This window comes from Zootoca vivipara, chromosome 11, assembly GCF_963506605.1.
Source record: "Zootoca vivipara chromosome 11, rZooViv1.1, whole genome shotgun sequence".
Classification (NCBI taxonomy): domain Eukaryota; kingdom Metazoa; phylum Chordata; class Lepidosauria; order Squamata; family Lacertidae; genus Zootoca; species Zootoca vivipara.
This window is the reverse complement of record NC_083286.1, coordinates 8,771,406-8,843,494: the sequence shown is the minus strand read 5'-3', so window position 1 is coordinate 8,843,494 and position 72,089 is coordinate 8,771,406. Positions and strand designations below refer to the sequence as shown.

Genomic DNA, 72,089 nt, shown 5'->3' with positions numbered 1-72,089 from the left:
GTGACCCGGAAACTACAACTAATCCAGAATGCGGCAGCTACACTTGGTGACTGGGAGTGGTTGCCGAGACCATATAACACTAGTCCTGAAAGACCCACATTGGCTCCCAGTACGTTTCTGAGCACAATTCAAAGTGTTGGTGCTGACCTTTAAAGCCCTAAATGGCCTCGGCCCGGTAGACCTGAAGGAGCGTCTCCACCCCCATTGTTCGGCCTGTACACTGAGGTCCAGCTCCAAAGGCCTTCTGGCGGTTCCCTCACTGCGAGAAGTGAGGTTACAGGGAACCAGGCAAAGGGCCATTTGGTAGTGACGCCCACCCTGTGGAATGCCCTCCCTTCAGATGTCAAGGAAATAAACAACTATCTGACTTTTAGAAGGCAGCCCTGTTTAGGGAAGTTTTTTAATGTTTGATGTTTCATCGTGTTGGGAGCCACCCAGAGTGGCTGGGGAAACCCAGTCAGATGGGTGAGGTATACCGGTAAATAAATTATTATTTATTATGGTTAAGAAATGAAATGAAATCCTGAATATTGTTCAAGGAGAAGCGGTGGAATTGGTAAATAATTGTCTTCTGCGCTTTATACTTTTATCCAGATATGCCAGTTTATCTCATTAAATGTTCACTTGACAAATCTTTTTATAATGTGGATGTGTTTTTGCTTTCAAAAGAAGCAGCTTATTTTTTGTGTGTGGTAGTGATGGAATACTCTGCACCCCTCACAGGCACATGATGAACAGCAACCAACATTTTTGTGAAGCATACAAAAACAGAATGCTGCCCTAGTAGAGCTTGTATCAACTCTCAAAAGCACTTATAAAAGGTAGGATCTGTACCATATGGGGCATGTGCAGAACACATGCTAGATTCTGTAAGAGGTTTTACCCACACTTATATTGAATAGATCATCATAACTTCCTTTTCGTTTCACCACTTGTGAGTTATGTGGCTATCTGAATACAAAAAGGCAGGGGGGGGAGTCTGCTATCAGACTACATAGTCATTTATTTAGTGCCTTTTTAAAAAACCACAGCTTTTACCCTTAGGGCAAGATACAATCAATATCTGTTGAGGAGAAAACAGAAGCAAGCAATCTTCCCTTTTGGTGGTCCCTGTTATCAGATGTAAGGGCAAACAGGTCGTCCCCACAGTAAATCTTCTCTACCTGAAAGCTGTAATTTATGTGTCTGGTGGTGTGGGTGGGGGCATATTAACATGTTACAGGCCATCCTCTGCCACAGAGTAGATTGACTGAAGGGCCTTGGCAATAGCACAGTGGCAGGTTTTGCATGTAACTCTAAGCCAGGCATCCCCAAACTCAGCCCTCCAGATGTTTTGGGACTACAGTTCCCATCATCCCTGACCACTGGTCCTGTTAGCTAGGGATTGTGGGAGTTGTAGTCCAACAACATCTGGAGGGCCGAGTTTGGGGGTGCCTGCTCTAAGCCATAGAGGAGGTCATAGCCACTCTACTCCTCCCCCAGTGGCCTTACACAACCATGTGCTAAGCCATGGCTTGGCTTAGTGCGTCATCCAAACCTGGGTTCGTGGATTATCTCACGCCACACAAACTGCAAGCTGTAACCAAGCTTGTTCTTGGTTTTACAGCTCATGGTTTGTCTGGAGATGAGAAACCATTAGCCCAGGTTTAGCTGGTGGGAACATGGAAGCAGCAGGACCAGGGGAGTAGCAGGGCAGTCACAATCTCCTCTCTGGTAACCCCCCTGTTCAGGCATGGCCATGGTTTATATAGAGCAGCAGCAGGCAGAATTAGGTTCTCAAAAAGTTCTACATGGCTCAGTGGAAGGCAAAAAAACAAACAAACCCCAGGTTCTCAAAGACCAAAATAAGACGGTATGGGGGAAGGACAACACTCAGTGCAAGTGGATTTTTAAATTAGTGCCCTGTATTTTGAGACAGAATCTAGACAATTGGGGGGGGGGGCGCTTCCATGCAGAAACCTTAATCCAATTTATTTTCTTTCTCATCCCTCTTTTATCAGGATGTGGGATACCACAGTGGCATTCTCAACTTGCCAAATTTTATGCGTGGAGAGGAAGTCTGCTGGGGAGATGGACATGAGAAAAATATAGCAACTGCACTTGCTATGCTCTTTCAGATACCTGCCGAAAACTTTTATATTTCAGCAAGCTTACATATTGTAAAAGTTTTGCTGATTTTATCCGTTTTAATGGTTTTTTTAAATAAAAAAAGTATACTTGTTTCTGAGTTTTGTGGATTTTAGGAGGGCTTTATCAATGATGGAGATGGGAGTCGGGTCCCTATGTCTACCTAACCCAAGAACATAAGAGCCTGCTGGATCAGGCCAGTGGACCACCTACTCCAGCATCCTGCTCTCATAGCAACTGGCATTTGTAGAAACTGGCATTTTGAAGCATTACTACATGGAGGCATGGTATAGCCATCATGTCTAGTAGCCATTTATAGTCTTACCCTCCATGAATTTGCCTAATCCCTTTTTAACCTCTTAGAGGTACCATATAAAAACTCCTGCTCAAGAAGCTACTGCCAAAGAGGAAATGACTTGAATCCCATGGGAATTTGGTTATGTGCAGCCAGGGCAAATACATCTGCTTTGCCACTTTGTATATTGCAGAGAATACTTGGAATGACAAGGCTTATGGTATTTTTTATTATTCTTGCACACTTTAAAAGAAATAACTCAAGTGTACTTTTCTATTATGAAACATGTTACATACCCGGAGCAATGAAGCCCTACCTCCTAGGATTCTGATGTTTCTATTTATGTAAAACAAGTACATGACACTTTATATTTTGAAATGTCAAAGTCATGTGTAGAAACAAATAAAACCAAACATTAGAAGCAATAATACACAAATTCATGATTAATATAAAATTCACAATAATTCAGTAACCACAGCAGCTGCCTGTATGTTCCAATGGACTGAAAATGCTTGTGTAAACAGGTAGGTTTTCAGCATATTGCTAGAAGCACAAAACTGTTGTGGCATGAGTATTTTTGAGGTTGCTTGGTGCCAACTACCTTGAACTTCGATATTTAGCAAACTAAAATGCATTATGTCTACTGCAAGGACAGAGTGAAGTTTATAGCATCTTCCCATGACCTAAAGGAGAATCTGCTACAGATCAAATTTAAGTTTATTTTCAACTGGGCAGTCCTCCAGACCACAAAACCCACCACAGTTCAGAGATTGCTGTGTTCAGTTTTCAGTGCCCAGTGTTCAGAACAATTTCCCGTTGCATAAAACAGCTTATACTGTACAGGCAAGGACACCCACAAATCCTTTTACAGTATTAATGTAGTGTTAAATCTAAAATTTCAAAACTTTCAGGAGTCACACAAATCAAAATTGCTCCCCCCACGAAACTATGCATCAGAAAAATCTCTCCCATAACCTGGTCCATTAATTCTTAGGCTATGCAACATAGTTTGCAGCAAACAAGACACTATGCTGCTTTTAGTACTGTACAGGCAACTCTCCATTTACGCAGGAGTTACATTCCGAGGCACCACACGTTTAAATGAAATTGCATATATTTGAAATAACACTGAAAAAGCCTGCAAACACCACATTCCTCCCCCATGCCTTTTTGTGGTGTTTTTGGGCCACTTCCAGGTTTGGTTTGATGTATGTGCAGTTGCACAAAGATTGAGCATCCATAAATGTGAGGTTGCCCATATAGTAATTTTGTAATCAACAAAGGACTCGTTTCTTACTAAGTGATTGTACTGCACACAGCAATGTCTTTGAAATAAGACATTAGCCGGAGAACTTGAACATATACAGTTGTACCTTGGAAGTCGAACGGAATCCGTTCTGGAAGTCCGTTTGACTTCCAAAACGTTCAAAACCCAAATCACAGCTTCTGATTGGCGGCAGGAAGTTCCTGCCGCCAATCAGAAGCTGCAGAAACCCCGCCAGATGTTCAGGTTCCAAAAGCACGTCCGCAAACTGGAACAATCACTTCCGGGTTTGTGGTGTTTGGGAGCCAAAATGTCCGAGTTCCAGGGTGTTTGGGATCCAAGGATACAATTGAACAAACTGAGGTTGTATCCTACCTGAAAGTCTACAGAAAGGGCAGTTGAGGCTTTGCAACCTAGTGCCTAGTGTTCTAGACCAGGGGTCAGTAAGGTTTACCTAAGCCTGGGCCGGATCGGTCCCACAGAGATTTTGAACATCTGCATGTGCGCAGACGCAATTTTCGGCGAGGTGGAAGTGAGTCCCCATGCTGCGCTGCGCCGGTTTAGCACAGCGCGTGAGCAGGCAACTCAGTTCGGAGGCAGCTCGGGTGCTGGTCAAACGACCTCCGCAGGCCACTTCCAGCCCATGGGCCTTGGGTTGCTGACCCCTGTTCTAGACTACAGTTCCTTTTGACTGTAGCCAGCACAGCTTATATCTGAAAAGAATCAGCTTGGCAAAGGATGTGACTGACCACCTGTTTGCAAGCTTTCACAAAAAGCTTTTTACACATCATCTTGTCTTCTGCAGACTATTCTGTGGCATGGCCGCCCTAGGGTATTCTCTTCTGCACTGTCTCCTGACTAGCTGATAGAGGCCCCAGGGAATTCTTACTGTTTTTAATGGGGAAGCCGGGTGGCCTGGAGTGCAACAGGGTCATAGTTCTTTAGCAATAAACCTAAGGTTTTCATTGTCTTAAATAACTTACATGGGATGTAATGATAATCTATCCACAGTGCAGGCCATTCATAAAACTGAAAAGTGCCTCTCAGTACAAGAATTTAGCTCTTCTCCACAAATGTTTGTTTTAGTAGAACTCTATAGAGATGTTTTTCATTGAAGGGATTGTCAACAAAGGGTATTAAAAAGTTTTAAAGAAACTTAATGATGAGGTGCTCTACTCCATCTAGTTAAAGCAAGCACGACTACATTATGCTTAATTATAGGCTTGCAAGCATTTTAGACTTTTATTTATTTGTTGTATTTTCAATGATTTAATTCTAACTCACCCTGTTCACCTCTATTGAAAGGGTGGATACAAGTTTTACTGTTTTACAGAAGATTAAAATCTAAAAGGCTGAGAATAATAATAATAATAATAATAATAATAATAATAATAATAATAATAATAATTTATTATTTATACCCCGCCCATCTGGCCGGGTTCCCCCAGCCACTCTGGGTGGCTTCCAACAAAACACTAAAATACAGAAATCCATCAAACATTAAAAGCTTCCCTAAACAGGGAAGAATACTTTTGCAGGCAAAATACTGTTAATGGAAGAGGCAAACGTGAGCTTCCAAATTTACAAGGTTCTTCTCTTGATTTTTTTTTGGGGGGGGGATCAAATCTAGCTATTTTTAAAAATTGTTTTTATTAAAGATTTCCTTGGGTTACAAAAGTCTATCTGCTTTCAGTTCTTTCTACAAATCAGTTACATTCAATGTGAGACACAAATGTTATAGACAGTGTACGGTTGGGGGAGAGAGAGAACAGGGGTAGAGAAAGGGGAAGAGTAAACATTCATTCTCTTGCATCATGGGTAGGCAAACTAAGGCCCAGGGGGCGGATCTGGCCCAACTGCCTTCTCAATCTGGCCCACAGACGGTTCGGGAATCAGCATGTTTTTACATGAGTAGAATGTGTGCTTTCGTTTTAAATGCATCTCTGGGTTATTTGTGGGGCATAGGAATTAGTTCATTATTATTTTCCAGAATATAGTCCGGCCCACCACATGGTCTGAGGGACGGTGGACCGGCCCATGGCTGAAAAGGTTTGCTGACCCTTGTCTTACATAGTGCATGTTCAAGGTTACTGTCTCAGCGTCACGTGGGTAGGTTCCTTATCTATTCATTTATTAGCTTTCGTTGGCGATGAGAGAGATTGGAGAGCAGAGGGCTTGGTTATTTGCCTTAGTTTTTACTACCATCTTAATTTCATCAAAAGGGACAGTACAACTCAATCCCCAAAAGGAGTATGCTCTACAAATCTACTTTGAAGGAAGTGAAGCACAGATGAACCAATGATACATTGTTGTTGTTTAGTCATTTAGTCGTGTCCGACTCTTTGTGACCCCATGGACCAGAGCACGCCAGGCACTCCTGTCTTCCACTGCCTCCCGCAGTTTGGTCAAACTCATGTTCGTAGCTTCGAGAACACTGTCCAACCATCTCGTCCTCTGTTGTCCCCTTCTCCTTGTGCCCTCAATCTTTCCCAACATCAGGGTCTTTTCCATGATACATTACTGATTTTATGAATGCTCACAGCTGCACATATGAGGTATCGTATGTAAAAGGATTTTATTTTCAGACACAATGCTTGCAATAAATTCATCCAAGCTGAAATTGCATCATTTCCCTGGCAAAACCACTTGGCAATTCACTTACCAATTTAGTGATGCGCACTTAGCCAATTACTTATGCATTTAGCCAATTGTAATTAATTCAAAAAAGTGGCATGATGAAGTGAAACAGCAAACAAAGGCTGCTATGCAGTTTTTATTCATTTAAATGAGCCTCGTGCATATGTTTCACAAGACACATTACAGCAGTGATGGCCAAACTCGGCCCTCCAGCTGTTTTGGGACTACAATTCCCATCATCCCTGACCACTGGTCCTGTTAGCTAGGGGTCATGGGAGTTGTAGTCCCAAAACAGCTGGAGGGCCAAGTTTGGCCATCACTGCATTACAGTACAGTGGTGCCTCGCTTAACGAATGCCCTGCTTAACGAAATTTCCGCTTAACGAAAGGATTTTTCGAGCGGAGGTTGCCTCACTAGACGAATTCGTTTTATGAAAAATTCATCTAGCAAATCGCGGTTTCCCATAGGAATGCATTGAAATTCAATTAATGCGTTCCTATGGGGGGGGAAATTTAAAAAAATTCAATGCATTCCTATGGGATTCGCTAGACGAATTTTTCGTTATATAAGAAAAGACCCGTGGAACGAATTAAATTCGTCTAGCGAGGCACCACTGTATCTGGCAACCAGCGCCCAGAATGCTAAATGCAGTTAACGGATGTACCTATTGAGTATTCCAATTATGACACCTGCAGAATAATACAAATATTGAAGAACCATTTGAACTCCGCAGTTAAAAAAGATAAGAAGCTGAAGAACTGTTTAAACTCTCCTGTTATGATGGCCAAGAAGGTGATTAATAATAGAGATTTGTGATTTAAGCTGATTGGAAACAGATCAAACACTATTGTCACAGTGGCCGGAGCGGACTACTTCAGAGTAACGACGCTACGCAGCTCTGCATTTTATTCTTTTATTGGTGCTGCGTATTTACAGTGCTAAAGTCATTGCTATTTACACGGAGTGATGTGATCAGTCGGTTTCAGAACCTCCTAATGGCTTTTGGCGCGTCTTTCTCCAACACAAAAGCTTTGGCAGACCCATCCTCTTTCCCCTCCTCTTTCTGCGTAGTTCTGGCGTTGGGGGGATGGGTCTCCCTCCCTTATTCGCCCCTTCCTGTCCCGCCTGGGACCCTGGCTCCTCTACCTTGCCTGAGCCTCGGACCCGACTTCCTGCTTCCCTACTGGAATCGGAACTCTCTCTGCTTTCCCCTGTGCTCGGTGATTGGCTTGAACTCAGGAGGGGAGGGACTTCGCGATATCCCCTGTCCCTCACATCCACCCCCCTCCCAAGCTCTCCTTCACCCCTCCCCAGGTCCCCCCCAGGTGTCGGTGACGACTGGAAGCCTAAGAACTCAGTGCTTTCCGAGCCCGTTGGTGTGAACACCTCCCCCCAGTCCTGCAAGCCCCCCCCTTCCGCCTGGGAGGATGGGAATCCCAAAAAGTCCGTGGCGTCAGAGCTGGTGGGGGTAAAAATGTTCTGCCAATCTGCTCCTTCCTCCGACTGGGTGGATCTCGGTGACACCCATACCTCATCCTCTGGTTCCTCAAACTCCGCTTCCCAGCACCATGGTGAACTGCTCTCCCGTGCTTCCTCCCCCTCCCCCTCCCTTTCCATGTGCCAGGGCTTGGGTCTATGGGGAAAGAGGGCGTGAAATTCTTCTACCAGGAATTCCTCCTGTATCTGAGTGGCTGGGACCCATTCATTCTGGGACGGTGGAGCATCCTCCCATGCCATGAGGTACTCCAGTCCCCCCACCCCCCACCTTGAATCCAGGATGGCCGTGGCCTCATTGAGTTGCTCCCTGCCTTCCCTCTCCCCCCCTCCCTCAGGGGTTTGTTCGCTGTCTCGGAGCCTGCTGCTTTCCCTGTACGGCGACAGCAGCGATCTATGAAACACAGGGTGCACCCTCATGTCCTCTGGCAGTGCCAGCCTGTATGCCACCGGGTTGACCTGTTGCGTGACCGTGAAGGGGCCCAACCTTCTGGGCGCCAGCTTTTTGCATCGCCCTCTGATGGGAAGGCCCTCCGAGGACAACCACACTTTGTCCCCCACCCTAATGACCTCCCCCGGTCGCCTGTGGCGATCTGCCCCCTTCTTGTACGCTTCCTTGGCTCTCTCCAAGTGTTCTCTGAGCTGCTGGTGCACCGTCTCCAGTTCCTCTGCCCAATCCTCAGCCTGTGGGCCCTCCTCCTCCTCCTCCCCCTCCCTCTCTGGGAAAGATCTGAGGTCACGCCCGTAATTGGCCTTAAAGGGCGACACCCCTGTGGAGACGTGCACCGCATTGTTGTAGGCAAATTCTGCCAGTGGCAGGCGATCCACCCAGTCCGTTTGCCGCTGGCTGACGTAGCATCTCAGGTACTGCTGCAGAATGGCGTTGACCCTCTCCGCCTGTCCATTGGTCTGCGGGTGTCTAGCCGTCGACAAGCTGACCTCCACCTGCAGGAGGTTCATGAGCCGCCGCCAGAACCTGGAAACAAATTGGCGGCCACGATCCGAAATAACCCTTAAAGGTAATCCATGCAGTCTGAATACGTGATCCACAAACAGTTTGGCTGTCTCTTCTGCAGAGACCGCCCTGGCACACGGTATAAAGTGGCACATTTTGGACATGAGGTCCACCACCACCAACACTGCGGTCTTGCCCCTGGATGAGGGCAGGTCTGTGATGAAGTCCATGGACACTACTTCCCACGGCCTGTGCGGTGTGGCTAAGGGCTCCAGCAAACCTGCTGGTGGCGCTCTGACCACCTTTGCCCGCTGGCAGGTGTCACAGCCCCTTACATAATCCCTCACATCCTCCCGCACCCCTGGCCACCAGAAGTGTCTCATGACTAGGTGAGTGGTTTTATCCCTCCCAAAATGACCCGCCGTTGGGTTGTCGTGCATCTGCTTGAGGACCGTACGTCTGAGCTGGGTGGTGGGCAGGTACAGTGCACCCTTGTAGAAAAGCAGCCCCCTGCGTTCTGCAAAGTCTTTTGCCTGCTCCCCCCCCTCTCAGTTCTCTGAAGATGCGGTTGGCAAATTCATCCGCTGCCGTCAGTGCTGTGAGTTCTGCCTCGCTTACCACTGCTGCTCCGCAGGACCAAGCTGACGGGGGGAAGATGTGCCTGGGTGCCGGTGGCGCCTCCTCCTCCATGTACTCTGGCTTGCGGGAGAGGGCATCCGCCCTGACATTCTGCTCTCCCGGGATGTAGTGTATGGAGAAGTTGAAGTTCGAGAAGAACTCTGCCCACCGTATCTGCCGCTGGTTGAGCACCCTGGCAGTTCTCCAGAACTCCAGGTTCTTGTGGTCGGTGCACACCTGGATGGGGTGCTTGGCGCCCACCAGGAAGTGTCTCCAGTGCTGGAACGCAGCGTGGATCGCAAGAAGTTCCCGATCAAACACCGTGTAGTTTCGCTCTGGCTGGGTCAACTTCCTGGAGAAGAAGGCACAGGGTCTCCACTCTCTGTTGGCGTCCAGTTGCAACAAAATGGCGCCCACAGCTTTATCAGAAGCATCTGTCTCCACGCGTAGGGGCGCGTCCTGAACCACGTGGAACAGGTTCTGGTCTGAGGCGAACACCCTCTTGAGGCTTTCAAACGCTGCTTGCGCCTCTGGTGTCCACCTGAACTTCTGCTTGCCTCTCAGGCAGTCAGTGATGGGAGCCGTAACGCGAGAGAAGTTCTTGATGAACTTCCTGTAGAAGTTGGCGAAGCCTAGTAGGCGTTGGGCATCTTTGCGCGTCCTGGGGCTGTGCCAGTCCAGGATGGCCTGCACCTTGTCCTTGTCCATCACCAGCCCCTTGTCTGACAGCTTGTAGCCTAGGAAGTCCACCTCCTTGGTGTGAAACTTGCACTTCTCCAGCTTCACATACAGGTGGTTCTCCTTCAGGCGCTGCAACACCTCCCTGACATCCTTCACATGCTGCACTGGGTCATCGGAGTAGATAAGGATGTCATCCAGGAAGACCAAGCATTTCCTGAAAAGGAGGGACCCCAGGACGTGGTGCATGAAGGCCTGGAAGCATGCTGAGCCCCCTTGCAACCCGAAGGGCATCACGAGATATTCAAAGGAGCCCAGAGGCGTGAACATCGTGGTTTTCCATTCATCGCCTTCCCGGATCCTGATCAAGTTGTACGCCCCCCTCAGGTCTAGCTTGGTGAAAATCTTGCCCCTGCGTGCCGCTGTCAGGAGATCATCCACTCTGGGCATGGGGAAAGCCACTGGCTCTGTCACTGAATTCAGTCGTCTAAAATCCACCACAAGACGGCGCTGTTGCGTGTCTTTCTTGTCCACCCAGAAGACCGGGCTGCCCCCTGCTGCCTTGCTTTCTCTGATGAACCCCCGCTTGAGGTTCTTGTCGATGAAAGCGCGCAGATCCTCCAGTTCCTGGTCTGACATGGCGTACAGCTTGGCTGGGGGTATAGTTGCCCCTGGCACCAGGTTGATCTGGCAGTCAAAAGGCCTGTGTGGGGGTAGGTGGTCGGACTCCGCTTCGCTGAAGACCTCCTGCAGGTCCCAGTACGGCTTGGGTATCGCCTCACCCCCTTTGACGTGCATGGTGGCCACCGTGGCTATCGGAGGCCCCTCCCCTGGTTGGTGCTGCATGCAATGTTCCAGGCAAAAGTCCGATCCAAAAGTGATGCATCTCTGGTGCCAACTGATGGAGGGGTCGTGGCGCGCCAGCCAGCTCATGCCCAAGACGATGGGGGGGTCTGAGATGGTGGTGACGTTGAATGCCAGTGTCTCTGAGTGCCTCCCCACCGTCATTCTCATGGGGGGGGGTTTGATGAGTGATGGCCCCTCCCAGCAGCTCTCTGCCGTCAATGGTTGCCACGTGCAGAGGAAAATCCAGCTGCAGAAGCTGGATCTGGTGCTCTTCTGCAAAGTTTCTCGAGAAGAAGTTCGCTGACGCCCCACTGTCAATTAGGGCGAGGACCGTCAGGGGATAGCCATTTGGGAGCGTGAGCGTCACTTCTAGAACCACTCCTGCTCTGGGAGGGGTGGGCTGGCTCTGCTCCTCTCTGTGCGGGTGGGTGGGCTGGGGCTGTTGTCTGCTGACTGTGCCTGGCTGCTGCCCCTTGTCTCCTGCAGCCAGGCTTTCCCGTTTCCCTGCTGTGGTGCTGCGTCAGTGGGGGAGGGCACAACCGTTCCCGCCTTTCCTTGCCACTCCCTGCGATGTGGGCAGTCTCTGACGAGATGCTGGGGGGAGTTGCAGAGAAAGCAATTCCCGCCCCTTCCCTCCTTGCGTCTTGGCGCCGCTGGGGTTTGAAAAGCCCCCGCGCGCGCGCTATCAATCTGCATGGGTTCCTGGTCCTGACTGGCCCCAGGCGTGGCTTGAAAGGGTTGTTGGGGGAGTGGCTTCTCCTGCGACCGTGGGAACCAAGCCCGCTTTGCGCGCGTTGCTTGCTTGTCGCTCCACCGGGATTCCTGTCTCACCCCCACCGCCAGAGCCGCTTTGCTCAGCTGATCCATATTACTGAGCTTTGGACCTCTTGAGAGCTCATCCTTCACCTCCTCATGCAACCCCAAGTAGAACGCCGCTTGCATTGGGGGTGACTCGAGTTCCCACCCCAATCTGTGCACCAGCATGGTGAATTTCGCCCAATACGCGCGAACTGTCATATTTCCTTGGCGTAAATTATGAAGTTCCTCCTTAGTCTGGTCCATATGACTATCGGACGAATACATCGTTTTCAAACCTTCTAGAAATAGTTTGACATTCTTCATGCAAGGATTCTTTGTTGCGATTAACGGTCTTAGCCACTCCCTGGCTGCCCCGGTAAGGTGCTCCACAATAAACGCTACCCTGTGCTCATCATCAGGGAACTCAGCGTGGTGCAGCTCAAGAGCATACACAATCTCAGTCTCAAAGCCCTGATATTCCCTCGGGTCTCCATTGAACTTGCTTACTAGGGTCCCGGCTCTCCTTCCTGGCAGCACTTGGACTTGGGGTGCCCCTCCCGCCTTGTTTTTCTCTGCATCCAGCTTGTTTTGGAGGTCTACCGCCACCGCCCTTAATTCCTGCTCTCTTTCCTGTAGCGCTCTCACCTGTTCCGCAAGTTGTAGCCGGTCGTCCTGGACCTTCCTAGTCTCTTCTTTAGCTGCCTTCAATTCCCCCTGCGCCTGCAGCGACAGCTGCTGCAGTTCTTGCTGGGCTTGCTCCGCGATCTGCCGCCATTTCTCCGCCTCTGACACGCTCATCCCGGCAACTCCAAAGTAGCCCAAAAAGGATTAGGAGGTTGCTGTCACAGTGGCCGGAGCGGACTACTTCAGAGTAACGACGCTACGCAGCTCTGCATTTTATTCTTTTATTGGTGCTGCGTATTTACAGTGCTAAAGTCATTGCTATTTACACGGAGTGATGTGATCAGTCGGTTTCAGAACCTCCTAATGGCTTTTGGCGCGTCTTTCTCCAACACAAAAGCTTTGGCAGACCCATCCTCTTTCCCCTCCTCTTTCTGCGTAGTTCTGGCGTTGGGGGGATGGGTCTCCCTCCCTTATTCGCCCCTTCCTGTCCCGCCTGGGACCCTGGCTCCTCTACCTTGCCTGAGCCTCGGACCCGACTTCCTGCTTCCCTACTGGAATCGGAACTCTCTCTGCTTTCCCCTGTGCTCGGTGATTGGCTTGAACTCAGGAGGGGAGGGACTTCGCGATATCCCCTGTCCCTCACAACTATCAACCACCCAGACATCACTTGGGTGAAAAGACATCCCACTGTGGCAAGTAGTGGCAAGTTGGATCACAAATCACCTTTATAAAATGTGTATTTATTTTAAAATTAGGATGAAAAAATATGTACAGTAAGGGTGTTTTTTTTTAAGTCCTCAGTTTAAAACACTAACATTAAAAGTTTCTATCCCCCAATAAAATCTGACAGGTTTCTGATTACCATACTGCTTTTTTCATACACTGATACCTTCAAGTTTTAGTTTCCAGCAGGTGTGAAATGAGACAGCAATATGTGCCTGCAAGGCTTGTATTGTTAAAGTTGTTTTTTTCAGATGTCTGAAAGTGCCCTAGTGTTAATCTAGTAGCTCAGAGAAGTACCAATCAGGTATCTAGTCAAATCCCACACTTTTGCCACTGCTTTGCTGACAGAAAACATGACAAAAATGCTGGGGTGTACAGAGGCCAACAAATTACAATGAAGCATAAAAAGGATGTGGCTGTTCACCCCATGATGTTGCAACGCCTGTGCACAGAGTGATAGTCATGTTTTCTCCTCCTTCCCAGGCCCATTCAATGTGTGTGTGTGTGTGTTTACATGGACACAAGTAACTTGACTAAATGGAAGGGATGATCTAGATGGGAATATGGAAGGCATGCAGAGTTTTCATGTGTGCAGATAAACTGGGGAAATGGGACTCTAACGGGACTCTGATACGGGTGCTGCACTGTCTTATGGGGAAAGCTCACAGCTTTGGAACTTTTTTTTCCAAGTTTAACTGTTTAAAACCGAATTAGGAGTACTCACAAGTCAACAGCCAAACAGGAGGAAAATCTCCATAGGTGCTGTAAGAGCAACACGCTCTTATTCTCAATACTAATGCAATACGTTTTGTATTTCTTCAGCCCCTTTTCAAGGATATTTTCCTTTCATGACTCCTTCAAAACATAGAGGTCTCCTTCTTTCAAGAGAGAAAAGAAAACAACCTTTATTTTGAAGGGGTTGTGAAAGGGAAGGGAAGGAAACTGGCGGTAAGAGCACTTAAGAAGCTTGCAAATTCATTGGGCCAGTTCCGTGTGTGTGTGTGTGTGTGTGATCTTTTTTGTTAACACCTGTGGATGTTTCCCTCTCATTTTCTTCAAAACTAGACATCATGTGCCAGACAAAGATTTGTCATCTGTGTCAGCTGCATATCTTTTCCATAAAAAATTGTCATTTTTCTTCCAAAGAGACTTCTCATCATCCTCTTTCTTCTTGGATGAAGTGACTGGAGAAGCTCTTTCACACAGTTTCTCTATAACTGCCACGTCTGTGAGTTTTTCGAGGCTCTCATCATTCGGTTCATTCAGCATGTCCCAGAAGTCTTTTGGCCGAGTTCGTGCTTTTTCTGCAGGACCAGAGAGAGTCTTCCTAGGTGCCTCTGTTGGTCTATTCTCGTGGCTCTTGAAGAGGTCGTTTAAAATAGAGATGTCTCCTAGCATGTCTGCGAAAGAGTTTTTCTTGCACATTTGAGCATGTCTGCTTTCTGGTGGAGACAGAAAGGGTTCTCTTGGTGACTCCATTCCCTTCAAGTTTGGCTGTCCTTTAGTAGTATTTGCAGACAGCCCCTCAATTATTCCTGATTTACTGCTTAATGAGTCAGATGCCATAAAGTCCTTGAATGCCTGACTGTTTCTCCTACTAACGCTATCTTGGGTAATGACAGTGGGCAATTGTTTATCTTCCACATCATGGCACACAGCAGCCTGTATGAAGGGATCAAACTGAAACTGCTTTACTTCTGCGTCATGTCTTTTTTGGCCGTAGAGATCTGTTGAAGACTCAGACTCTGATTTTCCATGTTTAGAAATTGTCTTTCTTTTTCTAAATGGGGTTCTGTGCACAGCTCCTTCCTCACTTCCTTCTGAAACAGATACTGGAACATCAACTTTTAATAGGTCCTTTAACTCTGGATATTTTGCACTGTAAAATTCTTTCAGCATTTTCTGCCTTTCTTCTGATGTAGTTTTGATAATATGCTTGGCGAGTTCTTCCACTGAAGCCTTCTGAAAATGAGATGCCATTTCTTCAAACTGTTTCCTACAGCCATCAGTGAAACAAAGCATAACTAACTTATCTCAATTATGTAAAAAATAAACAAAACAAAAAATGGATGGATATCTTACAACATGAATCAGTAACACTAATTTCCAGGTGTCCAGAAAAAAGAGAATTCAGAATTATTGCCAAGCCATGGTTTACAAAAAGCTGATATAACATGGTTTGCAAAAACATGAGGTGAGATTCACCTAATGAGTCCCAGCAGCGGAAGTCCTGTGGGACTTTTCCTCCTCTCCTCCCCCCATTTATTGGCTAGACAATAAAAGTTCTTCTAGAAATTGCAATTCCAACCATTAAAAGGAGGACACATTTCCAGCAACACTAAGCTACTGTGGAAAAAATTCAGGATACATCAATATTATGTTTTAGACATGATCACTCTAATAGAAAACTAGAAGAACCAACCTGCTCTAACTTCTCAGGAAAGCTGAGCAAACCTGACTGAAGGTATTTGCAAAGCACCATCAGAACTGCTCGTTTTACTGTCTTTCCACAATATTTTCTGTTGCTTATTCCCAAAAGGTTACACTTAAGATCACAAAGGTTTCAAAACAATACTGCTTTTAAACATAACATTATTAATAATCCCCACTGAAAGCTAAAGTTTATATAAAGCAAACTGAGAAAAGACAGAAATGGAGGTCATTTTTGCAAATTTTATTCTTACCTGCGGATTCTTTGGGGTGTTTTTCCAACCAGGAAGGTAATGGCGCCAACTTGGTGAACCTCCTTCTTCTTTTGACAGACAGGATGTCTAATGTAAAGTACTGCAGGCTTGCTGGTTTCCTTTACTGAATTATCCTTTTTGGTGTTCTTCTTCCTTGAGAAAGCTTCCCACGGACTCTTCCTGCTTTTCTAAACCAAATGTGAAATGTAACATGTTAGTCACTTTTCACCTAACTTTTGTCCTACGCTCCTAGCTGAGGTTTGGTTTTGGTTTTATTTACAGAGGACAGAGGTGGCCTTTTTGAGTTGTTAACATCAAGGTCTCCCAACAGCTGTTTGATATTTCTATTAGGAAATCGGACTGCTATGTTTTAATATGTGATAACTTGACCCTGGAGCCCAAACGCGTAAAAAAAAAAAAGCTCTGTGAAAAACCATCACTTTCAAATGTCTCTGTATTCAGTATACAGTTAGGTTGCGGACACCAAAAAAAGGGTGCCTCCTAAAATGGGAGAGGGAGAGGGAGAGCTAGTCATTGAGAAACTGGTCATGTACACTTCATTATTATGATCTCATTTATGCCCCACTTTTCCACAACAGACAGCATTCAAGCAGCGTACAAAAACAATTTCGTAGTAGTAGTAGTTAGTAGCACATTTATTTAAATATTAATAATATTAATAAGTTGTACATTCATAAAAATACGCTATGCACAATTATAGTAATAATAACTTTAAAACGTTAATAAATATTCGCTGCTAAAATATAATTTAGATTGCAAAGGCCTGAGCAACATCATTTTAGGAGATGTTTCAAATGAGGCAGGACCAATTTCCTGCTATTTCAGGGTTGTAGGTTCAAGCCCCACACTGGGTGAAAGATTCCCAGAATCCAGGGGGCGGGACTAGATGTAGTCCCTTCCAACTCTACAAGTCTATGACTAAACATCAGGAAGAACTTTCTGGCAGTAAGAGCTGTTCAACAGTGGAACGGACTCCCATGACAGGTTGTGGACACTCCTTCATTGTAGGTTTTTAAGCAGAGGTTGGATGGCCTTCTGTCATGGATGCTTTAGTTGAAATTCTTGCATTGTAGGGGGTTGGACTAGTTCAGGCATAGGCAACCTTTGCTCTCCAGATGTTTTGGAACTACAACTCCCACGATCCCTGACCACTGGCCCTGTTAGCTAGGGATCATGGGAGTTGTAGTTCCAAAACCTCTGAAGAGCCAAGGTTGCCTATGCCTGGACTAGTTGAACCTTGGGGTCCTTTCCAACTCTACAAGCACCAAACTCTCATATCAACTCAAACTATACTCAACTTTGGACAGAGGTCTTTAAATGAAATTCTGATCCCCTGCATAGTACAGATTCAGGAGGGGTGCACTTGTAATAAGGCAACAGGTCAATTAAGGGCAAATCTTCCTCTATTGTGTACCAGCTTCCCAGTAACCTCCTTGCATTGAGCTAGATTATCAGAGACATGAATCCAGAAGTGTGCTGTTTGGTTGCCCATCTCAGACCCAAGAACAGGGTTGCACTTATTTATGCAACACTTGTTTGCACCACGGTCCCGACCATCGCTGAAGTTCAGAAAAGTCTCCATCTCCAAATTCTAATCCTTTTAGAAATAAGGTAAAGGTAAAGGGACCCCTGACCATTAGGTCCAGTCGTGACCGACTCTGGGGTTGCGCGCTCATCTCGCATTATTGGCCGAGGGAGCCGGCGTATAGCTTCCAGGTCATGTGGCCAGCATGACAAAGCCGCTTCTGGCAAACCAGAGCAGCACATGGAAATGCCGTTTACCTTCCCGCTGTAGCGGTTCCTATTTATCTACTTGCACTTTGACGTGCTTTCGAACTGCTAGGTTGGCAGGAGCTGGGACCAAGCAGCGGGAGCTCACCCCGTCACAGGGATTCGAACCGCCGACCTTGTGGTCAGCAAGCCCTAGGCTCAGTGGTTTGACCACAGCGCCACCTGGGTCCCTTCCTTTTAGAAATAGTTCAACATTAAAAGCCAGAACAGGTATCATCAGATTAAACGTCAGCACAGCAGCCCCTCTAGCAATCCTGAGTGGCTTCACTATGCCAACCATTAAAAAAGAACCACAGTTTCACTTACAAGACATTTAAAACTACAGGTTAGCTATTGGTTGTGCAGTGAAACTGGGATGTTCAATAATAGGGAAATATGCTTGTGGAGTTTTTGTGCTGTGTTTTATTTTTGTTTCTTGTTTGACTCACTGCCATGGGCCAAAAAGACCATTGGAAAACCTATGGGCTGTACATCCTCTTTCAGCTTTCTGGCCGAACCTAAGATCTGCACAAATGCTCTGCGCTCAAATCTATTGCAGCTGACAGAAATCCTTTTGTTTACATGACCTATGAAAAATACCTATGTAATACAAAATGCAAGTGGCACAAAGAGTTCTTAATAACGCTACTTTTATATTTACAGTGCTCCACAGAGCACTTAAACCTGCACTGGGCACAGAAAGGGCACGTCCGCCCGTCCGTCCGCCCCCCTGACAGAATGCTTAGTTCCCTCATTTGCACCACACTGCAATAACATAAAGAGGGGTTTACCATTAATCCAGGTTTTACTACAAAGCATCCTGTTATTTCTCTGTCAAAACACTGTCAAGAGTGCCAAGTGTCTGTCATCCGATTCAGGGGATTAATTCTTCTTTTATAGTGCGATACTTGTACCAATTTATAAAAATACAGATATAGTTTCTTAGGGCTGGTCATAGTCTATATTTTGGACTGGATTCACTCTGCAAAGGTTGAGTATGACAAGCTGGCAGGAAGCTGAGGGGAGAATACATCCTCCCCCTTTTCAGTCACCACATTTCAGTTGCCATAGTGATTAATCCTCCATTCAATGGCTGTCTTTGTATATTCCTTTTCAGTAAAACTTTAAGTAAACTTAAGTTGAAAACAAGCAATTGATTGGGGGGGGGGAGAGAAGAGCCCCTGCATAAAACCAAGGTACAGTATTTTAAAAAGCAAATTAATTCTAATGCAGAATATTATTTCTTGAAACCTTTTAAATGTATCCTGTTCCTTTTCATATAATTATTTTTCCTCCTTTTTGCTACCAAGGATGGGGGTGGGTGGGCATTGCTTAAAAAGGATTTCTTGCACATAGTGTTCAAAGGAACCAAACAAGGGCCATTCCAGAAACCAGTAATTTCGAATTCTTATTTAGGCTTTTTCACAGAAGCTGTTTTTGCCAATTAACACAGAAATTAATTAAGGAATCAAATAAGCAACCCAGACATCCAATTCAAAACAGAATGGAAACAGTAGAAGAGGACGTTTTCCCTGACTCCAAGAAGGCTGAAGTTACTTTTATGTTGTTGGTTTTTGTTTTTGTTTTTCAAAAAAGGATGCAGGCAACCCTTAAAGCAAAATAAATTAAAGTAAATAAACGCCCAATATTCAGATCAGTCAGAATGTGATGGCTTTCCCCCCCAACATAGCTGTAATGTAAGCAAAGTAGAAATAAAAGCTTAACAAATATTTAGTGGATATTTTAGTTGACACACTTCAATTAGAAAGGATATACGGTATCCAGTTTAATTTAACTCTACCCCATAAGGGTATACTTCCATTTTGCTCCTGTAATAAGCAAAAATCTGCTCTTATTCCCCTATTGGGTTCTCCATCGGTCGGAGATTATAACAGAGTCCAACCAGAGAATTTTGAGAAGCAAAGCCTTTATTTTTGCTGTTGCAACAGGGTCCTTCCCCTCACGCAGGAGAGCAAGGAAGGAACCCAGAACAAAAGAGAACCTCCACTTTTATCAGTTTTCCCATCACCAAGAAACACCCCCAAAATACATCATTCCTACATCACAGCTACGTAATCAATACCTCACAAAAAGGGAGGGTTCAAGGTAGAAATCTGAGCACCTTTGACACGTCTCCTAGTCCTCCTCTCACCCCTCCCAGGTGTGAAATTAACAGTTTCCTAAAAGTTGATCACTATCTTTTGTTCGGAGGAGTCTTCCATTGTGAATGAGATGGCTAGTAGTCTGGCACAATTGATGGGGAAATGGGAAATGTCCAGTTGGCAGAGCCTCCGGCTTACAGGATTATGGCTCCCAAGTTGATAGTCATGTGGAAATGTGTGTGTGATTCTGGTCAGAGAGAGTCAAAATGGTGTCAGTCAGGCCTGTCTTCCTGTGCTGCTTCAGACATGTGCCTGTACATTCATGTACATGTTTATGAACAAATATAATATATAACCTTAAAATTTACAACACTCCCATCTATTCAGTTTTGAATGGGAACAGCCATTATTATTATTATTATTATTATTATTATTATTATTATTATTATTTTCAAATTACCGTAAATATACCTCCTCAAACAATGACAAAACATACATATATTACATACATACATACATACATACATACATACATACAATGACAAAACATAACAATATATTAGTATTTGCTGAAGGAGCAGAAAGAAACTGAAGCAAGATAATCTGAAATTTATCTGATATCCACCACATAGGCACCAACTCTAGGCCTGAGGTGTTTCCAGCTCTGTTGGGATGGGGCTGAGGCACCCACAATCTTGACGGGGTAGAGGAGGTCAAGCACGGCCCCTCCGCCACTTGCCCAGGACCTTTCTCACAATGGGGTGGCCAGGACCATCCGGAGCGTCCCGGGGGGTGTTGCACCACAAGGGTGGAGGCCTTGCAAGGTTGCCTGGAGCGGCGGCAAAAGGACACTTCCCCTCTCTGGGGTGGGTGGGTGGGTGGGACTGTGAACCCACCCACTCTGCCAAGCTCACTTCCTCTGCAGGTCAGCTATGACAAGGGAGCCAGGAGCTGAGTGCCACACCAGACCACACTGCGTGGCCAGGCTACAGACCTGGGCTTCTGCCGATGCAGCAGGTGCAGGCATGCAACGTGTGTAATGTTTCACACAAATGCCCCCCTCCCATGTTGTGCGCAACTCGGCGCCTTTGTCCCACCACATGTTCTTATGTTACCAGGGCCACATTCACACCGTACATATGAAGCACTACGATGCCACTTTTAACAGTCATGGCTTCCCCCAAAGAATTCTGGGAGCTGTAGTTTGTTAAGGGTGTTGGGAGTGGCTAGGAGACCCCAGTTCACCTCACAGAGCTACAATTTGCAGTGTGGTTTAACAGTCAATTCCCCTTCATGGGGAAATCCACACAAAAACACTGATGAATCCTACGGAGGACTTTTCAAAGGAAAAATTGCAAATAGATGTGGAAATGTGGAAGTCTTAATAGATTTGCCCATCCATGTGAGTCAGAACTTCTCACTCAGTTAGTGAGCTCCAGCCAGGGATTGGGAGATAGCCCCATTTCTTTGATCATTACCATGGCTGTGGGGCAAAGCACAATAGCGGGCACCACAAAGTACCCTACATGTCTATCTTTTGGAGGCTACAGTGTATGTGGGAGACATCCTCTCCTCCCGGAGGTTCTCTTTACTGGCCAGGGGTACTCCCAGGGAAAGCAGGAAAGAGGACCTTAATAGGTGCTTCTACGACAGGGTTCGGCAAGGTTTACCTCACCTGGGCCAGTTCACTCCAGCGGAGATCCCTCCGTGGGCCGGATCACGCGCGCCTGTGATTTCCGGCATCTGCGTCTGCATAGACGTAATTTCCGACACAGCGAAAGCGTTCCCTGCGCTGCGCTGCACCAGTTTAGCGCAGCGTGCGGGGACTCACCGAGCGGGCAGCTCGGTTTGGGGACAGCTCATGGGCCGGTTAAACGACCCCATGGGCCGCTTGTGGGCCATGGGCCTTAAGTTGCCGCTCCCTGTTCTAAGTAATCACTTCATATGTTAATAAGCACATTACTCCTTATCCTCACAGAAAGGAAGTGGCAACAGCTTGGCGGCAGAGCAAATTATTTGTTGGGTTCAGTCTCGGGTGCCCCCACTTAGCTAGTGTGTCAGGTAGCATGGCTGGGAAAGATTCCTGCTTGAGTCCTTGGAGAAACAGTCAGTACTAGGGTCAAGGGAGTGACAGTGTGACCACAGATGGTAGATCAGGCATCCCCAAACTTCGGCCCTCCAGATGTTTTGGACTACAATTCCCATCTTCCCCGACCACTGGTCCTGTTAGCTAGGGATCATGGGAGTTGTAGGCCAAAACATCTGGAGGGCCGCAGTTTGGGGTGCCTGTGGTAGATCTTTATTCATTCATAACCTCAACTTAGTTTTTTCCAACTAAGTCTTTGTGGGTGAAGGGGACTTGTTGTCCCAGTCTTAACACTAGGACCAACACCTGCAACCCGGAATATCCTCTCTGCCATGCTGAGAATGCATTGAAAGAGTTATATTTGTAGATTAAATAATTCTTTCCCCCCCCCCAAAAGCATTGCTGCACTTTATGATATCACACTGTAATATGGTGGTTAGATCCCTTATAAGTATTTATTCTCTGAAACAAGTTTTAAGAATGGACCATTTGGGTATCAACCAATTACATATTTACCAAGTGCTGCTACCGTGGCAAGCTCACACAATACTATCATATTTTCCTCAGTACGCTTATAACACGAGCTGAGAAATTTTTTTTAAAAAAATATGAATTGTATGTAAAAGCAGATTATATATAAAAGCAGACGGCTTAAGCAAGACTAACTTCCTCTTAGACTGTGTCCATTAAGAATAAGTGAATACCCAGCAGAAAAAGATAAGAGACCAGAGCAGCCGTGATTTCCTATTTCATGAAACGTTCCTTGAGTTTATTACAGGGGCTGAGTTAGAGGAAAGAAGAGGAAAGCAGAGAGAAAGTATAGTCTTTTTTTTAAAAAAGTATATGAATCATCAGTAATTAAACAGTGCACAGGAAAATTAGCTATACACCGAGGACATAGCAGTCAAAGACTGCAGAAAGATTAATGGCTTTGTCAAAGTATGTGGTAAAAGCAGTAAATGAAACCACTAGGCATTTCCACCCCCCCCCCCCACAGGAACCACCAACAGGCCTGAGGTTTCATTTCCTGTTCAGACTTCTCTCCAAGTAAGTATCTAATGCGCATCAAGAATCTGGCAACTCCATCTCCATAGAAGGGGTGCATGTGGTGCCAATCCATGTGCTGGCAAGGTATGATTCCTAACAATCATTATGTTGTTGTCTCCTGCTTCCATCCCTGCATTTAACACTTTCTGGGACAAATAAGGTTAACATACAGTGGTACCTCGACAACCGAATGCTTCGACTTCCGGAGGTTTTTCGCCGTGCACGGCCGACGCATGTGTTCTGCGCCTGCGCAAAGTGGCGCACACAGTTGGCGCAGGCGCAGAAACGCGAAACCGTGCATTGCACATGCGCAGAGGCGGCGCTTCAACAACTGAAGACCTCGACGTACGAAGACGGCCGTGGAACGGATCGTCTTCGTAAGTCGAGGTACCACTGTATATTGCAGCCTCGCAATCTAAGTGGCTTGCAAAGGCACTGTTCGAGAAATGATGCACCGTAGGTTTAAAGGATTTCTTGCACTGGTGTTTTCATGCGGTGGTGAATTAAGTGGGCAGGATCATGAATAGAGATAGCAAGATAGGGGAGGAAGATCCAATGGCCCCAGTGAGGATTGTGTGCTCAGATAGCAGGAGAAACTGGAGTCAGGGTCAGAGGTTGGAGGGGCAGCAAATCTTCAAAAAAGATTCTCATTTCTTCTCTTCTGTGAGCTTTTGCAAACCTGTAGGAGTATTCAGGGATCTGTGTGTGACCATAGAGCTGATATATCTGCATACTACTGGGGTCAGCAAACGTTTTCAGCAGGGGGCCGGTCCACTGTCCCTCAGACCTTATGGGGGGCTGGACTATTTTTGGGGGGTGGGGTGGGGGGATAAACTAATTCCTATGCCTCACAAATAGCCCAGAGATGCATTTTAAATAAAAGGACACATTCTACTCATGTAAAAACACACTGATTCCCGGACCACCCGCGGGCCGGATAAAGAAGGCGCTGGGGCCAGATCCAGCCCCCGGGCCTTACTAACTAACATACATTACTAACAGCAATGAAAGCATATCATGGGCTTATAAGTCATTTGGAGACTATTTTGTAGTGAACAGCTAACAAGTCAAATAAATAAATAACATGCAGTATAATTAATCTTTTACTGCTCATATAAATCTTTAAAATCTTATAATGCACATAATACACACACACACACACACACACACACACACACACACACACACTGCACATACAAATCTCTGAGAAGATAGAGGTACAAAATAGTTGTTTACAAAGCAGATCCACAGCACACACCTAAAGCATTTCAGCAAACATCTTTGGGGGAAGCATATGATTTCCCCCAAAGAATGCTGGGAACTGTAATTTTCAACCTCACAGAACTACAATTCCAAACATCCTTAAACTACAGGCGCAATGTTTCACTGGGCAAAGCTGTGTGCGTTACATGAATGATAAAGGTAAAGGGACCCCTGACCATTAGGTCCAGTCGTGACCGACTCTGGGGTTGTGGCGCTCATCTCGTGTTATTGGCCGAGGGAGCCAGCGTACAGCTTCCAGGTCATGTGGCCAGCATGACTAAGCCGCTTCTGGTGAACTAGAGCAGCACATGGAAATGCCGTTTACCTTCCCGCTGTAGCGGTACCTATTTATCTACTTGCACTTTGATGTGCTTTCGAACTGCTGGGTTGGCAGGAGACATGAGTGATAAATGTGCTAAAAATGTATTGTGTGGATCTGCTCTTAGTATTGGCACATGAGGCAGAAATAGATGAATTGCCTTATTGGATGTGTCGCTATCAATCCCACACACCAGTCCTGTCGGCAAAAACTCTATCCCTGCAAAATGAAACATATGCAGCTTTCCCCAACGCTGAATCTCTAATCTGGGAAAGCTACACATTTTCCAGTCATAGCCTTCCCTGAAGCTTTTGAAGATGCAGAAACCATTCCACAGGCAACCCTACACACAGCTTAAGTACACAAAGAATGTGTAAATGGGAAAAGTACGACTGCCAACTTCTTTCTAGCTGTGTTTCCATGCCATTGACAGTAGCTGACAAAGAAATTAAGTAGGTCAGATTTTCCTCATCACTTTATCTCTCTGCTAGGAAACGCTTTCTTAATTTCTTCATAAAAAGCTACTGCTAAAGGGCAGATCCGTTGGTTCTTTCATCTGTATGATATGGCGCTTGTGACAGTTAAGACTCTGAAACCAATTTGGGGAGAATAACAATAGGTTGTATCCAATGAAGTTGTGCCAGTAGCACAATAACTTCCACCTACACAAACAGAATTCCTCTTCTTGACCTGTGCAGCACCACTCAATCTATTACTGGGTTTCTCCAAACCTTCTGCAGCAGTTCTGAACAGGGTGCAAGTGGAGAGGAAGGACGGAAGTCCCGTTGCACAGGTGGAATTCCTTGCACCTAATGGGAAAACTCCATTGGATACAACCTGATATTTGCATCAACATGTGGACTGCTCTGGGAACAAAGGTATCAAGAAGAGGTTTACAATGCAGTTTTTGGGAAAGATGTCAGTTCGGCTGGGATTAAAAACTTCTCTGACCTGAGGGATGTCTCAGAAGAAAGGGAGACAAAGGAGAAGAAAATCTAGGGGGCAGGGGAAAGAGGGTTTCAGAGAAAGGACTTCAGGCTCCAGGTTAGGGAGTTAAGTAGCATATTACTGCCATGTCAGACAGCGAGTGCTCTGCTGTGTCTTTAAAAGCATCGCAGAAGGAAGACGTTTGTCCGGTGCAGTTTCTTACCACCTTGTAATATTGTGGCCTATAAATCCTAAACTGGAAATAGAGGCCAAGAGACAAAGGCTGAATATGTGCTTATATATATAGAATTTAAATTAAGCAACACATGCATAGAGACAGGCTTCTAGGTTTGCATGTATTATCAGACAAAAATAGGGAAATGCTATGCTTTTTTGACAATATTGTTGTTGGCATCTGTCTGCCTCAAGAGACAATGAAGTGTGCCTCTAGGGATGAAGTCAAACAGCTGTGTTAGCGGCACCAAGGTGGCCTCCTCAGGGCGCAAGCCTGGGCAGTGTGCATGGAGGTACTGGGCTGCGTAAATGACAATGACAACAACAACAACAACAACAACAATTTATTATTTATTCCCCAGCCACTCTGGGCGGCTTCCAACAGAAAAATGAAATAAAATAATCTACTAAACATTAAAAAGCCTCCCTAAACAGGGCTGCCTTCAGATGTCTTCTAAAAATCTGGCTTCGCTGATGTGGTCCAAAGGAAAACAGAGCATGTGGTTTACAATATTAGTTCAAAAAACAGCAACAGTGTACTGCAAACAACGGTACACAACATATCAGCACACGCACACACATCCTTGGGATGTCTGTTAAGTATTTCCCAGTGAAAATATACGGTATTTTATCTTTCGTAACCTATTATCCACTGAACTCCTAGCTCCCTTGATACAAAAATAGTAGCAAGCGCTTTGTTTGGACTTTGTTGGAGGCACCATCTCCAAGGAACTAAGCCTTTGATCACTCACAGTTGCTAATATTGAAAAGGCAGGTTTAAAAAGCAAGCGAAATGCTGAGGTCGGAAACCAGCAACAACAGAACCAGAAAACATTCCACAAGTCCTTCTCTTTACCTTGGCAGGGCATACGGCTACATTTGCAGGGAGCTGCGAAAACTGCTGCAGTTCAAACACGTCTTGCACCGCCCACCGACTCATCTGATTCTCTGCCTTGCTTGAACCAACCACATTTTGATTGGAGTGCACATATGACACTTCTGCAACATCACCTACCAGTTGAAAAAGAAACACAGAGTTTACGCATCTAAGGATGCAACACGATTGGCAGGTAGTCATTCAATGAAGCAAAAGGAAACTTTGCACCAGCAGACATTTTTTAGGGGAAGACTGAGCCCGAATCTCCTGCCCTTTCCCTCTTTTCTTTAAGTCCTTTTAAAAAACCCCACACAATTTGTATACAAAACAGTTTTCTTTCTGAACTTTGGTCTGTGTTTGCATCTACACTTAAGCAAATTGTAAGCTTCATGGGCCTATTCTTGAGTCTCTAAGGATCCTAGCAACTCTTAATTTACGCAAATCTGCCTGGTTAGCAGAACACACATTTCAAACCTACAACCTTGAACTTTTAACCTTTTAAGGAAGATTAACCTCTCTCAAGGTGAAACCCAAACCCCCTTTTGTGCTGTGCTGTGCTTGGCAGGGGGCTGAATTGGGCAAAAGCTGTCCCTCCGCCCAGCTCTGGTGATGCCAGCTCCCCGTTCTGGCTGCTCAACAAGCAGGTAGGCAGAAGAGCTGATGCCAAGGGGTGAAGGAAGGGGGGTGCGGGGGTGCTGTCCGCCCCAGGTGTCACCACTGAGAGGGGTGACAAAATGCTGGACAGCACTCACTGTGGGGCCTGCAGAGCGCCTGAACCACACGTCTCTCCTGCCCAAACGGTCCGCCCACTGCCTCTCCCCCAACTGTAGGGCGGCTGAGTGGGAGGAGGCAGGCGGACTCCGGAGGCCCCACAGCTTGTCCTGCCCTTGCCCCAGCCCTATGGGCAGTGAGCCCCGCCCCTGGGCGCGTCGCCCAGGCGCCCAAGCAGCTTCCTCCGCTGCTGCTGCTGCCCGCAGCAGCCAATGGGAAGTTCCATAATGGGGTGCTCTGGAGGCAGGAAGAGATATAGGCAGGGCCAGTCCGAGATCCATTAGATCCCAAGTCAGCCCCACTGCTGTCATGTGACGGCATCAGCCCAAATCCAGGCCTGATTGCTCTTTGCCTGCCCTGCTGACAGAGGCATCCGAGCTGTGGATCTTTCGCTCTGTTAATCCTCATTGGGCTGACTCCCAATGTTTGTACCCCAGGGTTTAGACTGCACTCCTAAATAGGAACATGAAATCTGTGTTGAAAGCAGCAAAAATTCAGAAGCAATTTTTGATCATCTTGAGATGCTAGCAACACAAATGGTTCTGTATTGTCTGCAAGTACATGCAATACAAAATAAAAAAAATCCTTCCAGCAGCACCTTAGAGACCAACTAAGTTTGTCATTGGTATGAGCTTTCGTGTACATGCACACTTCTTCAGATACATGTGCATGCACACTTCTTCAGATACACACTTCTTTGGATACTTTCGTGCATGCACATGAAAGCTCATACCAATGACAAACTTAGTTGGTCTCTAAGGTGCTGCTGGAAGGATTTTTTTATTTTGTTTCGACTACGTCAGACCAACACGGCCACCTACCTGTAACTACATACAATACAAACACTGTTTGGTTAAAGTAGTCTTTACAGATAGCATAAGAGCAACAGTGAATCTACCATATTTACTCAAATCTAATACTCACCTTTTTTGGACCAAATTACATTGCGAAAATTAAGGTGCATGTTAGATTCGATTTTCCAGCTAATGCTTTTTTTTGTTTCAAGGTTCTGAAAATGGAGGTGCGCATTAGATTCGATGGCGCATTAGACTCCAGTAAATACAGTAGTAAGACCAATAAAACAGAGGAAAGCTTTAACTTGAAATAAAGCTTAGTTTAGACTGTAACGCAGATGGGCAGTAAACCTGTCTCAAAAGCTCCCCTTATTCTAAGCGCTAATGGCAATTTCAAAGAAAGCTTTAATTGTTGATATAGGATTATGAGACAGCCATGGCTTTGTCTTCACCAATATTTTTGTTTTGTTTTAGAAACGGGTCTTTACAATTATTTGACAAAATAATCCTCCAGGTTTGTAAAGAAATTATTTCCAACCCTGTCCTGCTGTAAGTACACTCATTTGAGGAATTAGAAAAAAATTCAAAGTGCCTTTGCTTTGAAGCATCATTCACAGAACCCTACTGGTTATTCTGCACTGTATGATATATTTGTAATTACCAAGAAGTCTGTCCAGGGATCCCACATTTTTTCCTTGGCTTTCAAATGTTTGCTCGCTGAAATAAGTCTGGTGCTTATCGGAATGGTTTCGTTTTCTCAGAGTCAAAGAGGGACTCTTAGGATACACTAGCGATTTGGGTTTAATTTGAATTCCACACCTCTCACTATTTAGCTTCTCTCTCCGTTTATTAATTGGGAAGCCATCTTCTGGGGATGAGAACTCCTCTATGTTTTCCCCAACACTTGAATTTTTCTTGTGCAACACAGTTCTTGCAGAGGAGGTGCCAAGCCCCCTGTTACAGAACCCTTTTTCTTTCAGAATGCCGGTGAATTTCTGCTTTCCTGATCCAGACATCTCAATATCATCAGACTCATCACTGAGATCACTTGCTTCTTTCACTGACGTGATCTTTCGGATGTTTTCAAATGGTGTCATTTTCCTGTAAGGCGAAACACTCCTGCTACTGTGCTCGGAAGTCAAATGCTTTTGCAGAGATGTATGCGTGGAACTTTTTTCTGTGCCTAAACATTCACAATTTGTTGCTGCACCTTTATAGCTTTTAACAGATTTCTGGTCAGTAGGAACTTGAGAAGGAAATATTATATCATCACTGTCACTTGAACTGCATTCTGTCTCCATAACGACCCCAACTTGATTTAAAATATGCATGTCTTTGTATTTATTTCCAGGGTCCTTTTCTTCTTCAGGATGTAGTGAAACAGGATAATCACAGCCTGTAGTTTCTCTATGCAACTCTTGTTTCACAGCTTTGATTGGTGACAATAAGTCTCTCCGAGGTCCTGCAGTACTGCGGTGGTCCTCGGTTTTCAGGGAACATTCATTTCGGGAGCTTTCTTTAGATATTTGCCACATTGATTTACCACCAACACTTTCACCACTCGAGACAGCAATGCAACTATCACCCTCAGCAATTTCTGTGCCCTTTTCTAGTAGTTTAGGAAACCCACACTGCAGCAAAGTAAGCTGCCCCTGCAGAACTTTGCTATTTTTTGTATTGCAAGATCGGCTTTGTTCTGCTTTCACTTTGGAATTTCTCACAGGCTCCTCGTCACTGAAGTCACTGCCACAATCAAACTCTTCCCTTTTCAACAGTTTCCTGGGACTGGCAGTGTCTTGATCTTCACAACCACCCTCTGTGTCCTGAAATCGTGCGAGAAACAGGAAAATATGAAACTGCAATTTAAAACGTGTCTTTAAACTATCAGTGCTTACTTTCAATCTTCAAATGACATGCCATAGTCATAATTATTAAAACAGGGGGTGGGAGGAGCCTCCTGAAAACCTGCTCTAGTGCACTGTGGGATCTATGTAGGAACTGGGAGAGGGGCTCCCCTCCCTCTTTCGATGGATTGCTGGATCAGAATTCCTGCCATGGAGAGAAGGAGCCCTTCTATTTGAAAAAGATGTGCATGGATCCAGCTCATAAAATAGAATCATCAGACATTTAAAACCTAGGAACACTGCATTTTATATATATATACAGTCAAACCTCATTTTACACCTAACTCGGCAAACGACCGCCACGGACCTGGAAGTGTTTACATCTGGGTTCTGCAGCGTCAGATGCGCAGACGCAATCTGCGCAGCTCGCGCATGTGCAGAAGCGTGCCTTCGGGGAGCAACCGCATCGGCAAGCAACCGCCTCTGTGGAACGGATTGCGGTTGCAAACTGAGGTACCACTGTATATATATTTCCTTTTTAAGAAAAACACAACTAAAGTTTGTAAATGCTTCTAAATTATCTGCTTATTGACCATTCCCTCTGGTTTGTTACTTACTATTTGGTTACTGAGAAGCAACTTCCTCATTTTCTTACCATATCTTCCAATGTCTCATTTTTGTGCAGCTATTAAAGATTCATTATGATTTGAACCGACAGCAATCAAAACTAAAAAACTCAACTTATAGGCTGATGCTTAAAGGGCAACTGGAAAGCAAGTCCAACTCCATTCAGTAGGGCTTACTTTTCAAGGCTTAATTGCATTATTTGGAAGAGGGCACACTGCAGAAGTAGCTAATCTTTAATGACAGAAACAAAAAAAACTTATTGATAAAAAAGACATTTTACTTATTTTTACAGGACTTGTTTGGATGTTTAATGGAGTCTCTGTTTTATTATGTGACACTTTGACAGTATATTTATGGTATATTTATGGTATAGTATATGGTATAGTAGCTATGTGAGCTACATTGGACTTCTTTTAGAAAGGTTTTTTTAAAAAACAACAACACAAGCGGCACAAATAGCTAAACTAATTACAGATAAGCCAAGGTTCCTGATTATAAGAACATTAAAATTTAAAAGCAGAAAACAGACCTTTCTAAAATTATGTAGGGTCACATCCATTTGTGCCCACCCCTCTTCTGATGGAAAACTCTTTGATCCAGTGGAGGGAGGAAGTGGGTCAAACACACATGATTTTTCCTTCCCTCTGCATCTCCCCAAACCCACTTCAGAGTTCTGGTGGACCCTTTGGAGCAGTGTGGGCAATAGTATAGAGAGCTACAGGATAAAGAGGAAATTTGTTGGGGCGGGGGAAGCTCCCAGCATTTCTTATCATGTAAAAAGGTAAAAGATACCCCTGTATGGTTAAGCCCAGTCAAAGGTGACTATGGGATTGCGGCGCTCATCTCGCTTTCAGGCCGAGAGATCCGCAGACAGCTTTCCGGGTCATGTGGCCAGCATGACTATAACTGCTACTGGCACACGGTGGACCATGACGAGCACACGGAAACACCATTTACCCTCCTGCCGCAGCAGTACCTATTTATCTACTTGCACTAGTGTGCTTTCGAACTGCTAGGTTGGTAGGAGCTGGGGCAGAGCAACAGGAGCTCACCCCGTCGCACAGATTCAAACCGCCAACCTTCTGATCAGCAAGCCCAAGAGGCTCAGTGGTTTAGACCACAGCGCCACCCGCCTGCTGGAAGGAAAAAAGCTTCCATCAGCCAAGGAGACACCATTAAACTCAACTTCTAATAGCCACATTTTCTTTCTTTAACAAGTGTATGTTTTAAAAATACCAATAATTTGTTGTTAAATTCCTTCTTACTACCTCTCCATTTATTATTTGGTACGATATGCTGCTCTGCCAAAACAGTCACTTGGCAGATTCAAAATTTTAAAAGCCACATACTAAGTTCATAAGCCAGAAAAGTAACTTTATACAATGTGCACAGAAATGTTTTGAAGTACGGAGAAGTTTAGGACACTTCTAACCCTGCTGTCCTAGGTTTCTTCCTTCCAGTTTCCTCTGGGTCTAATCCAACTGACAGCTCAAGACTTTATCATAGTTAGCAGATCCAAAATCTTAAAAGCAGTACATTTCATAACATGTGAAAACAGAAAGGCAAGTTGACAATTTACCATTTCTGCTGCGTGTTCCTGGGGTTCCTCTTTTAACCATGTAGTAGCTGTCATGACACCAGCTTCCACTTGGCCCTCTCTCTAAAAAATGAAGCAATTTACTAATGGTTAAGTTTACATCATGTAGACTCGATGGTCTGATCAGTCACCTTTCTGCACATCAGTGCATGCCTGTTCTAGATACTAATAATGGAGCGATTCTCTGAGTGCTGATCCTTGTGTAGCCAAACTTGCAACACAGACACACACACAGAGATATGTCAGGGCATCAGCAGGCTTGGTGGATTTGCTTTATTTGCATTCAAGGACAGAGACAGCAGACCTTAATTCCTGATCTTTTCCTGGTTGGGTAGTAATAATATATATATATATATATATATATATATATATATATATATATATATATATACAGTCGTACCTCAGAAGTCGAACGGCTTGCAAATAGAACATTTTGGCTCCCAAACGCCGCAAACCCGGAAGTGAGTATTCTAGTTTGTGAACGTTCTTTGGAACCCGAGCGTCCAACATGGTTTCCACGGCTTCCAGTTGGAAGCCAAGTCTTGGTTTCTGAACGATTTAGAAGTCAAACGGACTTCCGGAACGGATTCTGTTTGACTTCCAAGGTACGATGTATGTGAATAACTAAAATATCCACTATGTGGCAACAAATGAGAGGGTTTTCCTCAGTAATGACGCTCTGCTCAGGGAATGCCTCCTCCTCTCACATTTGACTGGTGCTATAATGGGTTTTCGGCACTAGGTGGTGTGTGTGTGTGTGTACACACACACACACACACACACACACACACACACACTGTACATCATTCAGCTTGATTGGTGCAGGTGGGCATCTCTGCCCTTGATGGTCTTGCTTAAGTTGTTTCCTGTTTGCTCTTTGGGACTATACTGGCTTTAACTGTATTTTATTTTGAATTACTACGATGTACCTTAATCTGGGAGCATATTCAATGAAAAACAGGTTAGGAGTTTCTCAAACAAATAAATATTAAAATATCAAGTTAATGTGGTGGTGAGTAAGCTCAAGCCTTCAGGACTCTTCTATGTTTGGGGATATTCTGTGCCCTTCTCATGTAATTTTGCCTGGCTGGAATGTTTCTTTGAATTGTGAACATGCTGGTTGCTTGCTTGGGTGGAAAGATGGGTTTTGACAGGAAGGTAGCCTACTGTACAAAGGGTTACACCAACTGCTCAGCCTACCTTTTGCCTCTGGCCCCAGCCACCATTGGCATGTGCCCCCCAGATGGATGCCCATTAGGGAATGCTACCCTTGGGACAAAAAAGTTCCCCCAGCCTCAAGTTAAGGAAAAGTTACACTAGCAACTAGACGGGACCTCTCTTATGTGGTGAGAAAAGAAACATTAATAACTTTGCTAGTGTGAAAATCCTCCCACATTTCAAAACATGTGTTTCTTCACATGCCTGTTACAGGTAGGTAGCCGTGTTGGTCTGACGCAGTCAAAACAAAATAAAAAAATCCTTCCAGTAGCACCTTAGAGACCAACTAAGTTTGTCATATGCCTATGACCAACTTAGTTGGTCTCTAAGGTGCTACTGGAAGGATTTTTTTATTTTGTTTTCACATGCCTGGTAAGATATAGAGAAAAGATGCACAAATATTCAAAAGGACAAAGGTAAAGCACCCCACCTCCAGAATCTCTTTTGTCAGACAGGATCCATGGTCCTGAAGCTTGAAAAGGTTATGAATACCAAAAAGTTCTCCTTGGTGTTGCTTTGATCCTTGCACAGCCTCAAAATACCGCTTGGCATTTTCACTTCCCACCACAGCACAATGCAGTTGCTAAAACAGAGTAGAACACACACAAAAATTCAGGAGCATGGTCCTGCAACATGTCAGAATTTCCTGGCATTTACAGTTTATGTGCAGATTTAGCCAGAGCAGGCAGAAATTCCTAAAAGAGTAAAATATTGTGTTTTATTTTCCCTGGCAGATGCCACTACTGTGGAGTAATATTAACCTGAATAATGTTATTGGAAAATAAAGAAAATGTGGTCTGAAGTCTCCCGTGTACCCTGTATAACATAGGAAATCAAATAACTGTACTCCAGTGTACTCCAGCAGATCCAATCTTTGCAACACACCCAACAACTACCCAGCTACATACTGCAAATAAAAAAACAAGCTAGACAGTAGATTATCTCCAAGTGTAGGCCACAGCCCCACTGCCACCATCCTCAATAATCAAATGAGAATTTGATTAACATGAGCTAGGGGGAAGCAATATATGATCCACAGGCTACATCTGCACCACCAAGGCTTTCATATTACTTGAGAAACAGACTACAGTACTTGTCCCTTCCTCATAGTCAACGTGCAAAATCCAATGTGGGACCACAACTGGTGAAAAAAGGCTTCCCACTGCTCTCCCTTTCCACCACCATGCTGTAGAGCAATAAAATGCTCAGCTCTGAGGCTGGTGGCAACCGTATACAGCACAATAAGGAAAGACAATATTAATATCTGCAATACTCTCTTCCTAATCTAACAAAAAGGTGTAATCACTTGCTGGTCAAAATCCTGGCACTATCACAATTTAAAGTATAATTTGTTTGCAAAAACGGCATTGTGATTTTTTAAAAGGTTTTACACAGATACATGGAATAACATCATCTGAAAATACTTATTTGGAAACTTCACATGAATTTACAAGGCAATGATTTCAATCAAGTTTCTCAAACATACCTTAATGCTGCCTGTAAGCTAATTAACAAAATGTATAGCGGGCAGGATTTTTAAGAATGTTTAAAGTCTTGTCAAAGGTAGTTGGCCTAAAAACTGATCTGTTTTGACAGTGTTTTTCTGTAAAAGACCTGAACTTCAGGACCTCTACAATTATTTATTCTGAACTGATCACATTACCAGCAATATTACTTTCCTCCTCCCCAAACAAACAGTGAGACCAACACTAGTAACATCCATTATTTCAAACTATTTCAAGAGGAATATTAGCTGCAACTTGTGTAGAGAACAATTCATTTTCACACAGAATTAAGTCATACTCAGAATAGATCCACTAAAATTCATGAATTTAAGCCCATAAATTTCAATGGCTCTGCTGCTCTGAGTAGAATTTAGTTGGATATAACCCAGTATTTTTAAAACCATTAAATGTTGGTTCTTGGGTAATTCTTATTTTAATTTTAATATTTTATCGGCCAGGTGTCAAGAGAAGGAGTTCAACGTTGAAGGAGTTTAACACACATAACCCATTACTGCAAACACACAACAATAAGGTTCCCTGCAGAGGAGATTGCAGCTGCTGCATTCCTCCTCCGATCCTCCTGCCATCAGCTAGGTTATGGTTTAGTGATGTGGCTCTCCAGGCAAACCATGAGCTGTAACGTGCTTTCGAACTGCTAGGTTGGCAGGAGCTGGGACCGAGCAACGGAAGCTCACCCCGTCGCAGGAATTCGAGCCGCTGACCTTCTGATCGGCAAGCCCTAGGCTCTGTGGTTTAACCCAAAGCGCCACCCGCATCCCATGTGTTGTATTAGGTCAACTTTAATTCTTACACAAACAACTGGTTAACAAGTGCAGCGATTGGATACAAAAAATCAGCAATGCGATCAAAAACACAGTGAAAACTTTACCTGTTTATAAACCTGCCGTAAGTACATCATCTCCTCCACTGTGCCCAAAGAGATTAGCCGAAACACTTTCACATCCCTGCATTGGCCAATCCTGTAAGCTCTGGAAAAACCAAAGTCCAGGGTCAAAAAAGAAGAAGAAAAGAAAAGAGAAAGAAAAAAGACAAGCAACATCCATATTTCAAAGTAACCAGTTTTTAGCAAGTTGCCTGTACCTGTCAATGGCTTGAAGATCATTAGCTGGATTCCATGTTGGGTCAAACAGTATAACAATATTTGCTCCAACAAAATTGAGCCCCAGTCCACCAGCCCTTTATAACAACAGAAGAAACAAAGAGGTGAAGAAATGTGGTGTTTTTTTTTAAAAAAAAATGAGATCGCCACTTGTACATAAAGTAGCATTATTTGTTACGAGCATTTTTCCTAGACAAACTGGCAGAAAGTTCTCAAGTTTCCAAAATGCTATAAATAATGCCACTAACTATACTGCTTTCAGTAGAAACTACAAATAGTATTTCTCTCATCATAACGAACAAACTTACGGCAGTTTCACTATTCCTGTGCAATAGAGCTACTGTGCCATCATCTTCCATATGCTCACAAAACTAGCAATGGAAAGTGACTTCCACATTTATTACGCTACAAACAATGTACATTTTCCAACTATGTTGTTTTATGCAAGATACCTCAAGGTCAAAGCTACAGGACGAAAGAAAGGGGTATGGAAGTTTACATTAACTACATTGTTGCATTTACAGGAAAAGTCTCTTGCCACATTCAATTAAACTAATGTGCTGTACTTCAGTTTGAAGGGACAGGACACAATTTATGTTCACTTGGGTTCAAAAACTCCAAGGAAATGAAGCTTACTAAACTTTTAAAATGTTATGCTTCTACTTTCCTTGCAACAATTCTTTCCCACTACTTAATAAACTAGCTGAAAACAGTCCAAAATAAGCCATTAAGAAAACACTCTTTTAAATAAATTGGCTAAACCTCAACAATACTGACAAGTTTCATGGACAAGGTGTGATGACTTGCTTTCATTACAATCCTCAGAGTTTTCGCTTGGATCAGAGATAAGTTATCCTGCATGTATTTTCCATGAAGTCAAATTATATGTGTCAATGTGGCATTTTTTTCTCCAACAGTTGCGTATTGAACACATTTTCCTTACAAATAAAGCAGCTCAAATTCTGGGTAGGCTTCAAAGATGAAATCGGAAGCATTTTGTAGGAATTTTACATCACATCAATAACATCATGTGGGTACGCAGTCTCTCTTTGAACCCAATCCACCAAATTCCAGTGAGTAATCCTATTACATTTCAATGGGCAGGAAATAACTTCAAGTAACTGAAAATACCCTCCCCATACCTTAGGTCTTCTCTTTTAAGAAAAGTTATTGGAATTAGAAATAGAAAACAAAAGAAACATAGTTGAGAAAAATTACAGGTTTTTAATTGGACTTATTTTTTCCTGACGCAATATTATTACTTTATTTGGGCGCTGTGGGTTAAACCACAGAGTCTAGGGCTTGCTGATCAGAAGGTCGGCGGTTCGAATCCCTGTGATGGGGTGAGCTCCCGTTGCTCGGTCCCAGCTCCTGCCAACGTAGCAGTTCGAAAGCACGTCAAAATGCAAGTAGATAAATAGGAATTGCTACAGCGGGAAGGTAAACAGCGTTTCCATGTGCTGCTCTGGTTTGCCAGAAGCGGCTTTGTCATGCTGGCCACATGACCTGGAAGCTATACGCCGGCTCCCTTGGCCAATAATGCAAGATGAGTGCGCAACCCCAGAGTCGGTCACGACTGGACCTAATGGTCAGGGGTCCCTTTACCTATTATATGCCATGGGTAGGAGTTGCACACAGCATTCCATTATACACTAGTTGTAGCTTCCAGACCCTGTCCGTGAATGTCCACAAAAGGCGTACTAGTCCAAGTTATGAAAAGGTGCTTCTAGTCTCTGTGGACACTTGGGACCTCCATCGACAAGACAGATCAAGGATCACCCCCTGACTACTTGCCTGCTAGGGTTAGCGGGTGGTGCTGTGGTCTAAACCACTGAGCCTCTTGGGCTTGCCGATCAGAAGGTCGGCGGTTTGAATCCTCATGATGGGGTGAGCTCCCGTTGCTCTGTCCCAGCTCCTGCCAACTAGTAGTTCGAAAGCACGCCAGTGCAAGTAGATAAATAGGTACTGCTGCGGCAGGAAGGTAAATGGCATTTCCGTGTGCTCAGTCTTCCATCATGGTGTCCCGTTGCGCCAAAGTGGTTTAGTCCTGCTGGCCACATGACCCGGAAAGCTGTCTGGACAAACACCGACTCCCTTGGCCTGATAAATGAGATGAGCGCCGCAACCCCATAGTTGCCTTTGACTGGACTTAACCGTCCAGGGGTCCTTTACCTTTACCTGCCTGCTCCTTCAGAGGGAACACAATCCCATCCACAACAGGCAAATGTTCCAGGTTCCACACCTAGAAGCCAACTATAAATTATAAAGAACCCACAAGGCCATAACTTCAACTTATTGGCGCTCATCCAGCCTACCCTCCCCCACTGCATCCAACTGCCTCTGATGCCATCTCCCAACAATTTCATATAGAATCATAGTTTCAGGGGGTCATCGTGGCTACTTTAGAGTAACTCCGCCTGAGTCCAGTTTGTCTTAAAGACGTTTATTGTGCTATTTATTTACAGTGTAGAGACAGCTTAAAACATGACTTCTCATCCCGAATCAGAATCCGGCAATGGCGTACATCTGTTCCTATGCCAGCAAAGTAGTCTGGGTACCCCAAAACGCCACCCCCTTGACCTGTGCTGCAGCGCTCTCCTTACTTCTGGCGCTGGAAGGAGTGATGCCCTTTCAGCTTCCTCCCTCAGCGGTCGGTGCCCTGGCTCTGCAGCATCCCTAAGCATCTGCCTGCATCCCTCCGCCCCCGAGCTTTCCCATTGTTCCTCCCTCTGATTTATCTCCTCCTCCGAGTCTCTCCCTCCTCCTCTGGCTGCTTCAAAACCACTGGTGCTCTCTGTACTTGACGAGGTGGACGTCAGGATGATGGGGGCTGGCTCCCTGTAGGGAGTCACCCTTACACATAGAGTTGGAAGAGACCACAAGGGCCATCCAGTCCAACCCCCTGCCAAGCATATAGATGTTAAACAGCCTGCAACACCCCACAGAATAGCAGGTATGATCACCCAATGCTACTGTTTGAAACTAGCCCTATAGGTGGGAGGCCTTGAAGACTATTATACTGTATTAGTATTCAATACAAACAGAATGGTCTCTTTTGGGGGGCTTCGTTGAGTGACAAACAAAATGGCATGTTGTAAAACAGGGCTGTGATATTATGAAGGGCAAGTTAAAAATATAGACCGATTAACTCTAAGCATGAAATACAGCCGAGGCCATAACTGAATTTTTAATTGAATTTCTGAGTTTCTATTTGTGCATGTCACTACTAATTTCTTTCAAACGAAATTGAGGGTGGTAGCTTTTGAAAACAACTACATTCAAGATTATTCTGGTTCCAAAAGCAGAACAAAAAAGGGGGGGCTTTTATTTATCTAATATTATCGCTCGTCATTTTTGATCTCAAGCAATCCTCAGAAAGGGGAGATGAAGATGAGGACTGAAGAAATATGGAAATACGTAAGGGATATGACTCATTTCTACCCTAATAGTCTTGATTGATGCAGTCTACTTCCCAGTCTTATAACAGCAGACAGTAATGTTATTGCTTCTTCCCAAGGAAGTGACAAAATGCAAGATCAATCAAGTGGGAGTGCAGTAAATTTGCTATAAATCTCTAACTACCTAGACAAAAGCAGACACAGCATTTTCTTACATTGTAGAAACGAGGCAAATGTTAACTTCTTCCATGCTGTTGAACTCTTTTACTATCTTGACCCTGTCCTCTGCCTTTGTATTTCCATCAAGTCTTCGGTAATCTAGCCCAGATGCCATGCAATATTGCTCCAGAACATCAAGCAACTGGTGGAAGAGATGAGGAGACCAGGCAATTAGTACTATTTAAAAAGAACCACAATAAACCAGACAGATCAAGTGTCTTGAAGGTCTGTAACAGCTCACGAGTTTTCCTACCATCACTCTTTCTCCAAAGTCATAGAATCACAAATATTTAATTAACTTGCAGAAACACTTAACATTTCCATTTTCCATTTACTGCAGTGGTATGTTTAAATAGTGTGCTGCTTTTCCAGTGGAAGCAACGAACTATTAATTTGATATGGAGAACTCAGATAATGTTTACATTCATTTTTTAATTCAATCCAGGCAATCCTGCCTTATCTCATGTGCCATTTCCCAAGTCCCATTAGTCAGTTGCAGGAATTCACACATAAGAGAAAGAGGCAAGACAGCTTGGCCAAGGCTCTGACGAGAAAGTTTCACAGGATAACCCACATCTCTGCTCAGAAGTAAGTCCTACTGAGTTCAATGGGACTTACCCTCTGGAAGTGTGAACAGGATTGCATCCTCAGTTTATCTAAAAGCTGCCTCACACCTTACATTTTTCCTACAAGGAAATCCTTCTGTGTGAGGCAAAGCATTAAAACTTCATAGGACAGTATAATAATTGTACATGCCTCTGTTTTGTTATGTGCGCATGCGCACAAGGGAGCATGCAACTGAACAGCCACAGGTGTGATCATTACGGGGTAAGAGGAAAGACTCCCAAATCTTTTCCCTACACAAAAGTGTTCGGTGTGTGTGTGTGTGTGTCATGGTTTGACTTTCTCCAAACAAGAACAAGGTTTGTTCTTGGCTTACGAATCATGGTTTTTTTAAGTAAAACAAACCATGACTCCTGGTTCAGTCTTACCGTTAAGCTGAGGATGATGGTTTTCTTGCTCCTGCTGGACTGAAGGGAGGTGCAAGGCAGGAGCAATCACCTGGTAAACTATGTGTGCATGCACACAAAAGCTCAAACCAATGACAAACTTAGTTGGTCTCTAAGGTGCCACTGGAAAGAATTTTTTTATTATGAACTGTGAATTACTGTGACGTGCAGACGGGGCTATTATCAAATTTTGCATGTTAATATTTTAAGTGGACTTTAGACTTTACTATACATAGTTATAGTCAGTTCTATGTACTCTTATGTTGCCCCTATTAGCTCGTAAAAAGACTATTATCCCATTGCTTAGAAGAATGCCCAGAAGTTCCAAGTCTGGAATTCACTCATTTTACTTCTTGAAGACGGAAAACAAGAAATTACAGCATTATTCGCAATATTTTGCATGACAGCCTACAAGATATATCAGTCGCTTTTACCTACTAGGCCTACATGGACTTTCCATCTTTCTTTAAAAATACAAAGTTTTAATTTTGTATACCTACCATTTTATTCTTCTTCATTTGAACTGTACTAGTACTTATTATTGCATTAAATAGAGTACACTGGTTTTTAACCATATAACAAAGAAAGCTATAGTCAGATGAAGCTCACCTTGGTTGAGAAGGAAAAAAGGAGCACTTTATCTTTGTTTTTTCTGAAGTGATTTAAAAGTTTCTGAAGGACCTGGAAGTAAATAATAAAAAAGAGTTACTGAATAAATTTCAGGCAAAATATACTTTCACATATATTACAACTTTCCAAAGTTTGGGATTTAAAAAACACAACAAAAAAATCCAGAAGAAGAAGAAAAAACAAAAACAAGCCAACTGATTTGAAGTGACATCATACAAATTAAAAACATGGGCAGGCCAGTGGAAACTATAGGAAGCCAGTGCAATTTATACTGGGATATCCTGGTGTAAACTTCCCCAATTCCAAACTCTGTTCAGGAGCAGGGCTGAGCCAGCCCAAGCCTAGCAGAGGCAAAACCAGCCTTTAAAATTGTGTTTGCTTTACACCATGCTATTTGCCAATGTAGCTTATGCTGGGTCGCATTTGACTGAGATGAAGAGAGTTTGGAATAGGGCTAAATCACTCCCTGCTATAGCTTGTCCCCTGCCACTACCCCGGAATGCCCCATCTGTGGAGCTTGCCCCAGGCGAGCTGCGGCTGTGCTAGAATGAAAGGTTTACACCAGTGTATCACCAGCTGAGCCAGGATGAGGGACCCCAGCTGGCCTAACCCCAGGTGAGCCCAGACTCAGCTAGTTCTGCTGGAGACGCACCTATTCCAAACTCCGTTTATGCCAGTGAATCTTGTGTTTGGATTGCTCCGTAAGAAGATACCAAATGATCAGAGATATAGATGTGCGCGCGCACTCATTTAAACATGTATAAAATAAACATTTTACAAAATGTACAGATAACGCACAGCTTTGGTTAAAACAGCTATAAAAGAAAATTCATGAATCAGTGCAGGAGGTGTGATCTTAATGCAAACACAATGCAAGGACGGCAAATCACACATTTGTAGCATTGTAGCTGCCCATCATGTCATAGCCTTAATCTACAAGGCCATGACCACACGACATTTAAAAAAAAAAAAACCCAGAGCATAATAGTCACCCTGAAGTGAACCAACCCTCTTTTAAGCCTGCTGCACAACATCCAAGTTCAGAACTTCTTGGAACTTGGCTTCTCATAATAATCAGCCAGCTGTATGCCCCTCCCCGCTCCCAGTGTCCTCTGTTGGTCTGTTTACAGTAGGTCGTGGCTTCCCAGACTTTGCACAGACCTTGAAATGCAAATAATCCGCCCACACGCAATGCTCTTCTGGTAGGGAAGCAAATAATCCAGAGCATTCTGTATAACAGTGATACTGTTATTCTCAAAAGAAGCATGTCCACATCTGGCAAACAGTAATTCCAGAGCGCCGTGCAGAAGCAAGACACAAAAGGGGAAAGAGGAATTTTTCTGTCCAATGTCTGTTGCCTATTCCCAATGGGCAATAAATATTTAAACAATGCTATTGATTCAGTGATAAATACTTAACCTCTTAATTTGCACAGATTTTCCTGAAAGCAAAACATTCCAGATGACAAGAGGAGATTTATCTGATTAATTCTATAATGGCAGATAAAATCTTGAATACAAAGCAGCAATCGTACTGTTCATAACCCACACTGTAGGCCCAATCATCCAATTTCACGGTGAATTGAAGAGGCACGAATTGGAAATATTTGGAGAGCTTTGGTTTTCAATTCAATTAGAAATTGTCAAAACTGGATCGTTTTAATGGGCAAAAAAATAATCAAGTCCTGCCATTTCAGACTCCAATTTTATTTTCTTAGGTACAAGGAGGTCGAATTAAAGGGTAAAATGAGTTTACCTACAAAACAACCAGGGGGGGAAAGCGAGGAGAACAAATATGCTCACATAATTAATTCCCAAATGGGTATCCTGAAAACAAATCCACTTTGCTTAAAGAAAATAAACCAATGTCATGTCATTTTGGAATTTAAGAGGGCTCCACAGCCTGGTAGGTATTTCACTATTCCACAGGGCAGATCAGAAGAAAGGCGAGGAACAAATAGCTAAGACTGAAAAGGAAAACCATATGAATCCAGAATGCGCAAAGCATAAAAGGTAAGCAGATCAACACATAGAGAGAGAGAACCAATATGGTGTAGTGGTTACAGTGTTGGACTAAGACCTGGGAGACCAGGGTTCAAATGCCTACTTAGGCATAAAGCCTACCAGGGCCAGCTCTAGGTATAGTCCCAGTGGCGCGGGGCACCAGGGCGCCGGGCCCGCGGGCGGGGCGCTGTGCGGCAAAGCCGCGCGGAAGCCATGCTGCGTGCTGCGAGGGCGCTGGAGCGATCTCCGTGCCTCAGTGCCAGGGCGCCCGACCTGCTCGAGACTGCCCTGAAGCCCACTAGGCCAGTCACTACCTCTCAACCTAGCCTACTTCTGAATACAGTGGTACCTTGGTTTACAACCATAATCCGTTCCGGAGGTCCGGTTGCAAACTAAAACAGGTTAAGGCGCACTTTCGCCAATGGGGCCTCCAAAAAGAAATGGGTTTTAATCCCAAAAAAGGGACACACACTTCCGGGTTAGACGTGGTTGTAATCCAAAATGGTTGCAAACCAAGGTACCACTGTACTGGTCATTGGGCATCACCAATGGGAAGAGTATATTGCTCTCAATTCCTGCTCTGGCGCTTCCCATAGGCATCTGATTGGCCACTGTGAGACCAGCAAGCTGGACAAGCCACTGGCCTGATCAGCAGGGCACTTTAACAGTCTTATTTCAGGGGGGAAAACCACTCACTAAGTGATGCCCAATAATGCCGTGTCAGATGCCTCCTGTGTTATTTTACACAGAAGTTATCGTTGATAGTTTGTGGATGAACAGAAGCAGGGGCACGGCAGAGCTGAAATACTTTGGAAACTGCATAAGCTGATGCAATAAAAAATAAAAATCCCAAACCCCACCTTATTACTGCCATAGCTATTCAGCCAGCACTTTCACTCTTGCTCAATTTCTCAGCCATAATGGTTTATTGATATAGGTTATGCCTGCCTTTTTATATGTTAAAAACCCCAGAATTAAAACAGTTGAGCTTTTGAAGTAAAATTTAATTTTAAAAGCTGTCTCTGCAATATTTTCATAACCTTCTCTTAGCTGTAGCTTGGCACCGTTTAAAATTAGAACAAACCTCCTGAGGCCAACAATATCTGATTAAAGCCTGTATTTTACTGGTGTCTTACTATTTTCATTTTTTAAAGTGCATCTGTAGTAGTAAAGTATAGATTATAAAAATGCAGAAGACTGTAAAGCCCGGCAACTGATTACATGGAGAAGAAGGTTCATTCTTTTCCATGTGTGCTCTGGTCTATTTCTTTCCAGACATCTTACCTGCAATAAAGTTAGGGTGGAAATAAGCAGATTCAATATATACACAACCTGATCCACAGGAGCTTCAACATGCCCATAGATGGTATATTTGCTTGCACAGAAACTCAATTTCTTGTACTGGTAGCAATAAATTTGCACCAACATATTTTGTCATGAGTGGAATAACAATGAAATATGCAGAAAATTTCAAATTTCATGGAATTACATGGTCATGGAAATGTAAACAGTGGACTTTTATCTTAAAGAAACCATGCATGCTAAATGAAAGCTAATACCAACTTTTTTGCCACATAATATGTACTTCAATCCCTTCATATATTTACCTTCATTTTCCCACTATACTTTGGATCAGAAATGGTTTCAAAGGCTGCATCTTTGCTAAGCTTCACAAAATCAGGAAATTTGGAAAACACTTGGCTGCACACCCTTGTGATGTAGGCTTCCTGAAATGAAACACACATTGTGCAGAAGCAGGCTAAAATTTGGCAAATCTGTAATTAACATCCTGGGCATAAGAAGAAATCTAAAACACTTTTTCAACAGTTACAGGAGCAGGGGAGGAATGCAAGCAAGATGGTCTGACTAACTTTAAAGGTTGATAAATAGATTAAAACCTATAGGAATTAGTCCTGTGTTCTCTGAACATGAGCTGAATATGATTGAAATAATTTTCAACAGTATGGACAATTAACAGAACATCAAAATGGGAAAAGCAATGTAATTTAGCAGTAAGTTCATCCTCAAAATACTGTGGGCTCAAAGGAAGCTGACCTGCTGTTTGCTCGTGTTGTCCGTTTGTAACAGTGCAGCATGGTTAGCAATCTTACGAAGGACCATCAGGTAACTGAAGTACAATGCCCGCATTGTTTCGCCATGAGCATTTGTCTGCAGAAATATATATATATAATAAACCATATTAGAAATGGGAAAAGAAGTGCAAGGCAGCTCACTGGCAGGAAGCTTTGGCAGAATTTTCAAAAATGGGACTGTTCCCATCTGCACTTGCAAGTGGTGCAGGCCACTCTCAACCACCTTGTGCATCTACTTTGCATGCAACTGACAGGAATTTTTGAATGCACGACATTGAAAAGAATGCAGACAGCGTAGGGCCTCCCATTTTACTGCTCAATAATAATTTCTCTCGGACAGTACAAACTTATAGCACAGAGCTCCCTGCTCCCACCTCTATACAAATGGTCTTGCCTGTTGCAAAAATTGGATGTTTGGTTGGTGTCCTTTTAAAATTTTTTAAAGACTCCTATGGTGCTGGAGGAGACTCTTGAGAGTCCCATGGACTGCAAGAAGATCAAACCTATCCATTCTGAAGGAAATCAGCCCTGAGTGCTCACTGGAAGGACAGATCCTGAAGCTGAGGCTCCAATACTTTGGCCACATCATGAGAAGAGAAGACTCCCTGGAAAAAACCCTGATGTTGGGAAAGATGGAGGGCACAAGGAGAAGGGGACAACAGAGGACGAGATGGTTGGACAGTGTTCTCGAAGCTACAAACATTAGTCTGACCAAACTGCGGGAGGCAGTGGAAGACAGGAGTGCCTGGCGTGCTCTGGTCCATGGGGTCACGAAGAGTCGGACACAACTAAACGACTAAACAACAACATTTAGCACTTTACATTTCTGATCGCCTGGTTTGGATTTATAGCCAGACATGGTAATATGGCATGTGCTCCTATCAATTGCAAAAGAGCGGACTGACCACAACTTGTTGGCCGTTCCTGTTGCCAACCATAACTGAGTAGCTCTGCCAGTGCTTGGAAGAAAGAGGGGGATACACAGGGTGGCACACACCTCTCTGACTCTCGGACTATAAATCCTGGAATTCTAACGCTGCTGCTTATTGGTGTCATCCAATCTCAGCAGATCTGTATACCAAATAAAGATGCATGGAAATAAACCTGCAGTTGCAGCTTCAAGCAGAATTTACCATTTAACCTCAATTTCCCCTAAATTGGAAATGAGGCCAATTTAGGGCTCATGGCTGCCACAGGCCTGGGGAATGTTCCCTCACCCCAGTGCTTCATTTCCATGTCAGAAGTCTTCCTTGGTGGATTGTATCCCATTTATCACCATTGTTAACACTCACTGCTTTCTTTAGAGCAAAGTTAGGCTATGATCTTACATACAGTTAGCATCACTCCCAAGGGAATTAATGCCACATTACATATGCTTAGCATTCAGGGTGTTATTTCTCATACATCTAAAACATATTTAACCTAAAACAACTCAGAAAGTATTATCCAATAGCTTCTTAGTGCACTAGCAATGACATCAGCACCTATATCAAATAACTACTTTCCCGGCCATGCCTGGCTGATTTTTAGGTGATGATTCACTGACCATTTACTCTGTGGTAGTTCCACTGAGGTAAACATGACAAAAAAATTAAGACCGTGCATTTTATGAATCTCACGAGGATAGCAATAGTAAAGCTATCCTTGCATGTACCGTGATTTAGCAATATAACTTCTAAGAGCATGTCAAAAAATATTCACTATCCTCCCCACCTTTTCCTCTTTTTTTGCCATATTTTAAAAAGCAACTGACTAGCCTCCTTTATGGATAACTTCAGATAAATCAACTGGAATATTTTAATGGTAAAGATATATGGACAAAAATAAGCCAGCAGATCAGTCCAATGTGATTTTGCACCATTAAAAAAATTACCGTAGTCAGGGAACTAATTAATATTCAAGTAAAAAGGATCTCACTCGGTATTCTTTTCCACAATTACGGTATTTTCTACATGTTGTCTGCTTACTACTAATTTATCAACGCTGTTGAAAAAGTATACTATACATAACAATGTTTTACAATGTTATTCTTCACCCCTTGTCTATTTGTGGGGCTTTATTTTATTTTTTACTTTTAAGTCAGCTGTTTTGGCTGAAGCCAGTCATGAGAGTACAAGTGCAAAGAAACCATCCGCCACAAAAGAGCACAAAGAGAATTGTGTAAAGGAAATGTTTTTATTAGTGCAAGGAGACCGCAGGCAGTGGGAGAAATCTTCAAAACCTACATAGCTTAGTCCCGTAACCCTACGTGAAACAAAGGCTCGATGTGGCTGAAACACCAAGTCTTGACTCGGCAACTGGACGCCTGCTCAGCGGACTCCCTCCCTCATTTTTATCAGCAGGTTTGCCATGACATCTAAATGGGCAACCAATGATTAGTACCTCCCTTCTAAACCAGAATTTGAAGCTATGGTTTCCAAACCCACTTCAAGCCAGAGGTACCAACCACATTCTGTCAAAGTGGATGTCGGCAAGCTATGGACTAAGAAAGCCAGGAAGTTGAGAAGCGGTGGAAAGAGCACATGTGCCCACAAAACTATTCTCAGCTGGCAAACCACAATTTGGCATTACAGTATGTCTGATTTGAGCCTAAGCACATGCAACTGCTTTTGAACATTATGACCCCCAGTTCCCCTACCTCACGCCCCACGTTGCTGCTTCCCACACCGTTCCATTTATGCCTTATATGTGTAACCAATAATGGAAACATTCACTTGTTGCCAGCCAATCCACATTTGCATCTGAAGAAGCAGGCTCCAATGTAAACCTGTAAAACTTTATGTGGTATCAAAAATTAAGTCTGAAAGGGTGCTCCTGAATACTTTAAATGCCAAACCTAAGACCAGCAGCGGAGGAAGCCGCTCGGGCGCATGGGGTGGCGCGCCCAGGGGTGGGACAGGGCAAAACGCAGGGCCTCCGAGGAATCTGCCTGCCTCCTCCCACTCAGCCGCTCTACTGTTTGGGCAGTGTGGAGCCTGCGCACGCCCAGGCCACCGTGTCACTCCCAGGAGAGGTGTGTGGCTCAGGCCCCGCAGTGAGTGCCACCCAGCATTTTGTCACCCCCCTCAGTGGTGACACCCACTGCACCCCCCCCTTCCTTCCTCCTGCCTAAGAGTAACAAGTCTAACAACAACAACATTTTGGGGCTATTTAATGATGACTTTTTGAGTAACTCAACCTCAAGGCTTATTAAATCCAAATAGATTTAATAGAAAGAAAATAGAAAGAAGAAAAGTGAGTGGTAAAAGAAAGTACAGTGGTGCCCTCGCTAGACGAATGCCTTGTAAGACGAATTTTTCGCTTAACAAAGAGATTTTTCGAGTGGAGGTTGCCTCGCTAGATGAATTTGTTTTGTGAAAAATTCGTCTAGTGAATCGCAGTTTCCCACAGGAATACATTGAAATTCAATTAATGCAGTCCTATGGGGGGGGGATTCTATGCATTCCTATGGGATTCGCTAGACGAATTTTTCGTTATACGAATTGACCCGTGGAACGAATTAAATTCATCTAGCGAGGCACCACTGTACTGGGAATCCAAAAGCCTAGACTGCCAGAGGGGTGAGTAAGCGAGTTTATTGCCATGTTGTATCCATCATCTGTGCCCCACTTTCAGAACCATGAGTGAAAAGTCAGCATGGAAGCAGAGTGTGCCAGATGCACATTGCAGAAGGGAACTTGGCAATACAATCGAACATGGCCAAACATCTTACTTTGTAGCAGCAGTATTTCCTCTTGCGACCACTGTTGCAGCTGCATGGTTCCCCTGCTCGCAGCACCAAGTGCACATCCTCTGTCTCCAGCACAGTCTTATACACAGCTCTCTGGAACTCTGTCAGAGAACAATAAACCATCTGGTAGGATAAAATGCAAAACGGGGGGAAGAAAACACCACAAATAAAAATGTTAAGCTATTATGAACAATTGCAAGAAGATCATGAGCGTGACAGGCACAGCCCAACTCAATGCAATGTTTCATTGTTGTTGCAACACAAATGTAAACTTTAGCACCATATAAAGGGGGGGGATGCAGTTGGCTAATATCTTAGATTTAAATGACACAATCTGTTACGAATATGGAAGTTAAATTGTGGCAATCCCTCTCAATGCATCAGTGAAGGCTACAAAGATTTCGAACCACTTAAAAGATCTATTTTGCCATTTCCTGGCACATACTATTGCAGAACACTAAATGCAGACAAAGGGGATAAAGGGAAACAGCCAGGTCTTAAGATATCCATTGACATTCTGAATTGCTGGTGTAGGAGGGAGGGGCTCTGTACAGTGGTATGGCAAACTTTATCCTTCCTCTCAAAGACCATGGGTGGCATCTCCATGACATCTTTTGGTCTAAACCAGCAGGATGCAGAAATCCCAGGATCACTCCTGAATTTCGGCCACCCACAAAGCAGCGGCACCATGCTGTGCTATAATAATCCAAAAGTATCTTGAACATATACTCACATTATCAAGAGAATGAAATGAAATGAAAGCTGCAAGATTAAAGGCAACCGAGTGGCATTGCTGTTAATCTTCTCTTTAGAAAGCCCAGTTTAGACTGTATTATTACAGGCTTTGGCTAAAAGGTAGGTATAAATAAGGAAGGAAAAGCAGCAGACAAATGTGCATCTTTATTAAAAGTATGTGTGACTGTGTATTCTCTAAAATGTACTCTTATGCTCAACGTACAAGGCAAGGCAAGTGAAATGCATGCACTCATTCACAATGGTGATGCCAAGCCCAGGCAGTGTTTTTCCATTTAACAATTCAATTAGGTTTTTACATGCATTTATCATAAGAAAATAAAGTATAAGAGCAAAAAGCCTCTGGCTAGTCTTTTAAATGAATACATCTTCACAACACCAGTCCATTAACAAATTTTTGCATGGGAATTGAAGATGTTAAGCATGCAGACTGAGCTATGGAACTTATTTCGGCTTGTAATTACAAATTCTGGACAAAACATGAATGGTTACATGTGTCTGTGGAAAGTACCACATTGAGAAAAATTGCAAGTGACAAAAACAATATTGCTTAACTCCTTACACATCGACTCACAATACTAGAATTATTAGGAAAAAAATATTTTACCAATCAAGAAGGCGATTCAGTCCTTCTCTAGACCCATTCATGCCTACGTACTTGCGGAACAGGGCTAACAGCAAATGGATTTTCCATAACAGTATCTCACAGCCCCACCAGCCCCAGTCCAATGCACAAACACAGCTGCGCATGTGCATTCCCACATGCAAAAGACAGAGTGGATCTCCCACCCACCCCAAATGTCTACAAGATAAATTTCATTAAATCCACACTGAAAAGCTATGGACAAATTTATTGTAGCTGATCATTCTTACTCTGTCCTCCTTTTTGGGCAACTGATCATTTATCAGAGCTTTTGTACGCCGTAAGAAGTAGCGAGACATTTTCTGAGCTAGCCTCTGCATTGCTTTTCGACCTGTTGCTAGTTCTCTTTTGGTTGCAGTATGCCTCTGACCATGTTCTACTGGATCAGAAAATTCCTTCTTGAAGCGCGCTTCATTTCCCAAAAGTCCCGGTACAGCCCTAAGAGACAGGAAAAAAATAGTAGACATATTGTCATTCTTGTTGTGTCCTCTTCTTCCGTCTGCTGTGATTTCTTGTGTGTTACTCCAGCACTCACGTATCCAATAGGATTCTACAACCAAATATCCAGATTCTCTGTCTGCTGTTGTGTTCCATCTGCTGGCTAACTAAATTCCCATGCATACTTTTAAATATGTTCATTTTCTAGGTACCTGAGGATGTACCCCTCAGAGTGATGTCCATGTCACCACATGGACTAAAACAGGCATCCCCAAACTGCGGCCCTCCAGATGTTTTGGCCTACAACTCCCATGATCCCTAGCTAACAGGACCAGTGGCCAGGGATGGTGGGAATTGTAGTCCAAAACATCTGGAGGGCCGAAGTTTGGGGATGCCTGGACTAAAACATAGTATTGGAGCATTTATAAAACTGGCCGTGCAAAAACTAAAACACTGTGCAAAAACACTGTCAGTGTATGCAGATAAATAATAAAATGGCATCAACAGTGAATGAGCGTTCAACCTATACTTGCAAGGTTCACTTTTATTTTGCTTACCAGTCCATGACACACCAAAGTTCCTTCATGTTGTTCTGCAGAATCGTCCCAGTAAGTCCCAATCGAACCTTGCACTTCAGAGCCTTCATGGTCTGGGTTATTTGCGATTTCGGATTCTTGATTCTATGCACTTCATCTACAATGACAGCCGACCACTCTAAGCTGTGAAAACAACCAGAAATTATGACAGTCTCCCTAAATCCTCCAAATATATTATTTCATGAGCTATTGCCAATGAGGTTTCCCATATTATGCAAAACAATGACGCTAAAGACTGAACTTTCCATGGTTCTGGGAGAATGAGAGTACAGAGTATCAAAACAAAAAAAGGGTTTAAAAAAATACAGCAAGTTTTTTTTATAAAAAAATGTAGCTGAAAAAGGAAAGAAAATTAGTTTCAACGCACTCCCTCCCAGCTATGCCCCATATTACATGTTTGTCATGGCTCAAGCCCTAAATACTTGAAAGGCCACCACTTTCCCTACAACCTCCCTCTGTTCCACCACCCTCAGAAATTTGGTGGTAATAAATTATATGGGTGGCAATGACGACCCCCAAACCCAGCCCCTCATACAAGCTTGAAGAAGAAACAGATACAGACCATTCCACTCATGGGAGTCAACCTCTCCCCTGAGCCTCCTTGGCCTGTGGACATAGCTTGCTTGGTTTTCTCAGAGAGGAGCACCCATTGACATCCCTCCACACAGATGTCAGTACCTACAGAATTGGACGAGGGCCTTTTAAGTCAGCATTGTCCACACCTCAGGGACATGGTGCCAAGTGCAGTATTGCAAGCTTGCAGAACACCTAATATGGTCTTAGCTCAGCCAGCAGGGCTCATTGGGAGATGCCCAGGTATCTGGCTTGATCAGAGAAACCTGGGGATAGATGATAGATAGATAGACAGATAGATAGATAGACAGACAGATAGATAATTTATTTGCTTGCTTGCCACCCATCTGACTGGGTTGTACCAACTGACAGTACAGTAACCAGACTTTCCTGCTTGTTTGTACCTACAAAGAAATTCTTGACACTCCTCTTACAAACAGCCAGAGAAAATAACTGATTTCTGTATTAGGGAGAAAGTGTTTATCTTTGAAGGGAGACAGGGAGAGAAACTGAATATAACTTTCAGCTGGGATTTTGTAATTATCCAAAGAAGTCCATAACAGCCATAACTTAACAGCTACAGGCAGGGCTAGATAACATTTGAGCACACCAATTAGGAATGACTTAGAACTGATGGCCGGGAGATTAAACCAAGTGCAATAAATTATTAGCCATCCAGCAAGAATCCATTTCAGGGTGATATATTCATTCATACTTTAGGGGAGAAGTTAGGGTTGGTTGTCAGTCTACTGAATACATTTTTCAAAATTACATGAAGAAACAGGGATAGCACTTAATAAAAGCACTAAATGTTTCACATTTCAGAAAGATCATGATTCTATTGCATTGCTGAAGCTTGCCTAGAGAGTGGGGTTTCTGGCTACAGCCCTTTCCCCTCCACCGACAGGTGGTTGCCAAAATGTTCCCTGCCCCAGCCTTCATCAAATGTCACTCATGCAGTTAAAAAACACTAGAGAAGTATTTCTCCACTCCAAGCAGAAATTTGACCATTTCCCCTTTGCACATATATTTCTGCAATGCAGTTGAAGACACTTTCATTCTCCTATGCATGTTTAATTGAAAATTAAGTCCCAGAGTTTACAATGGAATCACTGACAACTTGTGTGCATAGGATTACAGCCACAGTATACAGTATATGCTCAATGCATTTTCTCTTATTTCTCCCAAAGGTTTCAAGCATTCGGTGTCCTGGGTTTGCAAGAGTACCTTTAGGATGTAAAAACAACCACAACAACCACACACTTATTGTCTGCAGTAGTGGTAACTTTTAGAATTGCGTTACCTGTTAAGGTCATCCAAACAAAGGCGAAGGGTTTCATATGTTGTTAGTGCGACTTCACATTTCCCCTGCTTGATTCGACTCATTTCGTAGTCCTTTCTATTGCCATGAAGAACTATCATCTTGAAATAGCCCCAGGTATCCAATTCATCTTTCCAATTATACAGGACAGAAAGGGGTGCCACAATCAGGAAAGGCTGGAAAGAAGTGTGATGTGGTTTCTGAACAGATACAAGGTGCAAAATACATACAAGCTGTGTCTGAGTACAAAACCCCCACACTGTTAATATTCCCATGCTATCCTATACTTTTCAGCTGCCTGGGCACAGCACAGTGAGAGAAATCCAGAAAAAAAGGTTCTTCAAGCTCATTAAGACCCAGCCAGATGAGTTACTTTCATTGTAGCCACCGTCTTGTTTCTATGGCAAACTTACATAATTTGAATCCCATGAGGCCTAAAGCAGCCCATACGGAGGGAGGCCTGCCAGTTGACAGAACACCCCTCTCCCCATTTTTGCTCAGGAACATGCAAGTAGTTCTAAGCATGCCTACTTGGAGCAAACCTGGAAAATCCCCAAGACGAGGGGAAGAACAGATGGCAAGGGAATGCCGACAGTCAAAGAGAGTCATTTGGCTCCTAGCCAAGATCTGGTGACAAGCAAAGCTGGAGAGAAAACTCTTTGTGGTGATGGAGGTGGAATCCTCAAAATCCACTGTTTTATATCAACCTTAGAAAGTCACCCTCTCAAAGCAGGGAAGGAAGATCTGTCTGCGTCCTGTTACAAAGCACCTAGGGATTTTAACACAGCTGATTAAGAAAGAGGTAGGAACAAAAGGTAGGCCAGGAAGCAGAACCTAGAAGTGTCATGTTGAAGGCCAGCCCAACTAGGGGTGAGAAGTACAGAGGAAAGAAGGTGGAAGAATCCCCTTGTATCAATGGGGAAGTGAAACATACCCCCCTTCAGCTGCTTGTTAGGAAACAAAAGCCCACTTAAATTATCTGTAGCCTGTTGAGATTCATAGCTGCCAAGTTATCCCTTTTTTACAGGGATTTTCCCTTATGCTGAATAGGCTTCCTCGCGAGAAAAGTGAAAACTTGGCAGCTATGTTGAGATTGCTTAGGCTTTATCGGGGTCATAAATAAATGTTTTCAAAGCAAGTGCAATTATTCTCTAAGCTACTGGAAGGGTCAGCAAATGGTCCTTTAATTATCACAGGAGACAAAGAAGCCTATGGATCAGAGTTCTCCATGCCACCAACAGCCATCACCATATTCTATAATATATTGGGGGGGGGGGTTGTCACGCTGTGTAATTGTGGTCCATAGAACCTCACATATGTATTGTATCTTCAGGATGCCCCTAAGCTTACTTTCTTGGGAACAGATGGCATTTCTTTTTTCATAGTTCTTCGCAAAAATTCAGGCATGTTATTTTCAATATCTGCACGTGTCCCCTTTTTGTGCAGCACTGCAGCCAGAAAGGAAATAACCTAGAAAGAAATGCAATTTGAAATGTTTAAGAAAGAGAAAATAATAACCAAATCGCACTCTGAACAAAACTCTGATGCACAGTGGAAGACTACTGTTCGCATGCCCAAAGAACTGTGGGAACAAGTAGGAATTTGATGATGGTTCAACTGGTGAAACGGCATTTCCCACAGCTAAGCAGTTAAGATTCACAACAAATGGGAAAGACATTTTGCTAAGACTTGTTTTCTCAGAACTTATATAGATACACTGTCTCAGGACTCCAAAGACAAGGAATCTCAACAGACCCCCCCCAGCCAACCCCACTGCTGCATCCCACAGCTAAGCAAGGGAAGGGAAGGTAGGGTCCCCAAAACACCCTTCATCTGCCATAGAGTCTCCAGCTCTCAAGATGAGGAAACATGTGCCAACTAGCCCTTCTTTAAATGTGCAGGTTGCAGAAAGGAGAGTCCTCCTGACAACAAATGCAAGTAATTTGTGCTGGTAAGTGTAACAGGGAGTCCAATCTCTTCTGCTGGGAGTATCTCATTCCTTTTATTGATACACAAGACTCATTCTTCCTGGGCAGAATCAGAGCCATGGCATCTTGGGCCACCAGAGGTACAGTTCTAATGCATGTCCCAAGATGGAATGGGCAGCATATAAATAAAGGGTAGCAAACTGTAGCCCTCCAGATGGTGGATTGCAACACCTATCACCCTTGGTCCTTGGGCCACACTGGCTGGGGTGGATAGGAGCTGGAGTCAAAAATATAGATCGAGCGTCACAGATTCCCCACCCTTGCTATAAAGAGATCCATGCAGGCACAGAAAATGACCCATATAAGACAATTTGCAGCACTTGCTTTGATTTCACGAATTTAGTTACATGCAATGATGCCCTTAGCTTGTGGTAGCATTAAAAGTCAATATTACTTTAATCACATGCACAAAGTAGTTTTGTTTAAACCAGAATTTTACTGTTCAGCTAGGTGACCAGGATGAAAAAAAAAACAGGCAAGTTTAAAATAACCATCCATTAACCAGCTTTATCATTTCTTCTTGTAAATGTAACATCCCATGCAGGCCTTGGTTTGGATTCAGCTTGGTTTTTATGCATTTGTCTCATGAAGTTTTATTTTATTTGGGTCATATGGATAAAATTCCATGAAAATGCTTTTGAAAATAAAATAAAATATTCATCCACATATCCACTTCCAGCTTACAGTGAAATTCAAACTGTTGTGAAAAAGATGCTTCTAATTGGATTCCTGGTTCTCATCATGAACCACAGCTATTATCAAGTATAATGACACACAAAATAGGTGGCAAGCCATGCATGGAAACTTGTTTTTTTAAAAAGAGAAAGTGGTAAATTATGGAAAGAAGCTGTAGAATAAAACCAGTCTGGAGTTTAATCCCTGGATGTCTCACACAGCAGAGTGCTATTTCATCCTTGGAGTGAAAGAATGAATTGCCATTCTGAGAAAATAATGTTGCAGGCTTCCTTCCCCACGCTGACAAGAAAGCATTTTTACAGTCTATCTTTCCTCACATACTGTCATTTTGCAATCAGTGGTATATACCAGTGTCTGGGAAAGAGTGTAATAAAATTCCCCAACAGGCAATATAAAAAAGCAAGAGGAAATCAGCCTTGTTTTTAAAAGGAAGCGTAGAGACTGTATACTCATGACCACTTTGTGACAATTCTCACTCCAGTCTCGCCATCTGTTTGCCTTCCAGGTTTATCAAATATCAAGGTCAGGACAGAAGAATGGACTCCCAACTTTCTCATTAATATCATTAGCTTAATTCTTTCTAGAGGGCTTTTTTAAACACCTGAAGTATCTAAAGGCCTCACAACTGAGGAGAGAAAATCTGGGGGACGGGGGGACGTGGCTGTGGCTTACTAAGTTTCATTTCATTAATTATTTAATTATAAAACCCAGGTATAAATATTATCAAAGCAGCTACAGACAAACACAATACTAAGAAGCAGAACAAATCAAGGGGCAGGAGTCATTTAGTCATCATCACATGTTCAGGCAATGGGTTTTTCGTCCCTGTCCTCCACCCTGGAGAGGAAAGGGTGATTGTTCCACCTGACAAGCTGCAATATTTGGCACAGACTAAACACAATGTTGAATTTCACCAAAGGGGGGGGGGTGGATAGGCAAAGACATAGCTGAGATGCTAAGGGTCAGGTGTAAAGGGTTGGCCAGGTATGAAGGAGGGGGAGTTGATAAAGGAGTAAGTGGGGTTGATGAGCAGAGCAAACCGAGATGGCAAACCCCTAGCAAAAACTTAGAACCATTAAAAGCAGGAAACACCAACATTCAAATGACTGGCAACTCAACAAAATTTGTGAGTGCCCAATATCATCATGAACACAAGAGACCCTCACAAAATTCAGCCAATTCTTTACTCTGCGCCAGACATCAACACATTTTTGTCCTTAGAATAGCAGAGAGGAGGTAAGATACCTGTACTGTTTTTCCAAGGCCCATGTCATCTCCAAGAATGCATCCGTTACCACAGACAGAGTGTTCATATAAAAACTGAGCCCCTTTTCTTTGATAATCACGTAGATATCTATTAATTGTATATGGGATCCGATCTCCATCCTTAGACAGCTCATAGTCAACTGCAGATGAGGGAAATCTTCTGCCAGGGAAATGAGGCTTCTCCAAATCTTCGTCATCAAATATTAAGTTCTTCTGGGCATATTTACTGGTTTTGATACTACAGAGTTTTGCTACTAGTATTTTCTTTTCTTGAGAGGCCCTAAAAGATACAACTGCAAAAGAATTCCCATTTTCATCTGTTTCCAAGGATGTTATTGTGGCTTCACAAAGCTTCTCATTTTCAGGAAAAGGAGCAAGGCATTTATCTCCAACATGCCATCTGCCTGTTAAAAATCACATACAACATAATGTTTCAACCTGAATGAAATACAGTGGACTGTACTTAATTAAATTCTATTCAATATTTTTTTCTGAATAAACACACATAAAAATTGGGATGCGAACTGTTTTAAATTAGTCCTACAAAAATCAAGACACATCCTAGCACCGTTCTCTTCAAGGTAACAGATAAATCACCCACCTGCCAAATCATCACTCATTCTTAGTTAGAGATAAGCATGGATCCCCAAATACCTATCAAACTGAAAGGGAGAAAAGAAACAAGCATAAGCAAAAAATCAGTATTAACAAGAGGCAAGTATCAAACATTTCGAACATACGATTAACCTCCATAAAGGAACACCCGAAACAAATGCTATCAAAACATTTTGTCCCAAATAATGACATCTCCATGCTGGAAAAAGCACCACATTGAGCTAACTGTACTTTTCACTTTTGGGGTGGGGGAAACTGTGTCGCTCCAAATGTTGTTGGCTTCCAGCTGCCATCAGCCCCAGCCAGCATGGCCAGCAGTCAACAGCTGTAGTCAAGCATCTTCTGGAGCAAGCATCCCCAAACTGTGGCCCTCCAGATGTTTTGGCCTACAACTCCCATGATCCCTAGCTAACAGGACCAGTGGTCAGGGATGATGGGAAATGTAGTCCAAAACATCTGGAGGGCCGAAGTTTGGGGATGCCTGTTCTGGAGGGATTTGGGTTAGTCATCCATGCTTTAGAAGATCTCAGGTGAGGCATCAAGCTAAGAGACCAGCCCCTCTTCTCCTACATCCCTATGAGAGGGAATAACAGTGCTCTGCACTTAAGACAAAAAGTCTCCCCCTCATTTATAATTACAAGCATAGATGAAGTGGGTATTCTTCATGAAATACCAGTCTGCAGGAAATTAGTATAAAATGCTGACAGTTTGATCCCCTGAATACTTACTCAGAAGACAGTTTTACTATAGACAAAGGGGCTTTGGCCCAGGTAAGCGTGCAGTGAGCTGCAGCCTAAACATCTCGAGAAAGGGGCTAGTGTGTGACTAAACTGACTCAATTATCAGCAAGCAGCAGGTGGCAGGAAAGAGAGCAGAAGCTGAAGACTATTATTTGTTTATTGGTATTTATAGACCACTCATTAACCACATCCTCTGGACAGTAAATGTAAGAGCGTAAGAAGAGCTCTGGATCAAGCCAACAGCATCCTGTTCTCACAGTGGCCAAACAGATGCCTCTGGGAAACTCTCACGCAGGACCCGAGCACAAGACCACTCTCCTCTCCTGCGGTTTCCAGCAACTGGCATTCAGCAGCATTAGCATAGTCATCATGGCTAGTAGCCACCAATAGCCTCCATGAGCTTATCTAATCCTCTTTTGAGCTATCCAAGCTGGTGGCCATCACTGCCTCCTGTGGGAGCAAGTTCCAAAGTTTACCCATGCGCTGTGTGAAGAAGTGCTTTCTTTTATCTGTTCTGAACCAATAGGGCCATGGGCCTAGCCAGGGGGCAGGGGGAGACAGCTGCCCTCCTCCATCAAGTAAATAAACAAAAATACTTTACTAAAAGTAGAAATAATCAGAATATTTGAAACTGAAATGCTTGTTGAAGTCACTTGGATGACGTTGTGGCACATTCTAGCGCTGCAACTGGCAACCCGACTGAGTGATGGACTATGGTACACCATGTGGAAGGAGAAGAAACTCAGCAAAAAGCAGTTGAAAGAGCTGGACATAGTAAAGGTAAAGGGACCCCTGACCCTTAGGTCCAACCGTGACCGACTCTGGGGTTGCGGCACTCATCTCGCTTTATTGGCTGAGGGAGCCGGCGTACAGCTTCCAGGGCATGTGGCCAGCATGACAAAGCCGCTTCTGGCCACATGCCCTGGCCTTCCCGCCGGAGCGGTACCTATTTATCTACTTGCACTTTGACGTGCTTTCGAACTGCTAGGTTGGCAGGAGCTGGGACCGAGCAACGGGAGCTCACCCGTCGCGGGGATTCGAACCGCCGACCTTCTGATCGGCAAGCCCTAGGCTCTGTGGTTTAACCCACAGTGCCACCCGCGTCCAGTTGAAAGAGCTGGACATAATAGATCTAGTAACAGAGGCATAAATCTTTTATCCTACCACAGAAAAGGTTCTTCTCATCTCTCTTGCTCAGCCATGCTCCCCTTGTACCCTAGAACAGTCATTTGGTACATTGCAGAGAGTAAATACCTGGCTAAGCATCTCCATGGGTAATGCTTACTGAATGTGCACACAAAAACCGCATTTGGGGGGAAAAGGAGGAAATGGAGAAGGAAATGCTGAAAAGCATTTCAGCAAATCCAAAGGGGGAAAATGAAAAAGAAAATAAGATGAGAAAAGGCATATTCTTTATAATTTTGCAAAATATACTCATTAACTGTGGGAAGGGTATTTCCCGGTGTTAATTTTTACTTTATTTTTTGACTTCCGAATCTGCTAGACAGAGGAGGATAACAGGTGGGTGTCCTAACCCCTCCCCCAAACATAAATCTTAGCTATGTCCATGAATACAACATGAAAGAAGGGTAAGGCCCTACCAACACCCCTGACCATGCCGAAAATGCAACTGAAATGCAGCAACCTCTGGAGGGCCACAGATTTGCCGAGCAGCCCTGACATCAGGTTAGAGCAGGCATCCCCAAACTGCGGCCCTCCAGATGTTTTGGCCTACAACTCCCATGATCCCTAGCTAACAGGACCAGTGGTCAGGGATGATGGGAATTGTAGTCCAAAACATCTGGAGGGCCAAAGTTTGGGGATGCCTGGGTTAGAGCAACCTCAGCCCTCTAAGCAAGCATTAAGATGCACAAGATAATATCACCAAGGCAACTACAGTATCTGTAAACAAACAATAAGCATCCATAAAATGGCAAAAGTAGCTTCTTTCCCAAATCAGTTTTATCTTGAACAATCGCAAAAAAGAGTCTACTTGTGATATACCAGTGGTTCAGTGTTCGGACTTCGTTCCGGTAAACCGGCGTTTCGTTGCTAAATACAGTGGTACCTCGGTTTATGAACACAATTGGTTCCGGAAGTCTGTTCATAAACTGAAGCGTTCATAAACTGAAGTGAACTTTCCAATTGAAAGTAATGGAAAGTGAATTAATCCGTTCCAGATAGGTCCGCAGCGTTCATAAACCGAAAATTCATAAACCGAGGTGTTCATAATCCGAGGTTCCATTGTACTTTAGTCACTGAGCTGTCAAAATCTACTCTAACACAATTGCACCAAATTAACCAGCAGAATAAGGGAAATTAAATTAAAAAATATGCTGAGAATGCATAAGGCATAACTTTGTAGTAAACAATATACAAGAGAAGATGGTATGTAAGCAGCTTAAAGCAAGGGTATAAAGGTGAGACAATAACTAGTCTATTTGCACATACCTAGTTCCTACCCCCCCAGTCCCACTAATACAAAAAATAATAATAATCTCTGTAGAAACTTACCTGTCCCCATCTGCATGTTTCCATCGGGAGGAGCATAGAAAGAGGACGATGTCCTTTGTTAAACCTCCTTAGGAAACATGGGTAGGGCTCACAAACTTATACCTATTTGGGAAAGAAACTACTATTGCCATTTTTATGGACGTTTAGTGTTTGTTTACAGGTTGACATTACCTGTAAACAATATTTCAGATAACTGTTGATATTATCTTGGTGTCGACTGCTATTCCTTGTTTTAGCATTCAGATGTAGGCAGGAATAACTAGAATTAAAGGGCACCGAAGGGCACTTCCGGGCTGGGGGAAAGGAAGTTCTCCCGCGAGAGGAAAAAGCCCCGAACTCACGTGTGGAGAAGCCGCCGCAGCTTCTGCCACTTCCGGGGTTTCAAAGCTCCCCTATTTCGAAGCGAGCAGCAAGCTCTCGCGAGATCCAGCCGTGGTCTCGCGGGATTCCGGGTCTCCACAAATCATCTCGTCTCAGAATGAAATCACCCTAGACTTAACATGTAGAGTCGCCCACCCGCAGAGTCTATGGTTGTTATTCGAGCGCCATTTTCCCTTCCTTGTCTCACCCTCGCTTGTTGGCGCCGATGGGGGCTGAGCAGAAGAAGCCTGCCCAAAGCAAAGGAGAGGAGCAGGCAGTAGTTCCTGCTCTTAAGAAACTCCCGACTTCCGAATCGTTTGGCTCTACACTTTTTCCTATCTCTAGTGGGAAAACGAACGGCTTTTGATGCCAGCTGGCGCGGCCAATTCTCGCGATAATGAAGTTTGGTGCTTCACCTCCCCCTCCCTCTCTTTGCTGCTTCCCCGGCTGCCGTCAGTTCTCGCTTTGCTCGCAGGGAGGTTGGAGGGTTTGCGCTCGCCTGTAGTCTCCGCTTGCTCGTTTGGCGCGGCGACTGGAGCTCAGTCCGCAGGAATAAGAGTCAAAGCCAAGGAGCTGCAGCCGTGTGGAAAAAAATTAAGCCCTGTGCCATTATGGGTCGAGGTTCTGAAGCGCAGCCGCTTTACTGAGCAGTTGTTGCGCCTAGAGCTGGCAGCATGATTCAGCAGCGTCGCGGCAGGCAGAAATTCAACAGGTGCAGCCTATCTTCACCGCCATCCTGGGGAAAACTCTGCACGTGCCGGTTTTCTGCCTGCTGTGCTGCTGTGAAATTGCCTTTCAAGAGCAATTCTGTGTTGTGTCTGCTCCTGTAGTACAAACCCACTACTGAATTTGGACTCATTAGAGTAGCTTTCTGAGCTTAGTTACAATGGGAAGCCCAACCCTTGCAGAAGCTGCTGCTCGGACTCCGGTTTACCATCATTCATAAAATTATAATTACTTATTATTTATACCCCACCCATCTGGGTTTCCCCAGCCACTTGAGGCGGCTTCCAGCAAAATATTAGAATACAATAACGCATCAAATATTAAAAGCTTCCCTTTTAATAGCGCTCTCGTGATGTTGTGCAGTCAAGCAAGATAGTTCGAGTAGCCATAGGTAAAGGTAAAGGGACCCCTGACCATTAGGTCCAGTCGTGACCAACCATGGGGTTGCGGCGCTCATCTCGCGTTACTGGCTGAGAGAGCCCGCGTACAGCTTCCAGGTTATGTGGCCAGCATGACAAAGCCGCTTCTGGCGAATCAGAACAGCACACAGAAACGCCGTTTACCTTCCCACTGTAGCAGTACCTATATATCTACTTGCACTTTGACGTGCTTTCGAACTGCTAGGTTGGCAGGAGTTGGGACCGAGCAACAGAAGCTCACCCCATCGCAGGGATTCGAACCGCCGACCTTCTGATCAGCAAGCCTAGGCTCTCTGGTTTAACCCACAGCGCCACCCACGTCCCATCGCCACCTGTGTCTCATAGCCATAGGCAATTTTATTAGGAATAATTAATAATGCCCTTGTGTACAAAAAAAAGCATGGGTGTTCCATATTTGCTCTTCTATAACTTCGCAACAGTATTCACACCAATCTAGCGCTGGATAATTGATTTACAGCCTCAAAACGAGACTACAGTTTCCTCTGTAGAGATTTCCAGTTCCAAACGTAGCAGATATTTGATCCATTTGTCTCTGGAGAAGACCACGGTCTCAACAGATGGTTATGAAAGGTGGTTTATAGCTGGTTAATCCTCAAAACATGAACCATCAGAGTACTATTGCAGCACAAGGAAATATCTACTCAGATTTCCCGCTAGCCGTTTTGGAATTGAAGGGAGGTTGCTAAAAATCAAATGTAATCTAGTACCAACGAACTGGCACTAGCCAAAATATACAAACAATAGGAAATTTGACTACTTTCATTCTGAAGCAATGCCACAAGAAATACACTTTACTTAAATGTGATCTGTGAACATAGGTCAGTGTATGACATTAAATGCTGATAAAATAAACAATAGGAATTTGCCTGCCCTTGAGAAATAATATATATTGCCCACTATGGGGTCTTAGAAAACCAGCTAGCTGCACTAATCAGGAAAATTCTTATTGTTGCTCTATCCCTGAGGACCAACAATATTCTGCATTTAATTTTTTTAAGTACTTTTGTTTATTTGAACTTAATATGCCACCAAATCCATGCTGGTACAAAAAAAGCATGGAGGGGTGTGTGTGCATAGATACATAATGCTTGGGAATTAAGAAGTGGTTGCGGAACACAATGCATACTGAGCACCTTAAGCTGGGGATCCCTTTGTATGGACAGGTGTGTTCTTACTTGGTGGTTTATTTTGCTGAAAATATAAGTAGACCAAAAAAAAGCCCTTGTGGGCAAAGGGGAGTGGCAGTTCTAGGGAACAAAAGATCATAAGCCCCATGTTTGGAATTTTGTGCAGTTATGTTTGCACATAAATAAGTCCTACTGAATTCAGGGGTTAGGATTGCAACCTGAAATACTTTTATTTAGACAGACCTATAAACGGACTTCAAAATATGCTCTACTTGGTTTTAATTGGTTGTCTTTGATTTATTGAATTAATGTTTTACTTGCATGTTTTAATGTTCTTTACTTGGTGCTCTATTGCTGTTTTACAAATTAAATGGTATAAATAAAACAGCTGCCCATACAGCACATACATTTAACCGTATGAGAGATGCATGAATTCATTTTTCTTGCAATACACAGGAAGCAGATCGTGTGTCCTCAGTTTTCCGCCAGCTGTAAACATAATCACCATTTCCTTATCCTGTGTTTGAGGCAACACAACTGAGTTGCGGGGAATTTAAAAGGTATTCGTTGCTGGTATCAGGATTGGTATTTTTCATATTTGAGCTATCCCAGATATGTAGTATCACAGACCACTTAGTCTGATGCCATTTGCATGTTACCAATATGCATAATGGTTCATTCTTCCTCAGCTACCTTACAACTGACTGTACAACACATCTAAAATAGGATGCACTTAATTAGAATAAGCAATATTAAAAATAAATGTGGATAGAAAACATTTAGGTTCTCTAAGCTTATTTCTTGTTCCATATTCCTGATCAATATATAAAGAAATTGATCAGCCAGATGAATGAGCACATTCACCTTCTCTGGTTTTTACACTCTTGCTTACTGTCTCATAACCTGTCCTGTCCTAAAATGTAGCACAGTCTTCATCTGCCATTGCTTTGTCTAAATCAGAATACGGTACCTGTGGCTCTCAAAACGTTGTACTACAATTCCCATTGGGCATGATGGGAGTTCGAGTCCAACAACCTTTGGAGGGCCACCACCTCTGGTCTAAATAATGTAACTGGTATTTAATCAAAATACATGTTCTGTTGGATGAAACCATAATGACACATTTATGCTCTTTGCAAGAACATTCCTCACAGTTGGGCTACATAAACTTTTCTTCTTGGTCGGGGTGTCATCTGTAATCACAGGGAAAGCAAGCAAAGAATACTTCAGCGTATTGTTCAGCCTCAAGCCACCACAAACCTTTTAGCATTTTTGCTTTCTTGACAGCACGATCTTCTGCATGTTTACCAAGACGTAACTCCCAGTGTGTCCAGTGGGGCTTAGTCATAGGTAGATGTGCAGAGGATTGCGCCCTAAGAATATGGTTCGAATTAACACAAATGGGGAAAAATGCAGGTCCTGGTTTTGTTGGTTTTATTTGCCCCTTGGTAAACTCTGGATTGGGACGTGGGTGGCGCTATGGGTTAAACCACAGAGCTTAGGGCTAGCTGATCAGAAGATCGGCGGTTCGAATCCCTGCGATGGGGTGAGCTCCCATTGCTCGGTCCCAACTCCTGCCAACCTAGCAGTTCAAAAGCACATCAAAGTGCAAGTAGATAAATAGGGACCGCTCCGGCGGGAAGGTAAACAGCGTTTCCGTGTGCTGCTCTGGTTCGCCAGAAGCAGCTTTGTCATGCTGGCCACATGACCTGGAAGCTGTACGCTGGCTCCCTCGGCCAATAACGTGAGATGAGTGCCGCAACCCCAGAGTCAGTCACGACTGGACCTAATGGTCAGGGGTCCCTTTACCTTTTAAACTCTGGATCAAGGGACACGGGGGGTGCTGTGGTCTAAACCACAGAGCCTCTTGGGCTTGCCGATCAGAAGGTTGGCGGTTTGAATCCCCGCGACGGGGTGAACTCCCATTGCTTGGTCCCTGCTCCTGCCAACCTAGCAGTTTGAAAGCACGCCCCCAAGTGCAAGGAGATAAATAGGTACCGCTCCTGTGCACTGCTCTGGTTTCGGTGTTCCGTTGCACCAGAAGCGGCTTAGTAATGCTGGCCACATGACCCGGAAAAAATGTCTGTGGACAAACGCCGGCTCCCTGCACTTAACTGTCAGGGGTCCTTTACCTTTTTTTAAACTCTGGATCAGGGACAATCTAGAAAATTCTCAGGACTTAAGGGGCAAGATATAAGGATATCACAGTAGCATTTTAAATGCTGACTAGTGTTACTATGATTTATGGTGTAGAATTATTTCAAAATAGGACAATATTGCAGCTTTAGACTGATCAAATGTTCATTTCAATCTAGGGCATCTCCAGTAATTCTGCAGTGATCAACAATCCTTTTTGTAAATCATTAGGCCAGTTTTTTCAGAGGACACTTTAGTTCTAAAAATAAAAGTATTTTACCAATGCTGAAGTATGTTGTCAGAAAGGTTATACAGTAGTGAGTTTTATACTCTATTATATACCTATAATATGCCACTTTATGTTTTCCCAACAAGCCAAAAATCTGCCTAGCCACTCAGAAATATTACCTTTTCCAAAATGTGTTGCAAATCGGAAGGTGTGTCTTTCAGCTTGCGCAATCTTGAAAGTATTTGATTCTACAAAGGCTATATACTGTTGATTCATTTCCCCACTGTGTCTGTTTAATTAATGGGTGACCTGAAGAAACTCTGAAATCCCGTCCTTAAATAAATATTGTCCATAAATGGATCATGTCAGCAACACTCAACTTACACAGTTGTCTGGAATGGGCAGCATAACGATGCTTGTCAGTTCTATTGGATTTGTAGCTGATTTTAAGCGGAGTGGTCCTGTTTTCTTTTTCTCAAGAAAAAGAAAAGGCATGTGAACACGTAGAGGAGTAGATAAACAATCTCACTTCTATGGTGACTCTGGTTCCATTGAATCAAAGTAATTAATTATCCTTCAGAGATTTTTTTTTTATTATGTGTTAGTTACTTCACTTAAAAGGGGGAAAAAAGAAAGAAAGAACATGGTTCCAAGAACACAACAGAACTTTCCCACCAGGCATAGTAGTTGCAGGAAAAGCTTTATGGAGATTACAAATGTATTTTAGGTTGTATTCAACTAACTCAGAGTAGACCCATTCTAATGAACCTGGGTTTATCATGTCTATTAACTTCATTGAGTCTATTCTAAGTAGGAATAGTGTTCAATACCACCCTTAACCTGAAAAATAATAATATTTATTTATGGTGACAGAAAACAAGTACTGCAATAAATGATTAGTATCATGGGAGTAATTCCTATTTTCATCGACCATTGCATCTTGTGTGGCAATGTCCCTCCTTCCCCGTGAAATAAGACACAAGACACAATGAATAGATTTTAAGTGGGCGAAAAGGCCACAACTTTATTGGTTATGGATGTTGAGCAGTCTTGGCTTAGGCATTGGAACCTAACCGACTATATCTGACTGCAACCCGTGTGTTGCAGTCTGGGAGAAGTTAACCACCAGAAAGGAGCCCAGTGATCGGGCTGGGAGCAAGGAGGCAAAGAGGCAGAGTTCCCGCCTCCGGCCTGTTTAAAAGAGGGGAAGCCCCGCCCCCAGGCGACCTTATTGGTCAGCCCGGGTCTGATGGAGGCGGGAATTCCCAATCGCGAGGGGGCTGAGCTCTCAGCCCCCATCGCGAGAGTACAGTCGGGGCCCGCCCACAACACCACCTCCGTGGGAATGCGGAAGTGGTTTTCTTTGACACAAAAGACTTTGGTGCAGCCTAAGAGCTCCTCCACACTCCTGCTTGTCTACAAACCTGTTTAATTAAGATTGCAATTCTATGCACACTTCCCTGAGAGCAATCTGCACTTAATGCAGTGGAAATTACTGTAATTTCTGAGTAAACACGTGCTTTATTTATTCGTTGTAATTGTTTCTGAAGCTCTTGCAAAACAAAGTGTTGTATGATAAATAACATTAAAGACAAGCCCTGCCTGCTGGCTTACAATCTTTTAGCACTTTGAACTTAGGGCTTTTCTGATGATTTTACTACAACATGCTAAAATGTCTTTGCTTATGGAATTCTATTTTTGTCTTGTTTTGTAAAGTCAGCATGGGATGTTATTATATATGGGTTTTGCAACAATTGTATCTTAGATTTATGCAGTGCAGTATGTTTGCCAATCTTATTTATTTTTCAGGTTTGAAAATGTTATAGTAATTTGCAATTCGCTGAGGTTGCCATCCTGTAAACACTTATGTGGGAATATATTACATTGAACTCTGAGTAAACATGCAAAGGTTTGGACTGTATTCCAGTATTCCATTCTCTCCCCTCCTATCTAAACCCCTAAAGCACTCAAAGCCATTGTTTTATGCCAGTGTTTCCAGAGCCTCTGGACAAATAAGCACATCTTGGAGAATCTCTCTTACAAACCACAGCTTTTAACATTTCTGGGTGTTGGCTTTGCAGTTTAAAAATAATGTGTGGGGTTTTCAAAGTGTATTATTTTCCTGTGCATTCTTAACTCAGAGACCACACAGCCATTTTACAAACAATTTATTCAGAATGATGTTTAGCCAGTGTTCAAACTGTTAAAAAGCCAATGGCAAACTGAGTTGGTCTCTAAGGTGCTACTGGAAGGAATTTTTCTATTTTATTTTTATTTTGTTAAAAGGCCAGAGAGCCTCACTGAGAGCCTAAGAGAAAGTTGTATAACATGTAGGTAAATAAACAGAGGGATCATAACCTTTCAGTGGCTTACAGGACCTTTATAGACTTGTCTCCAAATTGCCAACAACAGATGTTCCACAGAGTGAATCAGCTGGAGAAGACATGACTTCAGTCACCCCACTAAGATTGTTGGCAACAGAGGCTTCCACTTGGTGGCCCATGAGATCCTTCATCTCAGAGTTGTCGGTTCGAGCCCCATGTTGGGTAAAAGATTCTTGCGCTGCTGGGGGTTGGACTAGATGATCCTCGTGGTCACTCTGCGATTCTGTGAACACAGTGCACAATAATTGGTTACGGCAGAATGGGAAATCTCAGGCCTAGCACCAAACGAAGTCCTCTCTAAACAGCCATTGAGATTCTCCCTGGGCCACAGCTTTCGTAGGACCTCAATGTGTCTTCTGAAATGTGTCCTTTGACTGAGATAGTGCCTCTTACATGCCTGTATGAAGGATGGAAACATATATGTGCAGGTGGGCTATGGAGACATCTTTGATTCTATCCCACCTCTCGGTAAAAGGGCTGCCGTTTTCTGTGTTTAACTTTGTGGGTCGTAGGTTTCCCAGATGTCCTGTACTATCCTGCACACCAAATCAAGGAATGGACACTCTTAGAATGACGGATCAATTGGCATCCTTTGATATAACTTGTTATATTTTGAAATATTTTTCAGGGAACCCGGTGTGTGTGTGTGTGTTCTCCAAGACATCGCTGTAGTCACGCTCTTCACCAAAGGACAGTGTGTTTAATGAGACTAATAATCTTTTGCAAAACACAGACGGGGCAGTACTGGGTGTTTTCTAGAACTTGTAGGGAAGCTTTTAGCAGCCTCCGTATATTTAGAGCCCATCAGCCCTGCCCATTACAGCCCTACATGGAGCCAATGGGAATTGCAGCCATGCTGGGCGCTGCATGTAGCACCCAGCATCTAGAGGTCATGAGGTTGGCGAAGGCCTTTCTAGGGCATGCTTCCAGTTCACTAGGCATAGCATGCTATGTCCTAGGCGTATCTCCACAAAGATAGCCCAGGATCTGCTGCAAGACAGAAGCAGACAAGGCAGAAGGAAGGTTGAAAAGGCACTGGATGAAACCACTGCAGAAAGGAGAACCTCAGTCTACTACAGAGAAGCATCCTGGAAAAGGGGACTGTGCATATACATGTGTCTCCAAATGCCCTTCAAACTCCAACACACTGCTTCTAACTTATTCCACTTCAATGTTAACCCTGCCCACCAATCCCCCCCCATCAGCTCCTCTTCTCCTGCCCCCTGCCAGTGTTTTCCCTCCAACCAAGGTTCCAGAAGCACGTTTGGGAGAGCAAACTCGCATCTGGAACCCTGCTTGGGGGGGGGGGGGCGTTTACAGGAAAGTTGCAGGAAGAAAGCAGAAAAGGGGAATAGGATGCAGCACCCTTCCTCCTACCCACCACATCTGCCAGTGTTTTGAAACAGGACGTGGCCATATAATTTGCCATTCCACATTTTATGGCCAGCTACTCTTTCAAGGCCCAAAGCTGTCAAGCCTGGTTTCAGCAGAAAGGAGACAGAGCTGGGTGACATCAGCCTGCATATGACAATCTACTCCAAACTTTTGGATGACCTTTATTGGTGGTTTCATGTACAGTTATTAAAAAAGCAAACAAACCATGGGCAATAGAGTATATCCCTGCAGAACCACATCGGAACCCCCCTTCTGGAATCACCAAATGTGGTAGGAATGGAACCACTACAAGACAGTGTCCCCAGCTCCCAATGCATGCAATTGACCCAAAGGAATACCCTGTGCAATGGTACTCAGAGCCACCAAAAGTTCAAGGAAAATGGACAAGGCCACACTTCCTCTGCCTTTCTCCTAACAAAGAACGTCAATATGGGCAACCAAGGCATTCTCAGTCATGAATTAAAAGCCTACCGTAATTGCTTTTTGAATGATAAGCCTATATGACAGGGGTAGGGAACCTGAGACCCTCTAGGTTTTCCCCACTCAATGTTGTGGGATGCTCAGTGATCATTGATGATGTGTGTTGTAGTGACCTTTGAAGGGCCATAGATTCCCCACCCCTACAACCTGTGCTTGCTTAAGAAATAAAGAAACATATTTGGGGGAGTTGGGGGAGGATGAAGGACTATTATTCATTTGCTTCCATCTGAATGCCCTAAATTTTATTATTACAACTGTAATTATTATTATTATTATTATTATTATTATTATTATTATTATTATTATTATTTTATACCCCGACCATCTGGTTGGGTTTCCCAGCCACTCTGGGTGGCTTCTGACAGAATATTTAAAAAGCGATAAAATACCAAACATAAAAAACTTCCCTAAACTGGGCTGCCTTCAGATGTCTTCTCAAAGTCAGATAGTTGTTTATTTCCTTGACATCTGATGGGAGAGAGTTCCACAGGGTGGGAGCCACCACAGAGAAGGCCCTCTGCCTGGTTCCTTGTAACCTCACTTCTCACAGCGAGGGAACTGGGGGGTGGAGGCACTCCTTCAGGTCTACTGGGCCGAGGTCATTTAGGGCTTTAAAAGTCAGCACCAATAATTTGAATTGTGCTCGAAAATATACTGGGAGCCAATGTAGGTCTTTCAGGACTGGTGTTATGGTATCGGCGGCCACTCCAAGTCACCAGTCTAGTTGCCGCATTCTGGATGAGTTGTAGTTTCTGGGTCACCTTCAAAGGTAGCCTCATGTAGAGCACATTGCAGTAGTCTAAGCAGAAGAGGGTTGATGGTAAAAGTGTTTATACTATATTGTTGTATCTCTTTCCCAGTCCCGATCCAAATCTAATTCACCTTCTTCCATGCATCCTGGAGAGTTAAAAAAACAAAAAAACCTGTTAGATTTATTATTAGATTAATCTTGATCCTCAATGACATAAGAGCAATTTAAAATTAACTTCCGACTACATTTATGTAAACTGTGTATCCTCCCTCGGACAGAATAATCCACTATGTTCACATATAAACAGAACCTTTAAATATGCAACAGATGTTCTCTTTTTTAAAATGGCTCTTGAATTCATTGACAGGCCTTTGGCTAAACAGATGAATTAATTTGTTCGGGGCAGATTTCATAAACCCTCTAATAATTCTTACCCATACACATCTTGACTTGATTTCTCGGGTCTACGGCATGTGTTTTAAATATTTTAACCTTTACTACTTTAATCAGGTAGCATTTATTTCAGGTTTCGATGATGATCGGTCATTGAAAGATATAGTTAACTAGGAAATAAAATCCAATTTGTCAGTTAAATAAGCTCCACAGATCTACATAAACATAAGAAATCAGTCGATTCTACTGAATGTTTTGAGAACGGTTCCACTGAAGCTTTAACATCACCCTGTAGCCAGGATTTCTCAGTTATCAGCATGTAGGGGCTGTTGCACACAGAGTGCATTTCATGTTGCTGCTTTGCCAAAGCAAAAAGACAACACATTTGAAAATGCATTTTTCAGAAGGGAGTCTTAGCATCTAAAGTGCAGGCTTACAGAAGGAAAATAGCATCTTAACAAGTCGGGCCAGCAATAAAATGTTGCAGTGTGAAGAGCTTCTCTTTAGGAGACTCCATTCTATTTCGTCTCCCCAGGGTTTGTTTGTTTGTTTGTTTGTCTTTAATCCGAACATGTTC

General features: G+C 43.7%; 1 protein-coding gene across 4 annotated transcripts; it reads right to left on the bottom strand.

Annotated features, from left to right (window-relative positions):
• Positions 1-13,302: 13,302 nt before the first annotated feature.
• Positions 13,303-61,461, bottom strand: ERCC6L2 (ERCC excision repair 6 like 2). 4 transcript variants are annotated; one of them, XM_035099824.2, is made up of 20 exons: positions 61,092-61,461; positions 57,824-57,884; positions 57,202-57,626; positions 54,623-54,742; positions 53,255-53,448; positions 51,340-51,501; positions 50,575-50,782; positions 48,931-49,071; positions 45,181-45,294; positions 44,733-44,852; positions 41,102-41,173; positions 39,479-39,624; positions 35,847-35,942; positions 35,635-35,734; positions 33,671-33,823; positions 32,005-32,085; positions 28,616-29,777; positions 26,369-26,523; positions 15,744-15,931; positions 13,303-15,055 (listed from the first exon to the last, which is right to left on the bottom strand). In XM_035099824.2, exons 2-20 carry the CDS (start codon positions 57,840-57,842, stop codon positions 14,128-14,130), a joined length of 4,584 nt encoding a protein of 1,527 aa, XP_034955715.2. In that variant the 5' UTR covers positions 57,843-57,884; positions 61,092-61,461; the 3' UTR covers positions 13,303-14,127. The 4 variants fall into 4 exon arrangements, with proteins under 4 accessions (XP_034955715.2, XP_034955716.2, XP_060136089.1 ...); XM_035099825.2 differs by having other exon boundaries at positions 61,263-61,461; XM_060280106.1 differs by lacking the exon at positions 61,092-61,461 and adding an exon at positions 59,742-60,084.
• Between the last annotated feature and the right edge of the window lie 10,628 nt (positions 61,462-72,089).

Coding starts and splice junctions, on each gene's coding strand:
- ERCC6L2 (XM_035099824.2), bottom strand. Junction 35,943..39,478: donor ATTTGCCTCGTTTCTACAAT/GTAAGAAAATGC, acceptor GTTGTTATAAAG/GGCTGGTGGACTGGGGCTCA. Junction 26,524..28,615: donor ATCCCTGGACAGACTTCTTG/GTAATTACAAAT, acceptor TTCAACTGGTAG/GTGATGTTGCAGAAGTGTCA.